Source organism: Syzygium oleosum, unplaced genomic scaffold (assembly GCF_021117445.2).
Source record: "Syzygium oleosum isolate NSW1041296 unplaced genomic scaffold, Sole_v2.1 Sole_v2.12, whole genome shotgun sequence".
Taxonomy (NCBI): Eukaryota; Viridiplantae; Streptophyta; class Magnoliopsida; order Myrtales; family Myrtaceae; genus Syzygium; species Syzygium oleosum.
In genome coordinates this window covers 4908854-4980942 of record NW_026607496.1, presented here as the reverse complement: position 1 = coordinate 4980942, position 72089 = coordinate 4908854, and the positions used below count along the sequence as shown (strand labels likewise).

The 72089-nt window shown below is 39.8% G+C and overlaps 3 protein-coding genes across 6 annotated transcripts; 1 reads left to right on the top strand and 2 right to left on the bottom strand.

Annotated features, from left to right (window-relative positions):
• Nucleotides 1-18392: 18392 nt before the first annotated feature.
• Nucleotides 18393-28424, bottom strand: LOC115672264 (calcium-dependent protein kinase 13). Its single transcript, XM_030594033.2, has 7 exons — nt 27744-28424; nt 22927-23070; nt 22543-22695; nt 21477-21592; nt 21228-21395; nt 19149-19379; nt 18393-19062 (listed from the first exon to the last, which is right to left on the bottom strand). The coding sequence occupies exons 1-7, from the start codon at nt 28366-28368 to the stop codon at nt 18913-18915; spliced, it is 1587 nt and encodes a 528-aa protein (XP_030449893.1). The 5' UTR covers nt 28369-28424; the 3' UTR covers nt 18393-18912.
• An 8360-nt stretch (nt 28425-36784) lies between these two features.
• On the bottom strand, nt 36785-40880 carry LOC115677642 (uncharacterized). Of its 3 annotated transcripts, XM_056316350.1 has the most exons (5): nt 40767-40880; nt 40274-40341; nt 39944-40186; nt 38087-39131; nt 36785-36914 (listed from the first exon to the last, which is right to left on the bottom strand). In XM_056316350.1, exons 2-5 carry the CDS (start codon nt 40311-40313, stop codon nt 36866-36868), a joined length of 1377 nt encoding a protein of 458 aa, XP_056172325.1. In that variant the 5' UTR covers nt 40314-40341; nt 40767-40880; the 3' UTR covers nt 36785-36865. The 3 variants fall into 3 exon arrangements, with proteins under 3 accessions (XP_056172325.1, XP_056172323.1, XP_056172324.1); XM_056316348.1 differs by having other exon boundaries at nt 39944-40341; XM_056316349.1 differs by lacking the exon at nt 36785-36914 and having other exon boundaries at nt 37845-39131; nt 39944-40341.
• A 15484-nt stretch (nt 40881-56364) lies between these two features.
• LOC115672251 (trihelix transcription factor GT-3b-like) lies at nt 56365-59994 on the top strand. 2 transcript variants are annotated; one of them, XR_008817611.1, is made up of 3 exons: nt 56365-56852; nt 57228-57858; nt 59599-59994. XR_008817611.1 is itself a non-coding variant. In XM_030594020.2 (2 exons), the coding sequence occupies exons 1-2, from the start codon at nt 56544-56546 to the stop codon at nt 57783-57785; spliced, it is 867 nt and encodes a 288-aa protein (XP_030449880.1). In that variant the 5' UTR covers nt 56366-56543; the 3' UTR covers nt 57786-58029. The 2 variants fall into 2 exon arrangements, 1 of the variants encoding a protein (XP_030449880.1); XM_030594020.2 differs by lacking the exon at nt 59599-59994 and having other exon boundaries at nt 56366-56852; nt 57228-58029.
• The last annotated feature ends 12095 nt before the right edge of the window (nt 59995-72089 follow it).

Genomic DNA, 72089 nt, shown 5'->3' with positions numbered 1-72089 from the left:
AAGGAAAAAAAAGAAAAAAAAAGGAAAAAAAGGAAAAGAAAAGAAAGAAATATTAAAATATTTAAAATATTATTAAAATATTATTAATAAAAAGAAATTTTGTATAGTTACCAAACGCATTTATGTTCTTTTTCTATTCTAAGAATAGAAATTTTGGGCAGTTACCAAATGCCTTCAAATGCTTAGAAATTTTTTTTTTTTGGGTAACTGAGGATCCACCACCATTCCCCGAGGACGAGCCCGCACAGGTAATCGGGGCGCCTATACCTCGGGAGAGACTAGCTCAGCAACCCACCGCCAGGGCCCCCTACTTAAATTACGAAATGCTTAGAAATTGTTCCCGGACACAGAATAAAAAAAAATCATTTCTGATCAGAATCTGTTCCCGAACACAGAATGATTATCATGCGCAGCCTAACAAGCGTTGTACATGCTTGATTTATTAAGTGCAGGTTTGATTGCTAGGAACAATAAAGACACGGAGGCTCATCTCTAGCATTGGCGTACGGGACATCCATCAGATAGTATGCTAAATATTATTGATTCTACCTTTACTCTTGATACTAGTTCCTATGAGATTTGTCGTTATGTTAAACAGCCCAAATTGCCTTTCTCCTCTAGAATTAGTCCACCTTCAGAGTTGCTTTAGTTAATTCATTCAGATGTTTGGAAGGCTGCTGCTGTTGACTCCCATGATGGATTTAAATTTTTTGTTACGTTTATTGATGATAAATCTCGCTGCACTTGATTATACTTACTTGCCTCTAAAAGTGATGTGCTTCATGTTTTCCGAGAATTCACGAAAATGATTATTATGCAGTATGGTGCTAAGATTAAAATACTGCGTGCCAATAATGCGATTGTGTACACAAATCACCTTGTTGATTCTTACCTTAAGAGTTCGGGGATTATTCACCAATTTTCATGTGTTAAAACTCCTCAATAGAATGGAGTTGTAGAGTGGAAAAATCGTCACCTTCTTCAGGTAACTCGTATCTCCCGTTTCGTGGGAATTTGCTCACTCGTTATTGGTCAGATGCTATCTCACTAGCTGTTATCTCATCAACCGTCTACCGAGAAAGGTGTTAAAATACAAAGCCCCAATGGAAATCATTCTTGGCAGATTTGTTAACCTTTCTCATCTCCGTGTGTTTCGAAGCACGTGCTTTGTTCATTCTCCATCTAGAAATAAATTTGATCCTCGTGCTCGAAAATGTGTTTTCTTGGGATATTCCTCCTTGAAGAAGGAAAACAAATGTTTTGATCCAGCCATTAAAAAATGTTTATATCTCGAGATGTCACTTTTGATGAGACTCACATGTTTTTTTCCGACCGATCAAATTCAAGGATACTGCCAACTATAATTATAGTGGCTTGGACGTTGAATTTGCTTCGGTTCCAGTGGTTTCAACAACAGATGACTTTGTGATTAACGAGGATCAGACCAATGAAGGGATAATGGGAGCGAGCATAATCTTGCACCCACTGTTCCTTTGGTCCCTGTGGAACCTGCATCCACTATCCCCAGAGTAGTTCCAGTTCGTCGGTCAACTAGGATTTCTCAGCCATCAAGTCGGCTTCGCGACTTCTCAACATATCATTCATCCATCCTTATCCCATACAAGCATCAATCTTTTATGAAAATATATCACCTGAGTTCAGTGCTTTTTTGATTGCTATTGATAAGGATAAAGAATCAACGAGCTTTCTTAAGGCACAAAGGTCAAGTGTATGGAAGAAAGCCATTGATGAGGAACAACGGGCCCATTTGGTTAGGCTTTGGGGGAATGCGTTTGGCAAAATGCAAAGGCCTTTGGGCTAAAGGGGTTTTCCGAAATGCAAATAGTGTTTGGTAAGTGTATTTTAAAATCACATTTGAAAGCAGCTTTGGCCTAAATACTGTTTGGTAAAGACTATATTTTGTAAAGGACTTTTGCTAATATTTAAAAATAAAAAAAAAACGTTTGAGGTAGAGCTCAGCCATCGGCCGCCGTTGTCGGCCATATCTGGTCACGGGCTAGCCTCGCCTAACCTCAGGCGAGGCGGCCTGAGGTCACGGGATCTCAAGCATCGCCAGGGTCGCGCAACCCAGGCGACGCTTGAGGTCGGGCTACCTCAGGCGGCGTCACCTGGGTCGCTCGACCCCGGCGACCCCAGGCGATGGTCGCCGGGGTCGCGCGACCCCCAGGCGGCAGTCGCCAGAGTCGCGCTACCCCTTAAGCAGCGGTCGCCGGCTGCCAAACTTGCTGCTTGGAGAAGATGAAAAGTATTCGATGAACAGTAATCTTACCTTCCGAAAGTTCGACTTGCCAAAGTATCTTCGGACCTGCCTTGGGCTAAAGGCCTTTAGAGTCCTTTGGAAATGCAATTGCATTTCCTTAAAGTGCTACAAAAAAATTGCCAAATGCCATTTGTATTTGGCCAAGGGACTTTAGAGCCTCAATGCTCATTTCAAATGTTGAACCAAACAGGGCCTATATGCTCTAGACTAAAACCGCACTTAGGATATAGTTTCATCGCCATCTGAGAAACGACCTGTTGGTTGTCGGTAGATCTATAAGATCAAATACAAAAGTGGCGGATCTATTGAGAGGCACAAAGCAAGACTTGTGGCGAAAAGTTATACTCAATTGTATGGGGAGGATTGCAAAGAAACATTTGCTCTTATAGTGAAGATGAACACAGTTAGAGTTATCATGTCAATTGCAATTAATTATGGATTGTTACATTTTCAAATGGATGTTAAGAACGCCTTCTTACAAGGCAACCTTGAAGAAGTGTACATGGACCTTCCCCCGGGACATTCCTTGGAAGGACAAGGATTTGTGTGCAAACTAAATAAAGCAATTTATGGTCCCAAGCAATCTCCCCGAGCTTGGTATGGCAAGCTCGGTATCGCTCTTGTGAATGTTGGCTTGAAAACTGGAGTCAGATCACTCTCTCTTTGTTAAGAAAAACTCTAAAGGAATTGTGGTTGCTTTTGTGTATGTTGATGACATCGTATCACTGGCGATAATGTTCAAGGGATTTAAATTCTCAAAAACTACTTGTATGAGAAGTTTGTCATCAAAGACTTAGGGAGGTTACGTTACTTCGTTGGAATTGAAATTGCTAGTTCAAGCAAAGGATTGTTTCTCTCCCAAAGAAAGTATGCATTAGACTTGTTGAAGGACACTGGAAATTAGGAGCTAAACCCATAAAATCAACTATGGATTATGGCAGTAAGTTTGCCACCAACACCACTCCTCTCAAAGACAGTGGAATGTTCCAAAGATCGGTGGGTTGGTTGATTTATTTAACTATTACAAGACCTAAAATCACATATGCTGTTAGTTATGTTAGTTAATTCATGCATAATCATACTGAGGGTCACATGGAGGTGGTGGACTGTATATTGCGATATCTAAGTCATGCCCTGGGCATGGCATTCTTATAAAGAATCATGGTCCCACAGAGATCGAAGGTTATGCTAATGCGGATTGGGCTGGGAATTCCACATATATAATATCAACAATAGGATTCTGCACCTTTGTAGGAGGAAACCTGGACATTTGGAAGAGCAAAAAGCAAAGTGTGGTAGCTAGATCAAGTGCAGAAGCTGACTATAGAGCCACGACTTTAACCATGTGTGAATTAGTTTGGCTTCATTTATTGTTGTGGGATTTGGGTCTTAAGAAGCTTCAAACTCCTACGAAATTGTTATGCGATAATCAATCATCAATTCATATTGCTTCAAATCCGGTTTTTCATGAAAGGACCAAGCACATAGCGGTCGACCATCACTATATCCATAAGAAAAGTTCAAGACAAGATAATTGAGACTCCATACATTAGAAGTGAAGATGAATTGATTGACATATTTACTAAGGCGCTTTCCAGGAAAGCTTTCCAGCATGTGATGAACAAGCTGACCTATATTGACATCTTCGCTCCAGCTTAGAGGGAAAGTGTTAGAAAGATCAAGGTGACTAGTCAGCAGAGTTCAAATTTAGTAGGAGATTTGACTCAAATCTATAAAAAAGTAAATAACAACTGTATTTGTCTTTCTAATAAATATTCATGTTTATCCCTAGAGATCTATTCTATTTTATTTAAAGATAATGAAATCCCCCAAGGTGATATGATAAATTGGGGGTTTCTCATCATAGATGTAAGCATCCAAGGATTCTCTCCTTGGTCGACCGAACCATGTTAAATCCTGTCCTCTTTCTTTGTGCATGCGTGGTTACAAAGAAAACATAGGTTTACTTAAGTATCAATTATAAGCTCCCTCTCATCTCTGGTGCGGAATTCGACGAGTAACAAATTCTCCTTTTATAGCGTTAGGATGTAGAAATGTGACTTATGCTGTCCTTATGAGAGTGCCAGAGGTGATTTTCATAGTAACATTTTGTTCTACGTATATGACACTTAGTGCCACCAACCACAGCAACCTCACCGTGATAGAGAGAGCCCGAGGGGTAGCGGCGGTGGCTACGCCAGTGATGGGAACGGGGGTCAGTGGCGAACAGGTGGTGAGGAGATTAGGGTTTGTGGGTGAGTGGGGGTTTGAGAGACGCGAACTTTTCAGTGGAAAATTACTTTTACTCATCAAAAGGGCAAGAAAAATTCACTTTGTGTCGACACTAAAGAATAACCAAGTCCCCTTAATCGACATGACGTTGATATGAAGCTCAATGTTGAATTGTTGACAACAAAACCATAAACACGATTGTTTACAATTGATAGCCGCGTTGACATCTAAATTTTGGCGATTCATTTAGACAATCATTGAATAGATAATTATGAGTTGGTCTCTACCATTAGATAAAATTATTGATATTGCATAATTTTGCATTGCTTTTAGGCGTTTAGACATTATAAAGCATATCTGCATTGAATAAAATTCATTTAAATTGGCACGGTCGTGGATTGCATTTGAAGAGATCCGGCCTATTTATTTGACCATTGTTACATAGAAAGAATTATTTCTGGTCAAAATTCGCTTATGGGCGCACAAATTTTCGGATATATCCACGCATGGCAATGAAGGGGTTCGGATGAAGATATACGCTCACATATTGAAAGAGATTTTCTGCAAAAAGGGCAGGAAAGGATTCATGCTCAAAAAGTATATTAACTAATATATTATGAGAAAGAGATTGGAGACGTGGGCTTTTGCATCTTCAGCAAGACTTCGTCAACAAAGAAAATCAAAATATTTGGGGAAAGAAAATATTTGGACATAAAACAAATCTTGGTGGAGTCTTGAAGAAGGGAAGTGAAAAAAGAATGCCTATTTCACACGTGCGGATTAAGAAAATTGGAAAGAAATCAAGAGGGAGGATCGTCCTCGCTTGAGGCACAAACGTAGATAGTATATAAAAACACACACGGAAAGCAAGAGATAGGGGGTTGGCAATACACATTAAAAAAAAAATACAGGAGAGTGAAAAATCACACATACACGAGCTCTCTCTCTCGCGGCGCCCCAAAAAAATTCCAGCGCATAGTTTCACAAAATTGACTAGTAACATTCATTAATTGTTGGATTGCGCTCAATTTTTGTGGAGAGTACGATAAGACATTGTTCTTGAGTTGTCCGGTGGACTTGATAAGAAAATATCTGGAAGTATGTCTTTGATGGAGAAAACCGAACCGTTTGGACTTGTGGATCAAGACTGGAGAGCTCAACTCACGGTCTCGTGAAAATGGTGAATATGCATTCGTTCTAAGTCAAACACCTAGTTCTTCAACTTCACCAAAGGAATCGAGCATCAAAGATCCAGAGATTCCCTTGTGATGTTCACAATCCCAGATGTTGCTGTTCCCGTCTCTTGCCATTCCTCACCGATGATTGAATCTTCCTCGCTGCCCCCTTGCTATCCGTTGTCATTTGAGTAGGTAATCCAATTTAGATAAATTCCAAGTTTGCTTGTTCACTTTGAATATCTAGTTACCTAATTTGAATTATTTTGATTCTAACTCAATTTGGTGCGATGTTATAGGTGTCCCCCAAAAGGAACTTTCGTAGCTTGATATATTGCATTATATGCTTGACGATTGAGGTTTCTATCTTTAAGACCTCAGACTAGATTCCCGATTGCCCTTGTTTCCTATTTTAAATGTGGTCAATATTTAATTATGTGGGTTTACATATTGCATGTTATTAATTTTGGGAACTTTCATATTTTGAAAAACACAAAAATTGCATTGCATTTAGAATAGATTGCATTCAAATTAGTTTTCTAGTTTAGACTTGCATATTTAGGAACCATATAGTTAATTAGGAAATTACCTAATGTAGATTAGGATTTAATCTAGTAAATTAGGTAATCACATATTTTAGGTAGTTTCCTATTTTAGCTTTAAAAGAAAATCAACAAAAAAGATGCATGTTTCATATTTGCCACGTCATCATCATTGTCATGTCATCTATGCCACGTCATCGATGCCATGCCATCACATTGCCATGTTATCAATTCCACGTCATCATACTATCACATGTCACAATTTTCATGTCATTGCATATCATGTTAGATTAATTTATAGTTTGTTTACTCGTCCTCAGAATTAGGTCCCATATAGATTGCATGTCACATGTCATTAGTTAAATAAGGATCACATAGACATAATTAAGAATAAAATTGCATCTTATGCATCGTATACAATTTGATTTTCATTAAAACAAAAACCGGTCTTACAAATATTGTTTAGTTAGCATTTGGTGGAACACTTGATGTTTTGGACTTAATTGAGCTTTTGCTTTGCTTAAAGCATAAGAATTTTGACCTATTTCTAACAATTTATTTATTGCTTTAATTTATTGAATGTTACATTATTGATTGCGTACCTACATGATCACCCATTGCATATTAGTGGATTAGGATTCAAATAATCCAAGACTGCCTGCTAAATATTTTTGAAAATAAAGAGAAAAAATACCGAAAGTGTGTTAAATCAATCTATCGTAACCAAGTTTCAGAAATCTCTTATTTTCTCCTACACTTTACTTGGGTTTTAATCAACTCATAACAGATTAGTGGCGATTCCTAATTGAATTAAATTGCATGTTAAATTGATTAAATTAAAACCCCAAAGTTGCAATTGGTCTGGGTTTAGGAGAGTCCGCGCTAAGTATTTGGCTTAATAATCTATTAGCTTTTCCTTTGGTGGTTCACCTTTGGGAAGGTTGCGACAAGCTAATAAAAATTTGGTGTCAATGAGCTGACAATGGTCAAGAGACGTCATCGTTATTGACGAACATAACAACTATCAACATATGATGATGATAAGTCAGTGACAAAACCTGGACATGTTGAAGATAGTGCAAAGATTAAAACTGAAGGATTCTAATCATGCATAGAAGAACAAATTTTAGGCACAATTAGAATCAAATGCGGAAAACAGGATCGAAAATAAACTGACCTCCAGCCATTGTTCAATTTTACGTTCGTCGGAAATCCACGGTAGTTCGACGTTAATTTGACAGCGATTACGAGCGCACTCTACTAACCCAATCCCCTCGCATACTGATGATGTATTACCGAATGAGAGGGTTTGCGTTAGACCTTGTGTCTGCCCTTATGGAATGAACGTCTGTCTTTATAAACCGCTTCCCATCAAGGCGGTTACCGAAGAGGGCGGTTGTCACCGAAGGGGTACAAAGTGTGGAAAAACCGTATGTGGATAACCGTCACTTAAAAGAGAAAACGTGGGTCAAACCCAATGGATAATTTTTTATTTCAAAAACTATAACCCTAAATGTGGGATCACATTATAAATATAACAGATAGAAGACCAAACAAAGCTGCCAAGGATATATTGATCGGTGGTTAAGCCCAGTGGTATTTGAGGAATTGTAAGCGCTTATGGATAAGGACGATACATGATCCAAGAAAATGATTGTGAAGCCTAAAACCATGGGATGCGGTTGTAACTAGCAATTTAAATGTTAATAGTTTATAAGCGGTTACACTTTGCAAGAAGCTATATAAGAGCAGTGTTGAATCATTGTAGAGGATTCGCAATCAACAACAGCTATGTATCTTTCGCATTCCAATATATCAATTTATAAATTTATCAATTCCCTGTACTTGCGTTTTATTTTACTTTAGATCTAATTATCCCCTATTCCACAAATTACTTATTGTCTGAATCGCTACTTAACCCAATTCAATAAAAACCAAATGTCAACCTTTGGTGAAAAGGTATTTCGTTGTGTGGTTACAATTCCGGCGAAACACTTTGTTATTTTGTTATTTTCTCTTGTAATTTTTAATCATTTCCAAATAACATATAAGACATAGTAAGGTCACGCGAACATAAAGGGCAGGCCATCCCCATAAGCTTAGGTGATTTACTCTTTTTTTTTTTTTTTGGTAATCCAGGGAACCCCCGCACGGCCGACAGCCGGGAGGTAAACCCTGGGGGCGACACATGCTAGCCACCACACACGTGCACCGGTTAAGTCACCATGCGGCGCCCGGGATTCGAACACCCAACCTTTTGCGAGAGGAAGAGTGCCCTTTCCAGCAGCGCCACCCAGGCGGGTGGTGCGATACAGGTTACGTTTACTTAGAGAAATCTCTCATAATTCTCTACGTGTACTTAGGTTACGTTTGGTAGTCGGGATAAAATTCAAGATATGATAAATTTTATCCTATCCCGTGTTTGGTGTTTACCTAAGATAAAATACAGTCGGATATATGAGAGATATAACTCGGATAAAATTATTTCACGGGGGAAGTGGGATAAAGGTGGATAGGATTTCTAATAACCGTAATATAAAAATTAATTTTCTCGAATAACAAACTTGTTAAATTAATAAAATTAAAATAATATTTGAATTTTAATATAAAAAATTCAAAATGACAAAAAATAACAATAATTTCGTTTTTATTTATTCTTATTTTTATTTATATATTCAAAATTTCTTTATATCTTGTGATATAACTTTCATATAGATAAATCAGTACTAATGTATTTATATTTATTACATATTTTAGGAATATTAGTATATTTTACTATTTAATAAAATTTTATTAGAGAATGATGGAAGGGGAAAAAAGAAATAAAAAACAAAATAATTAAAAAAGAGAGGGAAAAATGATTAAAAAAATAAGCAAATAAAAATGAAGTAGGTAGGAGTGTCCTGAGAGATTTTTATCGATTTTGTTTCTGCAATTTTTAGGTTCACTTACACTAATATAACGTTCATAACAAAAAATGGATATGGTAAAATGTAAAAATATCCGGTTTTATTTTCACGATTCACCAAACAGTATATAGGATATACCAAATTCTTTGGATTTCAAATCATATCCTATCCAGTTTTATCCTAGTTAAAAATCTAAACGACCTAACGCAGCCTTAGTGTTTGTACGTTGGGTACCTGCCTTGAGAATTGAAACTCACATTATTCATTTCCACTACGTCAATTAGGCCGGTGCTTTAATTGATGTCTCCACATCAAATCAATTTGGTTTTTGAAAAGCCAAACCGGGATACAATAATACAAGTTCGGTCAATTGGGCCTTTGGAGGCATTCGGATTTATTCGGCACTCCTTTTCCATGTGAACGACTATGTGGACCATATTTGGAAAAGGTAACCGAACTTTTTGACTCGAATGAACTTCGTAAATGCATGCAAATTGTCTTATCCACGTCCATCGGGTAACCATACATAAGATAGAGGATGCGACCCTTAAGGTTATTCTAAATAAAGGACTGTCGAGATTTAATCGCAAGAATTTGCCACTTCCAAATCAAATCATTACCCGATTAGCCAACCATTTAGTTATTATAAATAGACCTACTCTAACTCCTATCGTTTGCCACGGTTATCTATATCTATATTTTTTTAGAGGTGTCGGATATTTTGTATTAAATGATGGTCAATTTGAAAATCTCAAGGTTATTAAAAGTCAAAAAGTTCAAAAGTAGAAAACAAAATGATTGTATTAGCTCTTTAGATGTTATGGCTCGTTCTTCTCTGATGAATTTGGGCAGCAGTATAAGGCGCTTCACGTAAGTTCACCATTAATGACCAAAGAAGAGAAAAAGGAAAACACGAACGAAATAAGCAAAGGAATGAGGATCACGTGCGGGGTGTCGAATGATTAGTCTGTTTTCCACAAAGTTTCCAAGTCAAACTTTCCATCATTCTCGCACTAGCGATCTTCGGGCCTTGTTAGTGGCATTCCTACATTGGATTTGACTCTCATTTCTTCTTGTCGCCTGTCACTCCCATGTATATACGAGATGCTAGAATTACGAAATTGCGAAATATCATATTTCCTCGAATCCTTCTCAAGAGGTAAGGGGAAGAATCCAAACTCTTATCGACAATCAGACACGACACATTGGTTGCGCTATGCCTCCTCACTACGTCCATCGTGTCGGCACAAACACCAAAATCTTGGTTAATAAAAATCAAAGTAAAGTTTGTGTAATACATGCATGTGTCACAGTCCAATTTCTCCCATATCCACATGGGCTGAAAAGTGGGGTTCTATGGTATCAAGGTGAAGAGTGAGAGATGGGAAGGGTTGTGTTTATACCAAAAAATGAATAACTTTTGGTTATTATCAACAAGTGATAGAATTAGTCGATGAGAGCAAAGTTATTTTTACAACAAAAGTCATCGATAAAGAGAACGATCGACAACTTGATGAGTAGCGATATTTTCGGATATTTAAGCTCTTTTAGATAAATTGTCGATAACTTGAAGAGCATCAATAACCAAGGAAGTTATCACAATAAACGTCAGTTATCCGAGATGAAGTAATTGACATCAACATTGACGTGTAACTGCCAATTAATTTTCGGATATTTGAGCTTATTGTGGATAAGTGTTGTTAACTTCTTGTAACCGTAGATCGGATTAAGAAATTATTCATATATCTGAATTTAGTAACCACCTGAAGATAAGAAGTCGTGGCAATGTGAAGATATGGAACCGAAAGCCCCAAAGATGTGTAGGCATGGCTAGAACTACTAAAGAACTGGCTATAGCCAATTATGTTGTGAAGACTATAAAATACTAGTGTTTATGTACCGCAGAAGCCCCCGCACAACACACAAAAAAAACCTTTTTATCTTTCAGTTATCTTTCAATTTCTACATTGTAGTTATGGTTGTAGTTCTTAGATACTTCGTCGTCGATTAAATTACGGCGTGTATCTTAGTTGTAGTTTTAAGATCTTTGCTGTTGATTAAATTCCAATATTTCATCTTTATGTCTTCAGGCTTTGTCGTCGATTAAATTTTGGCAAAGTTTTTGAACTTTCAATTCCATTTGAAGTGAAATTATCGGTTTTCTTGTGTACTTGTGACATTTCCTGTCCGGACTCACCACATGATCTGTCTCCTCTTATAAAATATCGAAGAATGACTTTTGGTGAAAGGTATTTCGTGGCGGACGCAAATTTCGGCGAAACAAGTTGATAAATTGATCAAGAGCCGCGTCAAAGTATTTGTGCGAGTAATTCATGAATCGGATGATTATCATCTTAAAGAATCTATAATGGTAGGGTTAGCCTTCCGTGTACAAACTAGTCGGAAGCTGATGCCACTTTCTTGATGATAGCCATAACAAGCCGAAATCAGCTATTGTGTAGAAGTGATTTATATGTCTTGCTTGAGAAACAAGATGTCTGAGCTGAATTGGCTCTGGTACAGTCTATTTGAGGAAGTGATTCGCCACACTCTGTTTTAGAATGATTTATCGAGGAAAGACTGGCTTAATGTTCTGGCTCGTGAGGCTCCGCACAGACTCTCCTCAGCTAGGAAGCTCTCGGCTCATGACACATGCATGCACGAGTAACTAGCTGCACATTCGCAAATTGATTGGCTGTATATTGATTTTTCTCTCGACAACACTCATGAATTACTTGGACCGAGTCATATCATTGATTTTTCTCTCGACAACACTTGTGAATTACTTGGACCGAGTCATATCCTAGATCGAATCGTCCAATTTGTTGGGTTGTGCAAAAAATGATAAGCATCAAGCCTTTGAAATATAAGGAAACTCTAGATTATATCCAAAACTATCGTGCATGCCGCTCCACGCCAGAAAAGCAAGGTACAGTGTCGAAATTGAAGCAGTTGCAACAAGAGTCATTCTTTATCCTGACTTTTCATAACTCTATTATAAACGTCATTGAATGACCTAAGCATATCCTTAAAAGGCTTCATTTCGGTCTTCGTCCGAACCTAGGGATCACTAGAATGTAAAACTTCAGAGAGTATTTCCTCTATTTGGGAAAGAAAAAGATTCGGGGAGAATTTGGGAGTGCGAGGCGTACATCGGCACATTAAAATAAAGAACGCATCAGTGAAGTCTGCCCCACAGGATAGGGATAGGTCGTGAAGGCCCTTGTAAGAGCGAAAGCTCCCTTATTTTGGTAAGGTTGAGCCATTCTTTATTTTGACTTTTCATAACTCTATTATGAAAGTAATGGAGGGAAATTCTTCACGTGGAATTTCGAAATGAACTTCTATAAATAAGAATTTCGATTGACTTACTTCTTCACGTGTGAGCATGTCATCTACGATGGGAGTACCTACTGCATTAGGTTGGCCTCTCAGGATATGATTTTGAGAGATTCTTAATCCAAAAATCAAAGATAGTGGCCGTACCACTTGGGGCGTAAGATTTCAATCGATTGGTCCCAATCTCACTTCATCTCTAGTGCTTGGCAAGAAGGGATAAAGCCTCCAAAGACATTGTCCTTTCAGATCTGACCCCTGTTCTCCAGCAAATTAGCTAGATTGGTCATTCCGTGGCTCAACCAATGGAACGAGGCCAGCGCAATGGAACGGTCCACATGGCTTTCAATTCAACGTGACCTACCTATCGTGCGATGTTTTCTTTTTCCCATTCGATAATATCAATGCATGGCAACATATGAAATGTGCCCCCCATGTGTTGTCTTCCTCTTAAAGAAGTAAACGACAAAGCTTGCGTGTCGATTGCTCTGTTTGGGCGGAACAGCAGATTGAGTGAGTGGAAGGTGAAAAGGAAATTGGAATGTGCGTATGAAAACGGATGCGACACCAACTTCTGGCCGACATCAACTAGGACTGAAACCCTACTTTTAAGGGCTTCTTTATGTGTTTTACTTCACGTGGCAAACATGGGCTGTGTGTGTTGTAAGATAACCATCACGCATGCGCGCGCCCACACACAACCAACTGCAATAGGATGTATGTCCGTCGGTCCAACCATATAAAATATGTAATAAAGTCTCCCCACGTTACCAAAACTAGCCGAAATCATCCTGATTTTGATAAAGGGGAAATGACTTCCTACCGAATTTTGTTGCATGATTGATCAAGGGCATCTCAATGGCAGCGAATGGCTCCAAAAGTTCCCAGCTTTTTCGTGAGGTTGGTTCGAATTGTTTAGTTTTGGGTGAGGTCCACCTTAGAAGATTCAACTCTTACTGGCCCAAAAAGAATGCTTGGCAAGATGAGAAGCGGGTATACCAAAGTTATTGTGTTGGCTGTAAGGATTATTTGGCTGAATAGGATAAGATAAGACTGCTAATAATGATACATCCAATACCCATTTCTTGAAAACTGATCTGCTGTAAAGTTGGATACGGACATATACTATCTCAAACTAGTTTTGATGACTTTGCATAAGGTAAGAATTGGGATTAGAAAGGCGAAACTGCAAGAAGGAATTGAAACCCTAAATTGGAGAAGGAGAGATGGGTGGTGCGATCACCATTTGAGAGAGAGAGAGATGGCGATGTTGGTCCCCCGAGAGGTCGACCCCGTTGTGGTGATCACTGGATAAAGGAATCACTGTGGCAAACACCTTGGTAGGTTCGTCGTTCAAGGCAGCTATCGCTGCTCTCTCTTCCCTTCCCTTTTCTTTGATCTCAATCGTGTTTTTCATTTTTTCTTTTTTCTATAAAAAAATCCCGAGATTAGTGAATCCTATCCAAGCTTATTCCTTCCTTTAAGGATCCGTTTGGTTCAGCATTCCAAACGGGTTTTGGGCTCCAAAATCCCTTGGTCAAATGTAAATGGCGTTTGGTTCGTTTTTTGCTCAACTTTGAGGAAATATAATTGCATTTCCAAAGGCCTCTAAAAGCATTTAGTCCAAGGTAATCCAAAGTTACTTTAAAAAGTAGCACTCTCATAATGAAATAGACTCTTTTTTCTTCCAACTTTGCCCTCGTTCAACTTTTATAATTACGTAAATGTCATCGAAAACCCTAACTTGCTGGCAAAGGTCTCAGCCACCGGCATGCCACTAACGCCCTCACCTTAGGTCACACGATCTCAGGTAGCCTCACCTTAGGTTGGACAACCATAGGCTAGGCTTGCCAGTGGCTAGATCTTGTCACCAGCGATTGAATCCCGTCGGCAAATAATTTGAGATTTATTTAAAAAAAAAATAGAAAATGTCCTTTTTTTAAGCAAAAGTCTTTTGTAAAGTGTAGTTTCTACCAAACGACATTTAGGTAAAAGTTGTTTCTCAATGTGTTTCTAAAATACACTTTACCAAATACTACTTGTATTTCGGAAAACCCCTTTAGCCCAAGGCTTTTGCATATCTCCAAAGACATTTCGCCAAAGTCGAATCAAAGGAGCCAAAGTGGGATAAACTTATTGAGAATACGTCGGGACAACATCCCATAGTATACTAGCCTAGACAGTGCCAAATGCATAATAGAACAAGAGCAATCATATTCAGAATTCCCAACGAAGTTGTATGACTATTCTAAAAGTAAATGAATCCACAATAAGTGTCTTTTTCAATTCCTGAAATATGTATAAAGTTAAGAATAAAGATCGGAAGAGAGCAACTTGGAATTTATGTATATTTCGAGATACATTGAAGAAGAATACATGAGCCTTTATATATGATTTAGATGACTATTAAAAATAACATATTAATCAAGATATATCCGCAATCTCGAGAGATATGGAGATCAACAGAGTTATCATAATATCTCCAACATAGGAAATTATTCTAAACAAATCCCTAGTTATCTCTAACAACCCCTCAAACTCAAGGTAATAAGTCAGCTTGAGTTTGAAATCAAGTGAAACAGTGCCACTGAAACTTGTTTCTCCATGAAATTAGCACTCAACAGATTGGAGGCGGGGCGGTGAGTGGTGGTGCATGTGATGGCTCCAAGCTTCCGTTTACGACGAGATTTCAGTATGTTGCTCATCTGACGGCGGCGAGTTGGGTGGTGGTGTCAGTTTCTCAACGTTTCTAAGATTATGTTTATACCCGAAGTTCTAGAAAAGTTTACATGTACATCCATTAAACCTTGCCCCCTAAAAATTTCAAATAATGTGGCATCTCAAAGCTTAAGGAAGTATTAAGAACTTTCAATAAAAGAACTTCCAATTAAAGAGCTATATCATGCAATCTACGGTTGTGCAACCAGACTTTTCTCTTGGCATCTTTTTTCTAGAAAAAAAGTTCGGTTCCTCGATGGTTCTTCACTTAGAACCGGGAATCGGACTGAATTTGGAATCAATTTTATAAAGCCTAAAAACCCTAACTTTTCTCTTGGCATCTTTTCTCTCTCTCTCTCTCTCTCTCTCTCTCTCTCTCTCTCTCTCTCTCTCTCTCTCTCTCTCTCTCTCTCTCTCTCTCTCTCTCTCTCTCTCTCTCTCTCTCTCTCTCTCTCTCTCTCTCTCTCTCTCTCTCTCTCTCTCTCTCTCTCTCTCTCTCTCTCTCTTTTGTTCTCTCCAACCTCACTTAGACACTTCACCACACACACACACACACACACACACACACACACACACTCTCTCTCTCTCTCTCTCTCTCTCTCTCTCTCTCTCTCTCTCTCTCTCTCTCTCTCTCTCTCTCTCTCTCTCTCTCTCTCTCTCTCTCTCACGACTCGCCATTCCTAGTTCGAGCCTCACAACCCTCGCTCATTCTCGACTTGCCCTCACTCGCTCGCAGCTCACCCTCACTCGTTTGAGCCTCGCAACCCTTGCTCATTCCCGACTCACCCTCGCTCGCTTGCCCTCGTTCCTCTTTTACTTTGAACAAATTTGTTACTCATATTATTTTGCTATTTAAAATGAAACCAAAAAAAAGGAACAAAAGAAAAACTAGTTCCTAGGTAGACCCTGGAATCGGACCAGAAAATAGGATCAGTTCTAAGGTAAACATGGAAAGTTTCAGGTTTCAAAAATTGGGAACTGATTCTACCAGGGTAGGTTCCAGGTGTCAGGTCTGGAACTGATCACCCTAACCACGGCACTCAATAATTGTGAAATATGAGGAATAGTGAGTGATATTTTCCAACTTGAGAAATAATTACTTCGACATATCGCACTTTACTGGGGAATCGAAAGTTATTTTGGGAAAACTAATAATCATTAAAGAAGTTTCGCCTTGATTCATTCGGAGAGATTCTTAAGAAACAAACTATACTATGTTCTAGAAAAAAGGTCGAGAGCAATCGATTTAGGAGGAAAAGCGTCGAGCTATTATCCTAACTTTTATTCGATCCCATATAAATTTACGAAAGTTAAATATTGTTGACTATCTATGCTATGAAATACATTTGCCTATAATGATCAAAAAGACAAATATCATTACGTGTAGGACTTTCCTAGAAGGGATAATAACACAATGGTCTATGAACTTTGGCCAAATGTGCAATGCAATCCCTGAGCTTATAATTTATTCAATGTGGTCCCTGGACTTTTGGTACATGTTCAACTTGACTATATGAAAATATTCAATGTTGTCCTTCTAGTAATTCAAGTTCATGGACAATATCAAATATTTTCACATAACTCAAGGACTAAATTGAACAAAAAGTCCAGGAACTACATTGAACAAATTGAAAGTTGAGGGACCGCATTGCACATTGGGCTACAGTTTGTGGACCACATTGAACAAATTAAAAGTTGATGGACCATTTGTATCATTTTCCCTTCCTAGAATTGAAATTTCCATTGCCTTTAGCCACGTTTTCCAGAGGAAGCATATATGTTCTTGCACAACACATGCTTTTACCATCAGCATTATCATTGCTCTGCTGAAGTCAAGGGGCCACAAGAAAAGTTCAGTGCCGGCTGCACCTTCGCCTTGGAATTCTACGTTTGCGTGGGGGACATGCTGTTTCCACTTCTTCGGGTGCTTTTTGACTAATCGGATTAGCAGATGTCGTGCGTTAGCTAAACAACTACTCAAGTCTCTGCAAATCTGGTTCATACGCGAGATTGTCCTGGACGCTGAGTCACGTACGAATTTCACCTCGAAAATGAGACGATCGTGCATTTGAAGATATTGCAGATAGGCATCCCAAGGAGCTTGTCTATACCGAACCTAAATTTGCGCGGACTGACTTCACAAGCAAAAGAAAGGGAGCATAAACGTGCATTGCAAAGGTGATCTCTGCGATTTCACCGGACTGATCCGCGTAACACGGCATATAATTCACGGCACAAAAGCCGAAAGAGGCTTTTAGCAATGAAAAACATCGTTTCATGTTGGCATATTTATTCGGTTCTTCTTCTGAATCGGGGTCCTCAAGCCTTGTTACTAAGTTAATGAGGGAATAATTGCATTAGCGTAAGTAATCGACAAATGGGATTGAGAGAAGTAAACATGCTTTGGCTCATTCTCACGAAGAAGATGGAGTTCAGAGAAGTAGTCCATGGTGCGTGTCGAGACTTTAATAATGGCGATCGGTTCCAAGTTAGGGTTCCTCCGAACCAACCTAACATTAACCACTTCCTTTCTTTCTTGATGGGTAAGTTTAACAACTGCGTTTCGCTTGAGAATTGCACAAATTCTCACCGAAGATGTTAATGGGTGAGGCTTTGGCCCAAAAGATATTGTTAGTGGCAGGCCATTTCGTAGCAAAGCCCACCAGAGAAGCTGGTGAAGTAAAGATTCTTTTGCTTGCCGACCGACCTATATCGACACCGATACTCCGACAATGGCCAAACGAGCGAGTCATGAGGCAATGTCTTCAAGTAGGTTTATCTCGCTCTTTCGAACTAGGCGTCTAGATATAAAGGGTAAGTTTCATCATGCGGAGGTCTACATCACGTTCAGCACTTTGAAGAAGATGAGCACTGACATTAACTGGACATATGACCTAATTCCGCTCTGTGCTAGACCACTATCAGTCGGTACGGATAGTCTCGATCCCACCTTGTCTGGTCTCAAGGTGAATGTCATTTTCATCGCATAAAAGCAACGCATGGATGGTTAGTTTTTAATTGAACAATTATTGAACGCAATCTGTCCACCCAGCATCTCTTAATCAGTGTTCTAAGTACCAACCAACTAGGCATCTGATTGCGCCGATGAAGCAAAATTCGAGCAGTATTAAGCCTCTCCATCGAAGGAGCCGATGATGAGGCTGAGGTTGACGGGAAGAAGAAGATGAGAACCACTCAATTTGGCAAATCTCTAAGTCCCACTCGACGATGGAGGATTACAACCACTAGTCCAGGAGCATAAAAAGGGTCAATAAACAAAGTGCCTCTTTTTCGATCTTTACAACGTTTTGGCAAATACTATAACATTCCCCCATGGGTGGAGCACTTGGAATGAAGTGGACTACAGATACTCAGCACATATTCTCTCGCCACTAAAATACACTAGGCCACTAGAGTTCGCCATCATGCTCATCAACCAGAAACAAAAAACAGACAGCTGACGTGGTTAGGAAGGACAGGATCATACAGGCCCATACCTTAGCAGTAATGGCTACAAGGCACTGCACGCTCCGCAACAACAAACATCTGCACGAGCATCTTAGATGCACTCGGCCCTTCATGATACTCGTCTGCAAAAGGGCTCATCCAATCAACGCCTTGGAAAATAATCACAAAAGGATCCAAGTCTACGATGTATAGGAAATGATCCAAATCTGCTCTTGTACGGGTAGAAGTCAATGTCAGCCTTTTGTGTCGATTCACTCGACTCCCAAGTTTAGAGAACCGTCTTTCATCAACTTCAAGCTTAGGCTGTTGAATCTCCCTCTCGAATAGTGACGAGAAGCTTTTCTCCAGTCTGTTCCCGTTCTCATCATTGCAGCGAATTCTTCATAGCTAATTCTCCCGTCCTGCAGTGACAGAAGATCATATTAGAGCAAGTGTTCAAGATTAGAAGCTGTCCATATGCAGTTGAATAGTTCCCGAGTCTCTTGACCTTGTCCTTGTCCACTTCCTGGAAGATTTCATTAGCTATGTCACTACAATCATCTGCCCCATCTTCCATTAGGGATTCTCGTAGCTCATCAGGTTCAATGAAAGAATTGCCATCCTTGTCAAAGTAGGAGAAGGCTTTCCGCAGATGTTCATCATTTGCCATCCTCTGAAGATGGAGTGAAACAGCAAGAAACTCTCCATAGTCCAGAGACCCTTTGCCATTAGCATCCACCTGTTTCCAACAAGCTTGCTCGTTCAACGCGTAATAAGACATATAATGTATTCAGGGATGATGATTGAGAGAAGTATGTCACTCCTTTCAAGGAAAATGACATTGCATGACCGGACATTTAAGCAGGAGTTGAAAACTAATCAATATATCAAATGAGTACAATTCAAGTAAACAAGCAGGTTAAGAAATGATCATGGTTTTATTACAACTGAAGTTTAACTTGCCTTATGGTCGAAAAGGATAAAAAAGAAAAAGCTTAACTTGCCAGCATGAATTCCCTTAAGTTAATGTTCTCCATGGCATAATTCCGTATCAAAAGGTCAAAACACAACAAATGTCTTTTTAGCCAAGCCATGTAGGATGTCCAAGTGCAAAATCGGAATAGTAGCTTTTCACAAGTCAAAGTATCTTGGAAATCATAAAATCCAAAGACGAGAAGAACTAAGAGCAGCAGCGTTTCAGCACTAAACCTTCTTATGTAGAACAGAATAGAAAAGACTAAGGATCAGTGGGGACGATTAGAAAGTCTAAAGGCCTGCCTTTTAGTTGCAGGTGAATCTCTATCAGCTTAAACAAGGGATTTTGATGGTTGCTGTTCAACCATTGGTTGTGATTTTTACATAGAGAAACCACTTATTATTACACTTAGCTGCTTTTGGAAGACAGATGCACTCAAACTGTCACCTAAGGTTAATGACCTGAAAGCTAATGCCTGAAGAAAATCGTACATTTATGGAAAATCAGGCCTCCACAAAAGCAGTGAATTCGCTAAGCTTCCAAAAATCTGCTGGTAGGGCTGTACTGAATGAATTCCCAATATCCCTTGAACTTCTGTTTTACAATTTTATTTCGGTAAATAGCTTTTGGTGATATCGGCACTGAGACTAGAAAGTTTTTCATGAAAGTGGAAGTGGTTCATACCTATTGGTGAAACTTGACAAGAAGGGAAAGTTTGTCCCACACTTCTTGCTCACTGTCTCATGTCCACAATGGATCCAGAGACGAGAACCTCAAATTATATCTTTATTGGTGATAGACTAAGAGCGCTTTACCTATAACGCGTTAAATCTGTTATGCTTTTACCATCCGCCGTGTATGTTGAATATCCTATAATTCTCACCCCCAGCAGTTCATAATGGCCGACCTAATAATAAGAATAGTATGCATATTTAAAAGGTAGACCAAGATAGTCTTAAATGATGAGAACTATCATACCCCAGAAGAAGCCGGACTAAGTTCCTAGTAAATAAGCAACGCATTCAAAACCAGACGGATGTGTGAGCCTAACAATTTGTGTTTCAACTGGTTCAACCCCGGTATGACTGGAAAATGACATCTGGAGATTAGTTTACTGGTATATGTATTTTTAACCTTCGAAAGAAAATATTGCCTCATAAAGTTTCTGAAATTGTACTAGTTCAAGTCCCTCAGTACTCTCAGATTTCACTTTTTGCACAAGGAACGACTCACTCTTATGCTACACAATTAAATGTCTAAATATTTTGACAGAATTAAAGGATGTCAGCAAAAGTGGCCCAGCTTCGACCCTGCCATGTTCTCCACTATCTTTTTAGAAATGTCAAATCCAATCAAACTTGGTCGCTACTTTGCTGGATTGAACACTTTCTGAACCAAATAGAAGAAATAAGAAAACAAACTGGCCAATTCAACTGGTTGAACCGACTGGTCCAGTATGGATTCGGAAACATTGGTTCCTAGGTCACCATGCCTCCATAAACAAGAGAAACTAGCTTGTAGCATCATTAAAGATGATGAAATAAAACAAATACTTAAAATGTTGTCCAATCAGGTAGTTTTACAACCAAAGTAGAGATCAAGTACACTCACAGCTTCGATGAGCATCTGAACTTCAGATTCAGCAAGATGAGAACCAAAATTTCTCAGCCCAGCTTTTAATTCCTCAATTGAAACAATACCATCATCATCAGTGTCCATCTTCTTGAACAATTCTTTTATGTCTTCAACTTCTTCAGCAGATAGGAAATCAGCAATCACCTATAACAAGCCCATCCATCTTACTCGCAAAAAAACACTAGAATGAAGGAAAAATATATCAAATAGGAACATCCAACTAACCCTCAGAGCCTTTCTTTTGAATCTGTTCATCATGGAAAACTGTTTTAACCTTGATTTGACAACATCTCCTAGTGGGACATTAGGAGCCTTCTTAGCATTTTGGAGCCAAGGGTGCTCTGCCAGCAAGACAGCGTGTAAATAACAACTATCAAACTCTGAGGTAGTAAGTTACCACACCATAGTTACACTATACAGTATGTCAAGTGTTACCCAAGACATTGACTTTATACTATTTCTTTCCTGCACAGCTCAGCTTTTAACAGTGAGATATGGCAATTCAGCAGTACCATCGTCTTTAGTCTGAATAAAATCAATACCACATGAACTTTCGTCACAACAACATTGCATTAGGAAGACATCTTCTAAACCCCAGATGGTGCGATGAAATATTGCACAATGAAGGAAAATTGGCAACTTTGACCAAAATAAAAGGAAAAATGTTTCGAAGCATGGTGCTGGATTTGAAGTTGAACTTTGAATTAACAAGGTCAACCCTAACCAAAATCTACAAACTACATAGATAACCTAAACACAGAGTTGTGCAATATATAACCGTTGGAAACAAAAGACATCCGAGTTAAAACTTCCCTAAATAAATCGGCAACCTTTATACTTTATCATCCACCAGAAACTCCCACTTACATTCATCTATCTATTCTTGCCCCATTCGCTTCCTAAAAAGTAATATAGTAGTGTGAAATTCACAATAACAAGCTTAACCTAATGCTATTTAAGTTCGAGCCAGCAGTAAAATCCAAGGAACGAAACCTACTGCGATTTTTGTTTCTGCAGATACTCGTCACCTATGCAGAGGCCTAAAATGAGAAACTCTAAGAAAGTTAGGCAAGAGTTGGCAGTGGGTCCTGAGGATAGAGAAAACTTAAAGATCTCTGTTTGGCATTGTACCATCGAAAAATGTACAAGATTCGAGCACGCAATAACTAGTTGAAAGGAGCTATACATACATATCCCTACAGAAAGACAAGCAAAGGCCCAAACGAGAGAGAGAGAGAGGGGAGGGGGGGCGAATCAAGTACTAGAATATGTTTCGAAAAGAGTGGAATACCAAGTACTTGAGTAGCAGTTAATCGAAGCTTCGGATCCGGTTCCAACATTTGCCTGACTAAACTCTTAGCACCCTCTGAGACACTTGGCCAAGGATCCCGTTTAAAATCTATTAATCCACGTAGGATGGCCTGTGCAACACCTTGCTCAGACTCTGCATCACAAGTGCACTTTTAGCAACCAGACAGCACTTAAAATGGGTATTGAGAGAATTATAAATATAATCAATGAGAGGAAAGGAGTATGCAGAATCTTGAGAATAAATAATTGAAGGCACAAAAGTGCTTAGCGATTAAAAATCAAAAGCTAGAAAACACACTTGCCACCTGCCTGTGATATATTAAACCCAACATAAAAACAGATGGAAATCACTGAGGAATATTACCGGCCCAAAATGGGGGAACCCCACATAACAGAATATAGAGAATGACACCAGCACTCCATATGTCTATCTCTGGCCCATAATTCCTCTTGAGCACCTCCGGAGCCATGTAATAAGGACTCCCAACGATCTCCGAGAACTTCTCACCTGGAATATTAGGAATTAGGAACGTCTAGAACAAGTCTATTTCAAATAACTACAATCAATAAAAAGATGTCATGAAAATCTAGGCAAGTTCAAATTGAAGGGCTTTCTAAGTTGTCCACAGCTTGACAAGTTCAGCAATCATATTCTTTTAATTTAACCGCCATATTGTTGCATTCAAATCCAATTAAAAAGAAAGTGAGGGTACAGATTGGGGAGAGAGCGAAATTATTAGAGGGGACTTTTTGGTGAGATCAACTCTTTCAATGTTTGAACTGATGTTACTCAATTAGATGAAGGAAACGCCAACCCACTTCCGAGCCAAAAACTCCGGAGATTGAACTAAATTCGTTGGCTGAGGGCAGGTTCAGTTTTGAAGAACATAAATTCCTGCGTGACAAGATCTCTAGATGCAAGGGGAATGGGCAGTTTTGTGATCTTTATCATAGAAACTCAAAACAGATTTCTAGAATATCCATGACTTCATAAAAATAGGTCAATCTATCAGAAATTGCATTGCCTTGACTTTAGGATCTATAAACTGCATTTTGCAACAAACATTACAAAATGCAACCAAATCATAAAGTAAAAGACAGAATACCTTAGAATCCACCACAAGAAAAGTAAAACCAAATGAAACAAAATTACAGGACACAACTGCACCAGTACCACAGTATATCAGCATTGCATGATTGATAGCAGGCCAGATAAAGTAATGTCAAAACACCCTGATAGAAATGGGGGATGTACTAAATACACAACCAATGAAACGAATCGATTGTATTCATCTTGTTATGCTACATAAAACAAGTCACAAGGGACTGGGAGATGAAAAAGCTAGCAAAAGCAAGGAGAAGTTAGATGGAAGCCAGCTAGAGGAAGATGGGATTAGAGATTTATCTGGAGATACTATATGACAGTTGGGACTGCAGCTATGCTGATTATTTTTTGATAAGAGTGAATATGAGAACCAGCGCAAAAGAACCCCACTTCTATTTCAAGGAGCCAACCAGTAAGGTTTTGATAACACAGGGCGGCTTGCATTTATCTGAGGGCATTAGTCGAACTGCAAGATTTGGATACCCCGTTTTATCAAGGGAAAAAAAAAGCAAAATCACATGTCCAACACACAGAGTTCTCCAGTAACCTTTAAACTATATTACAATGATGCATCAATCCCGAAGACAGCAATTACCTGTCACAAGTAAATTTTTGAAGAAACTCAAATATGAAAAGGAGTAGCATATTTATATTCAGAAGAGACCTATGCCAAAGTCATGTTTTCTCTGACTAGATAAAAAACAGTCTAAAAGATGAGCAAAAGTACCTAATCCGTTAGCATAGGGAGAATTTCTCCATCAATATTCTCGATAAGCTCATGCTCAACTTTTAAAAAAGCAAATTTTTGATTTTCAGAATACTCTTTGACCCAGAAAACCAAATTGGATGATTCTATAGTAAAAATTTCACTGATAAGCAGATGCTCTCCTGATCAATTGCCCACTGCAAGGAAGTAAGACTAACAGATGCGACACAAGCGATACATTTATCTCGTTGAACTCAACCTAGTCAGGTTCCGACATCAAGTAGTTACGATTTGCAGCACAATTCTCCACAAACTTTCTGAGTCAAGTAACAGAAAAAATTGCAACTCTTTTATCATTTGAAAATAATTGACAACTACAAACATGACAAACCCATATAAATAACATCTATTGCAAAGTGCATACCAGCACACACTTGGGACAGGAAATAGAAATGTTAAACATCAACAAGGCAAAATAAAACTCGATGGTATACCCAACCATAGGTATCAAGCTGGGTACCTACCATATGCTGGAGAGTGAAATGAATATTCACAAACGAAGCTGCACTGGTATACACATGAAGCATTTTCTCAAGAGAGCATGGCTAAGGAACAGTACAGTTATTGCTCCGTGGACTCATAAAAATATCAAGGTTCTACAGTTCAGACATCCTACACCAGGCAAATAGGACACCAACATGAGATACTTCAAAGATGATTCGTAGCAGAGAGCTCTAGACAAAACTTAGCTTGGTACAGCTGAAGTATGACACTAAACTTAAGGTATTTTAAGAGTCATTATCTTATAAATAGCAATTCAATTAGAAAAGTTGAAGGATATGCTGGTATTTGAGTTTGATGAACAGCACAGCTCAAGTGAAGTAGACATTTCCTTTTCTTTTACTACTATGTTTGGATATGCGGAGGAAAGAAAAATTGGAGAGCAAAACATAAAAATTTGAATTTCACTCCTTTTCTACACACAAACTTTATAATTTTCTTTACATTCCACCCAACTTTCATCCCCCCACATTCTCTCATTTCTCAAATATAGCCTAAGTGAAATAGCACAGAGACGGGGAGACCTCCCACTCAGTCTGTAAGAAATCAGTGGAATGGGTAGAACGAACAGAGGAAAAATTTCAAGCCCCGCACCAATTAGATTTATTTCTTACCTCCACAAGTTTGATTGACATACAGAAATCAGATTTTTTTTCTTCTATTCAAAAAGGTTCGACGAACTTAATCCTATCAGAATGAGATCACGAGTGAAGTCAAGGTCACTATGATCTGACAAAAATGTTTCTTTTTGATGAAATCCTTTATTATATACCAAAACTAGAAAAAATTATCATCTATATTACTACAAACCAGAGTGACACTGATAGAAACTGCACTTCCTTTTCCCCCGGCCCAGCTGAAGAAGTTATAATTGAGTCTAACAGTTCAGATTGATCAGAGATACTCCGGCATTGAAAGTCCGGGCAAGAAGCCATTCTTTTTCTTCCTATTGCCATTTTCTTTCCTGAGCATGCTATTAGCAGGTCTCATATCTCAAGAAACCATATATTTGGAGACTGTTCTCTCCTTGAAAAACTCAACATCCACCAATTAGCAACAAGTTTGTTCATTCTATCCGTACGTAGATTCCTGATATGCAAAGCATGCACCAGAGCTGGGTCGAAAGGTGAAATTGTGAGATAAGACACTTTAGGTGCTTGGTACACGTACACCAAAATTTCGATCTTATTTCTTTTTTTTTTTTGGTAAGGACGATCTTATTTCTTTTGATCTCTGCTGCGTGACCAAAACCAATTAAAAGACATTGATCAAAGCCAGTTTGACTCCATATAAACAAAGCACCTAAAACAAATTAGTCAGTTCAACATAAGCAATATGATCATTATCTGTTGTTAAAGACTAATAAGTAGATATGCAATCAACCAGAAAGCTGCCACCAGATCCTAATAAAATGCTAGACATTGATCCGTGCATCCTCTATGCAAAACCACTCTAATCAGTTGACATGATAATCCGGTTATCGTGTCAATGTCATAGCTACTATCGCACTTAAGAATCTCCTTTTTTTAAGTACCAAGCACCTTGGGCTACCACAGAACCAATTAACAGCATGGTATTTTGAGGTCTAAGTCAACATCGTGACAATGTTGACATAAACCTAAATGGATCCACCTAGAAAGAATAGGTTTTAAAATGTCATCAAGAAAGGGTCCTCCAATTAGGAATGTATAGCCAAATAAGCGATACAATTTAGTAGGTTCATGGCTGGGTGGACTCCAGGATGAGCAATAAAGAGCATAGGGTAGGTTCAAAACTCCAAATAATATAGGCGTCATAGGTGTAGGGTATGTTGAGGTCATACTTACTCTTTACCCACTCTACACCCTTTAAAATACGATTACTAAACTTAAATGTGTGCATATGCATTTAATAACCATGATATATCTAAATGAACATCCAACATTATGCTATCTGAATTGCTACAGAAGTAGAATTAGAGATATGAATGTTATGAAGGTGGAATTGGACAAAAATCATATAAATTGTTTTTCATCTTGCTGTAGTTTTGCCTCTACTGTTGTCGTGTTTATTCTTTTGACTGAATTTGTTTTATTGGTTTTATGCTCCCGTCTCCTGTCAACAGAAAACACATACTCGATCCTGTGATTAACTTCTGTCTAAGAGGTTAATAGACAGCAGATGCATAGAAACTTTACTTATTGATAAAAAAAATCCAAAGGAAAAAAGATACCACCCTAGTTCTTGCGGATTTGATAAGTTCCAAAGTGGTTCCAAGAGGCCAATGATGGGTTTCTAGGTAAATGCCAATTCACCCTGAAATCTCCACACCAAGAACATATCAGAAGTTTCGTTCTTTTCATATCAAAGACATTCATTCCTATGAGATTCCTGTACAATACATCTTCGCTCTAACCTACTAAATCAAGAGCATATCTGTAGTTTTCCACCCCGTGTCAAAGACATGTGAAACTTCGGAATATAACATAGCAATTTGTCAGAAGATTTGCAATTAACATAAACACATCCAAAGAAGCACAATAGCGGATCATTTGCCAAGTGGTGACAGGGCTATCAGAGCAACAATTCGAGGAGCTTGATTTCCTAGAATGCGGGAAGAATCTTCTGAGTATAATTTTTTTTCATCCGATGTAATCAAGGAAGAAGCATTCTTCTGAACTGCCAAGTCTAGCTCGAAAATTGACAGAGGTGCTGTTTCTAGCGAAACACATACTACATTACTCGTGTAGATCTCCCAATGGCATATGAACAAAGTATGCTACTTTTCCCTACATCCGGGGTGCATTGAATAGCAAATTGAAGATCTTACCTGGCTTGAAGAATATGGACAATCCGAAATCAATGGCCTTCAGAGGCGAATTCTCCTTCTTATTAGCGAACAAGAAATTCTCCGGCTTCAAGTCCCTGTGTATCACCCCGTGCTTATGACAAAGCTGCACCACCTCCACGATCGTCCGGGTGACGGCAGCCGCGGCCCTCTCCGTGTAGTGCCCCCTGGCCACGATCCGATCGAACAGCTCGCCCCCCTCGCACAGCTCCATCACCAAATGCACCGCATTGTCGTCCTCGCACGCCTCCTTCAGGCTCACGATGCTCGCGTTCCGGGGCAGGTGCTTCATGATGGCCACCTCCCGCCGCACGTCCTCGATGTCCACGGCGGTCCGCAGCTTCCGCTTCGAGATGCTCTTGCAGGCGAGCAGCTCCCGGGAGCCCCGGTCGATGCAGAGGTAGGTCACCCCGAACTCCCCCCGCCCGAGCTCCCGGTCGATCAGGTACCTCTCCTCGATGTTCTCCCTGGGGACGCCGGCGAGGACGGTGACGGGGGCCGGCTTCCGCCCGGCGCTGGAGTCGCGCTTCCCGTGGTCGTGGCCCGTGAAGTTCGACTTCACGTCCTCCCGGGCGACGGCGGCCGGAGATCTGCAGCAGTTCCCCATCCCCGGCGGCAATGTGGCCCCAAGGTCAGATCCGAGCAGCCCCTTCCCCGGCGAAGAGGAGCCGCCGCCGCCGCCGCAGCCAACCGGAGCAAAGCGCAAGCTAGGGTTTCACATTCCACGAGGGAAGAAGAAGAAGAAGAAGCAGGCAGCTACGGGGGAAGCTATAGAGGAGATCGTTCGCTCGCGGAGCAACGGCTAGAGAGAGAAAGAAGGATGGTAGAGAGAGAGAGAGAGAGAGTGAGTGAGATGGAAGTGAGCGAAGTAAGGTGAGAGAGTACGGAAAAGTTGCAGGAGCTTCAGATGCCCTCCTCTCCCCTCTGGTGATAGAGATAGAGAGAGAGAGAGAGAGAGAGAGAGAGAGAGGGGAGTACTTCGCTACTTTGGGAAATAACAAAATGAAAACAGAATAAAAAATGAATAATTATAATTATTTTATTTTATTTTATTTTATTTGAATTCCGATATGTTTATTTTTTTTGTTTTTTTTTTTGAGGAAATATTCTCTGACCCTGCGACTTTTGTCGTCTCTCGCCGGGGGCGGAAGGGGCAGGCTCGTCTTTGCGCCCCGGGGCTCGCCGCAATTGGGGAAAAATCATTTTTCCTTTTCCCCCGAATGTAACGAATTATAAATAGATTCCGCGGAAAAAGGGGGACTTTTTTTTTTTAAAAAATGAATATTTATTGAGGGACCAAATTTTAAAAACAAAAAAAATAAAATAAGCTTCGATTCACGGTGCATTTGATAACTATTCTGTTCCCGAAAACAATTTCTACCCAGAAATGATTTTTTTTATTCCGTTCCCGAAATTAATTTCTAAGCATTTGAAGACGTTTGGTAACGGCCCAAAATTTCCATTCCTAGAATAGAAAAAGAACAGAAATGCATTTGATAACCACACAAATTTTTTTTTATTAATAATATTTTAATATTTCTTTCTTTTTTTTCCTTCTTCTCCTTCTTGGCCATGGCCGGCAACCGGCCACAAGCCAGGGCTGGCCCTCGCCGGCCACAGGCGAGGGTCACCCTCGTCGGCGAGGGCGGCGGCAAGGGCAGCCCTCGCCTAAGCCTCGAGGGTCCAGCCCTTGCTCTCGCTGGCGAGGGCCACGACGCCTTCAACGGCAAGGTCGCGACTCCCTTGCTAGCCCTGGCATGTGGCCAGTCGTCAGTCAGGAAAGAAGAAGAACAAAAAAGAAAAAAAATCTCTTCTATTTCTGATTCTTGTTCCTAGAATCAATAATCAATTCTTTTTTTTATTCTTGATTCTGTTCCAAAACTTATTTTGAGAACAAATTTGTGCCCAGGACCAAAAAATTTATCAAACGGATTTCTATTCTTTTTTTGTTCCTGGGAACAAAAGAATAGAATCAGTCACTATTTTGCAAGTTACTAAATACGCTCTTAATAACTGCAGCATTTTTTTCTAGGGTTTTTTTTTCAAAAATAAACTCATTTTACTTCGATATTAATTCTCTCGGAATTTCGTGGAATTAGATGCTTTTTTTTTTAATAAATAGTTACATCTTTTCTAATATGTAGGGATGCAAGAATGGGCCCACGGTGCTAATTTGATAAGGAGGGCGATGGACCCCCCTTGTCATACACATGATTGACCAAAAAAATCCGCGCAAAACTCTCAAGCAACAAAAAGAAAAAGTTACATGAAATTCAGCACAAAAAATCACAAGGTTCGGTCCAAGTCTCCCCGACCAATTTGCAAGATCTTATTATGATGGGTAGTCGGGAGCACAAGGAGCTCTGATTACGAGCGCAACAATCGAGCTATGCATTCAGGCTTTTTCTTATCCCGGGTGGACCGTTGCAATAACCGATAATGTCCGTTTAGTTCGGAATTTTTGGGCCAAATTCACGAGTTCCGATACTCCAAAAGATATCCATGCCGTTACTGGGTCTGGCCAAACTCACGAGTTTAATCTCCCGTCTGTTCTTTATCGTGAATATGATGACCTTAAATTCAACGTGATGGCACGTAAATTACATTCGATATTACAGGCCACGTGAGGTCTATCATCTATGGTCATTTCTTAATTTTTCTTGCGCTCCTAAAACTTACTCTTTTTGAGAGAGAGAGAGAGAGAGTGTGTGTGTGTGTGTGTGAGTGAAGAGGAAGGAAGGAGGAATTTGAGTATTTCAATAGGCGGGGGGGGCATGTGTTGGGACCAAATGAAGACAGAACAAAAGGAAAGGGTGGAGGTGGGGAGGGGATGTGTTAGTGACTAATTAGCCGACAAAACCAAAACACAAAGGAGGGACAGAATGATTGATCGTGATTAATCATCCGCTAATTGTCGCCCCCCCACTCAGCTTCCCTTGATTTCTTGAGCTTTGTCTCCACGCTTCTCCCCCAAGGGGAATCCCCGGGCCTGTTGCTCGTAACCTTTCCATTCACCTTTCTCTTCCCCCTATCCTTTTAGTACTATCTTAGGCAGATTTATATATAATCAGGTGGAAAAAAAACGATGGCATATAAATTAAATATATTGAATTTCGAGGCGTTTGAGATATCGTATTCTTAACGCTCTCGCTGCGCACGAATTGGATGGGCGGCCTCGATACGTTACTGTCGAGAAGATGTGCAGAAAAATAGGATGGAGGTTCTGATATCATGTGCCGAAACGAGCAACATCTTTGAACGGGAAGCATCGGTCAAGGGTTTCGGACTAGAGAAAAAATAAAATAAAAACAAAACCCTATGCGCAAAAAATAAGTAGCCTAATCCAAAAGAAAAAACCTCAACTCTAGATTTAGTTCCAATTCCGTTCTTGACTCATTTTTTGTTTTAAAAAAAAATACTCATAACTTTAGATCCAATCCATATCCGCCCCGAACTTTCGTTTGTCTAAAGAAAACCCCCCAACTTGATTCAGTCTCATATCTACCTTGAACTTTTGTTTGTTAAAAAAAAATATCGCCAATTTTAAATCTAGTCCCAATTCTACTTCTATTAGCACTCTGCCCAAAAATCGTCATTAGTCATTCCTAATTTCTTTAATTTTTATATCAAAGAACAGTTTCATTTGGGAGATAATTTTCCACCTCACATTGTTGATGTGAAAATGGCACGTCAACAACTAATGAAGATTTTCGGGCAAAGGGTTAATGGGGGGCATATATGAGATTAGATTCAAACTTGGTAACTTCTTTTAGACAAAAAAAGTTCGGGACATATTTGAGACTAGAGTTAAAGTTCATGTACTTTTTTTTTTAGACAAATAAAATTTTATGGCAGATTTGGGACTTGACCTAAAGTCTGGGGTTTATTCTAGACAGAAAAAAAAAAGTTTGGAACAGAATTAGGATTTGACCTAACATTCGATATTTTCTTAGGGGATCAGGCCAAAAAAAAATTGAGCGTTCTAATCGCGCTTACCCTGCGTGGTGCCCATAGGCTGAAAGAGTTGAAATCATTAATCAAATTATGTGATGTGCGTACTAAAAGGCCATTTTGATCAACATTTTCACCGACAGATTTTCTCCAACTTTCAAGCATGTGATGTGCTCTGCTCATCCTAGTTTTGACAGCCTCCTTCTACCCACTTTTATCATAATCCACCTATTTTTCACAAGTAGTGTTTTCTAAGAAAGTAGAAGCACGCAGGAGTATATGTCGGGACCAGATTAGTAAGAAGCTCCTCCATCTCTACTCATGCAGGCATGTCCATTCTTAGTCATGCTACTAATAAGTAGACAAATCACTGTGATTGACATGACCCAATTTGTTAATTTGGAACCCTAGATATAAAAAAAAAGGATGAAAATATATCGGATAACAAGAAGGTTACCTACTGTTTCTTACGATTGTCGACTCCTTAAATTTTTTACTAGCATCAACTCGGGTTACGCACGTGTTTGTGACATTACGAGAGCGTGATAAACTAAAATTATGTTCTATATATTTGGACAACACTTTATTCATCGCAGTTCAAATTGAAATTGTGAGTTCTGGCGTTGATCATCTCGATTGAAAAAGCCGACATTGGTCTTTAGATAATTAGTTGAAACAAATCAAAAACTCATATTTCCTCAGTACATAGACTAAAAGAGTAAAATATTTTTATTGTGGACCTCATTCTATAAAAACCCATAAATTCGATAATAAACTAATTATTTCTGTTCTCTTTTCCTAAAACACAGGTATAGACAACACAAAGAGTTCATTTGGATGGAAAGTCTGCATATACTTCAAACAATTGATGAAAATATTTGCAGCTCTAGCAATTGATTCTTATGCTTTTTTTGGTTAAGCGAACAACTGTACTTAATGCATTTCCCATTAATGACAAACATAGTGTAGCAAAGATAAAACCCATTATGTCAACATATCTTTTCTAAAAATAGAGAATTTTTAAAATGTTGCGAATGAATACTTTTTTCGGTCGTAGATCTCGCCCATACAACCTCCTATAGTTTTCGTCACCGAGATCTCGTACGCTGGAACCCATGATTATGGACCCGAATTCACTAGTATGAAACATTTTCTTTTCCAGATGAACTTTCCTAAAAGTTCCTCCTTGACTCTTGATCTTAGCCATCTCTTCACTACATAGTACATATGATAGTAGTATTACCTATCAATTTCCTTTCTCTGTTTTTGTTTTTCAAGGGAACTAAATCATAAGATATAGTGTTAAGTTCGAACCGCGCTTCGGTATAATGTGAAAAAAGAATTATTTCTTCAAAAATATTAAGCCGCCGAGAAACAATCTAAAAATGGGGTAGAAACGAGAAAGGGCCTACAATGGGTTAATGGTAATTCAATGATTAAATTACCAAAGAAAAGTCATCGAAAATTTAATCGGTCGACGCCCTAAAACAAAAAGAGAGAGTCAAAATCAAAACTTGAACGGTTGATTAAAAAGAAAGCTTACAAGCCAAAGAGCAACGCACGAACATTTGCCATGTGGGGCTCGTTACGCGCCTTCCTTCCATCTCTCAACCCCGTGAGTTTGCTTTGTACCTTTTTGAACTCGTTCCGATTTATCACGCCCGTAAATAAAAACAAAAAGAGCACACATGTAGAGATTGCGTCTTGAGCTATTCTCTCTTTTAAGAAGTGGTCAATGGTCACGGCTTTGGTCAACCAAACCAATGTAAGATTGTACTTAGATTTTGCATATCTAAACTGGTTAGGGGCTGTCCGATTGACAAGATTGAAGGTCACCTCCGTCACTTTGGACAAGTTTCGAAAGTACTTCTGTTATAATGGAGCCTAGGGGTGAGCATGATCCGGGTTGGGCCGATCCACCCTCTAATCCTAAAACCAACCCGCACAGTGTTGGTCCTCAATTTTGGAACCGAGGACCGCCCGTCGGTTCCATGGACCCGCCCGGGAACCGGACCGGACCGCCGGTCCGGTTCCCGGGCGGGTCCATGGAACCGGTCCCACCAAGTTTTCCTGGACAAATAAAAAAAAAATATGTGGACCAACATCGGATCAACGGAACAAAAAGAAAAGAACATAACTTTCCATACAATTCCTATACTATGATCGGTTCTATTAACCACATCATCCATAAATCAAGTGGGTACCCATCAAATGAGTGTCCAGAGATAAAAGAGCAGAGAGTTATGAGTGTCTAGTTACGTTTTTCTTTTTTTTAAATTTTTTTTTTGGTTAGATTTTTTTAATTAAAATTTTAAAAAATAAATATATTATTATTATATTACCGGCCCGGTCCGGGTGAGCGGGTGGGCGGTTCCACACCGGGAACCGGGAACCGGACCGATACCCACCGGTTCCAAAAAATTGGAATCGGGAATCGGACCGGTCCCCTTGGGAACCACCGGTTCCGGTCCGGTCCCGGGTGGTTCTGGGCGGTCCTGGGTTTTTTGCACACCCCTAATGGAGCCAGCGGCCCATAATTAACAAAATGGTTAATACCACGAAAATTTTCAAATTGGTATATATATGTGATAATTTTATCCCAAACTAATTTTTTTGATAATAAAAAATCCTAAACTGGTACACCCGTGATAAATTTACTCCGAACTATTTTTTTGACCACCAAAAACCCCACACTGGTACACTTGTGATAATTTTACCCCGAACTAATTTTTTTATCACCAAAAACCTCAAACTTGTATACCTGTGACAATTTTACCCCAAACTAATTTTTTGATCACCAAAAACCTCAAACTTGTACACTTGTGACAATTTTACCCAAAACTAATATTTTGACCACTAAAAATCCAAAACTGGTACATTTGTGACAAATTTACCCTCCGTTAGTGTCCGTTAAATTGGATTAATATCACGAAATATCACGAAAAATCACAAATTGATAAACTTACGACAAACAGTGAGGTAAAACCCCAAACTGGTACACCTGTCAACTGCCACGTGTCATCAAACTTAGCAATTTGACGGTAAAATTTAACGGAAACTAACGGAGGGTAAATTTGTCACGGGTGTATCAGTTTGAGGGTTTTTGGTGATCAAAAAATTAGTTCGGGTAAAATTATTACAAATGTACCAGTGTGGGGTTTTTGATGGTCAAAAAAATAATTCAATGTAAAATTGTCACAAGTGTATCAGTTTGGGGTTTACTAAGAACAAACCCTGCAGTTTTTCAATGCTGCAGAACAAGCACCACCTACAAATGTTCATTAAACCCCTTGCGTAGTAGCGACTGTGGCGTTTACCAAACAATCTGATTACCTTGAGTGATGCACTTACGATGCAGTAGGTGTCTTGATATCCTATATAACAGGACATTACCGAAGAGAGCCAAGCCTTGAATCAATCGACCTACTTTGTGCATCTTGTTTTAAGTGTTTTGTTTGTATGATTATGTTTTGTAACTAGAGCTAAGATGGGAATTTGGCGAGCGGCGCGACAAAATTGCCTATTTGTATTTATCAGAAAAGATTGTCATCTTGTTGAAGAACCACGTCATGAGTTCTCAATAAGAAACCTCCGTTGATATTCGCGGCAACATAGTCTTTGTGCATGCTAAATGCTATTGGTTCTATCATCAACCCAAAACAAAAAAGTCTCAGACAATAGGACATCGGTACTGTGGTCTGTACTGTAGTGCCAAATGATCATCAAGCAAAATGCCGCTTTTCATATCGAACGTCGGCATATGCTTAAGCAAAGGGACATAATAAGCAGAAAAAGTTCACATGTTTCCCTCATCTTCTCTTTCTCTCTGCTCTTTAATTGATTCCCTTTGAAAACTGGCTACCAGATTTCGCCTTCGGAAAATGCCTCTCATGATCCATTCACATTGCAAAATTGATTTGGTCTGATATGAGAATTTGCCACTTTGCAACACGAGATAAAAAATCAAGCGACGTCTTTATCTCTCGTTCTTGTTGATTTTGGTGACAAGCAATCGGCTAATGAATGGAATTAGTAGGAAACTTAATTACCTGCAGTCCCTTTTGGCATCAGGTTTTCCTAGAACAAGAGCTGGGGGTTGCAGAGTTGCATGTTCTGCTGCAAAAACCAGTGACGTCCTTGCAAGTAGTCTGCATTGCAACATCACGAGTTTTTCTGCTACCTGCGAATTGTGTTGCCCTTGTTATTTCCAAACAGATCGGAGTGTCCATCCCCTATCTCCGTGTTGAGCAAATTCACCATGCCCTCAACATACAAAGCTCCTGCTAAAAAAAAATGGACGAAAACCCGAATTCCTAAACGGAAAAATGCACCCAATTCCCCTTCGTTTTTAAGCAGCAAATCAGTCGATCAAGAGCAAAATTAGATATGGAGAAACAGGCCTAAGGGTTTCAAGAGAGCAGGTGAGGAGACGGTGCTACAGTACAGTGGGGAGAGGAGATGCGACATGGCCACAAAAAATTTCAAACTGGTACACCTATCAACTATCAGGTGTCATTAAACTTAACAATTTGATAGTAAAATTTAACGGAAACTAACGGAGGGTAAATTTGTTACAGGAGTACAAGTTTGGGGTTTTTGGTGGTAAAAAAATTAGTTCGGGGTAAAATTATCACAGGTGTACCAGTGTATGGTTTTTGATGATCAAAAAAATAGTTCGGGTAAAATTATCACAAGTGTACCGATTTGAAGTTTTTTATGATCAAAAAAATAATTCGGAATAAAATTATCACAGATGGACCGATTTATGATTTTTCGTTGTATTAACCCTACTTAATAAGTAGGAACTGACAGTTAAAATACTCAAAATCTGTCAGCGCTATCATGACAAGCGTCAATGGTCAATTAGTCGGTCGAAATCACCCTCTCACCAGAAAAGAAACAAAAGATGATCATCAAGAAACAGCCCAGAGTTTCAAGAAAGCTGATGAATTCTACCAGAATTTACGCTTCAGCTCTGCAGAAGCAGCTTGAAGCTCAAGCTTGACCATGACTCTACGACTCTGTCACTGTGAATTACATCAACTTTGCTCGATCTTGGTTGCTCTTGCGGTTTTCAGCTTTGGATGCAGAACATTACTCTGCGAGCTCCCCTGTTCACCTAAATCAATTATTACGTGCTAGATATCACAAATTTAATCGATTCCTTTCCAAGATGGTCGAAATTTTCGATGGAGCAATCGGCTGCGGTGAACAGGAAAGTCTAGTTTAGATGGTCGAACAAATAGAAGAAAAAATAAAATTAGTAAAATTCAAAACCAACATGTAACTAATATAGGATGGAGATTGTGATACAACGCGAAATGTGAGATGCTGCAGTGGCAAGTTCGACCGGAAATCAGCGCGACCTTGACATAAACCGACCTCTTGTTTTTACTAGGATTCAACACCTAATCAAGGAAACTTTGTTATTTCCAATGTACTGTCCTTTTTTCATCTTATGTGTAATCAGCGTATTGGGAATTAAAACATTTCTAAACCAGATATAATGATTAAAAAGTGCCTCGAGAGCACTCGTCAACAAAACCTTTGATATTAAAAATTTTGTCAAGTGAAGTGAGCATAAGTTTTAGTTATTTTAAAATGAGGAAAAGAAAGTATTTTTTGACATAAACACTGTAAAAACAACAGTCTTTTTCTGTCTATGTTGAAACTTCATCAAATTAGAATAAAAGGAAAAGTTCTTTTTTTCACGTGACGATACATTTTGTTCATGCTCTTAGTAAAAACAAAAGCAGGAAAAAGAAATCTCTAAAAGTCTCATCATACATTATTCTGCTAATTCTCTGCATAAATAGTGGAAAGAGTTTTCAAGTTCAAAGGCTAGCAAGTTGTAGGAGAGTCATGCATTACAAGATCGATAAGCCGAATTATTAGAATTCATGGTCCGTGATAAGCAAGACTTGTCACAAACTGGTGACTCGAGCCAATGAATCACATTCCATGGCCAGCCACATTGGATTGTATCCCTTTCTTGTGCATTAATCGACTGATACTTCGAGCTACAATGTGCATGCTGTTGTTTGCAACAGCATGAGAAGTGCCGAAATAGTGACTAAGTAGTCAAACAGAGACGATTTTGAGTGATGAGCTGTGAATTGTGATTCACATTGAGTTTTAACTAGTAGCTCTTTCCATTAATACTAGCAATTCAGATTACACAACCGGTGACCCTATTAATCGGACTGAACTAAGCTTTTATATCCACATCAATTCGAGAAAACACTGAGAAAGTTCCAAAGTAAGGAATGAAACACAAGCTACGAAGCAGGGTTAACGCTGAAATCATTGGCTGTGGTGCGAGTGATCAATTTCAGCCGGATTTCTCAAAGGACAAACCTTTGAGAGGTGCATACCTGGCGAGGATCTCAGCCATTCGCTTTTCAGCATTTTTCTTCTTCATTTCCCATACTGGGATTTCAGCACTGGCAGTCTGGATCTCTCGCATGACAGCTGATATAGAGTTCGCCATGATCTTCTGCTCAGCAACCACCTGCACTTTCGCCTCATTCGTCGACTTGAGGTCATGAGTAAGTTCAGCTTTCCTAGATTGAAGCTGCACAATTTGTTCGTCTATTTCTCGCACAAGAGATGACTTGGAATCTATCTGAGACTGCAATTCTCCTGCTCCCTTCTTCAGCTCACTGAACTCTCTCTTGATGGAAGAAACCTTGTCCTTCATGGCCTGAAGTTCTCCGAAAAAATTGGAAGCCTGGTCAGCAAGTCCCTTAGTGCGCTGAAAAACCTTGCCTGCTTTGGGGATTTCTTCGACCAACTTCAACTTAAGCAGTTGATCGACAGTCAAGATGGGATCGGCCATGAGCTTCTCTACCAAAAAAGTGATCTGCTCTAGGTACTCTGAGGACAGCATGCATGAGAAATCCAGGGCAAGAATGGAAGAAAGCTTCTTGCGGTGAGTAGACATTTCCTCTGCGATATCAGAACCTACACAAGTGGAAGGAGTCCGCACCTGAGCTTCATCATTGTGCTGAGAAAGAATATGTTCCACAGACTTTAGAAAGTCATCAACATCTTCTTCACAAAATTGAGCATAGGGTTCCTGGACATTTTGCACATCTTGTGCCTCAAAATCCTTGGATGCGTAGCAGCTAGAACCAATACTTTGGTCAGGAGCAACGTCCTCAAGATCAATCTGCGGCTCGGAGCCACATTTTGAATATCCACTTCCATCACTTGTACTATCATCCGTTAGGTAACACAAGTCAATTACAGACTCTTCACTTCTAGTGTTGTTTTGAGCTGGTATTTTTTTAGATTGTCGGGTACTGCGCCTGGGAAAGGCTTGTGACGTAGCTGGTCTTGCTTTTTTCATCATCTTGGAATTCCAGGGGGCTTCTTTATTCCTCTTAGATGCAACCAGTGGCACCTTTGATAAGAGATCTGGATGCAAATCTGCATATCAGAGTGATCCAAAAATAACTAGGACAACCAAGAAGTCGAGCGGTATCTTAAATTTTGCTTGTCTCGGACATGGCAACTGGTATACACTTCTCCGATAACAAAGTTATTAAACCAGAATACATAAATAAGCTCTATTACCTCTGAGAATATAGCAAATGGGTTTTCCATCAAAAGTGGCTAATGACCGAGTCCTTAAATTTTCTGAGCCTTAGTGATTTGTACTAGCAGTTACCTTGATTACAGATGGCATAGTTTAACAAAGAGGAAACTTTCATTTACTTGACTAAATTCCCTTTTCGGAAATAGCAGGTCCCTTGAAGTATTTTGAAACTCCACATATTTGGTGTTCTCAATGCAGATAGCAAAATGTATACATAAGATTGTAATAGGAGAGGATTAATCATTTCTGTGAGTAGCTTGCACTCTGTCATCTTATTGTCTTCTAAACCCCAAGCAGGACTCATCCTTCTCCTTTGTGATTAAATTTACTAAAACTTGGTCCAACATATCGGGCATTTCTGAACTTTTCATGCTCCCTTAGACTCGTCTAAATTTTCTATTTTCTGTAGCATCTTCTATCGCATAAAGATCAAACCTCCTAATCATTACCTTTGAATCAATGTCAAAGCCATAACTCACCAAAGAGATGAACAGCCAAGTGATCGCAAACTAGAGCTTAAACAAACATTATGACCATAAAAGACCTTCCACGTTCTGAAACATTGGACTTCCGAATTGAATGACAGGACAGTAACAAGATAACCAAAACAATGTAAGACTTTAATCCTCACCTTCGCTCCAGCGATGTTCCGTAGAGGGAATCATCCAGCTAAAAGAAGCAAAGAACTCATCAATATCTGCGTCCGGAAACTGCACAGAGATGTAGCGTTCGAGCGAAGACTTGCTATAGGTGCGTTTAACGCCATAGGCACGGAGACGCTTCGGAATACGTACGACCCTGTCCTTATAGAAACCAGACGAAGTGGTCCTCTTGCCGACCCACCACCGCCAAGTATCGCCAGGATTTGGCCAATCTGCGGGAGCATAAGGCAAACCTTTACCCGAACTATTAGGTTCGACAGGGTATGGGGTCAGGTTTTTCTTCTTCACTGCCTTCTCACCCGAAACTCCATTTCCCATGACTTGCTTCCCCTTCTCCATAGTGCTCGTGATTTAGCAGCTTAGTGTCCTGGTAGGAAAAAAAGCCATCACAGGACAACATAAAACTCAACCGCATAATGCTAAAATTCAAGAACTGATCACATAACCAGCTCCTGTCATCAGAAATTCCTTAATTCACTTTGTTAAAACAGGCTTTCGAAACGAAAGTGACAGCAACCCCATTCACCGGTTCAGGGGAAAGATTGAAACTTTAGCAAGATAATCACTAGTAAGAGCCTGAGCACGTGTTTCAACGGAGAAAAATTCTAACACACCAAGATAAAGTCGAAAATAAACGAACAAGGCCAGTAAAAATGAGACCTTTTTGCAAAGACTCAAAAGATGACGAGGAGATGGCAAAGCCGTGAAAGAACAAGAAGATCATGAAGCCACAAGCAACGCGTACGCAGCTAAAGTTTTACCCAGAAAAAAGCTTGTAACGAAGGCCCTTACCTCGCAACTTCGAGGTTGAAAATGGCTGAGAGTTTTTCCGGGTCTGTGTTCTAAGGCTTTTTGTCTTCGTTTCTTGTTCTTCTGAGCTTTTTCAGAGAGGAGATTGCTTAGTACTGCGAACCTCAATGGGAGTTTTACCCCTGCATGTGCATGGTCAGTGCCTTTTTTTCCATTTTTAGTGCTACGACGGATGTGGATCGCTGTGAAGTCCGAGCAGAGCCAAGAAAGGTATTTTTTTTTACATTAATGCAGTTTTCTCTGTGAAACACCCACCAAGCATCAATGCAAATTTCCTTTTTTTTTTTTTGTTCGAATGCAAATGTCCTTGACAAGTCAATGTTGTAGTGGCGTGTTGTATTTGTTATGCAGATTGTTTTTGATATCTTCTAATGGGAAATCACAGGGGGAGAGAGAGAGATTTAGTTTGAATCTTTGTCAACATACCTTTGGTAATTTACTCGAAGCTTTTGTGCCTGTGTGTATAGGTGATCATATGGTGTAGCTGTGATTCAGAATGGCATTTGGTGAGTGACTTTTGTGTTGACCTTGAAAATTTCAGTCATTAAGTAATGTGACGAAATACAAATTAAGTATTCAAATAACAGAAATTGTTCCGGTTCAAGAACTTTTTAGCCGTTTCTAATAAAAGTCTTTGCCCATATTTATTGATATTTCCTCAGGCGTTCATTATTAAAGATGAAAAGTATCAATGAAAAAAGTTCCAATCCTCCTCTATTAACTTTTCATTTTTGAATGGGAAAGTTCACCTTCTGAAAGTACTTCGTGTTTGTCTTTGCATAGAGATGCTAGTTTTTACTCAGGAAATAGGACATGTAATTAGGTGATTCGCTTCATCTTGCTCCAGAAAATACAGATTTTTATCAAATATCAACCTATGGCTATCCACAAATTGATTTAAAGGGACAGAAACATTTTTCGTACATATCGAGCTGTTGAATGGTGTTAGTTGGAAATTTATTCGCTTCATCTTGACTAGGTTTTTCTAGAACATAGTTGGGGTTGCAGAAAAGAAACTATTTTTCACAGATTAGCGATAGTGTTTGCATTTGATTAACATAGATTCCCACCGGCAAAAGAAAACAGAAAGAGTCAGCTAACAACATTACTCAACATTGGCTGATCATTTCCCTGATAGTAGGTTGAGAGAATGAAAACTGTTTAATGAACCTCACCATTGTTCCCGCGATTCTCCAAGGGAAACTTCCAGCTGAATGAAGCGAAGAATGCTTCAAAATCTACATATTGAAATCGCGAACAGATATAAATTTTAAGCGAAGGATGCCTCTGATCACAGATATAGTTAAGGGTTAATACCACCAAAAACCTTAAACTGGTACATATGTGGCAATTTTACCCCGAACTTTTTTTTTTACCATCAAAAACCCCAAACTGGTACACATGTGACAATTTTACCCCGAACATACCCCAAAAAACCCCAAACTGGTACACTTGTGACAATTTTACCCTGAACATACCACAAAAAACCCCAAACTGGTACACATGTGACAATTTTACCATGAACTAAAATTTTAATATTTTTTTTTTATTTTTTCGAATTTTTATTAATTTTTTTGTTTTTTCTTTTGTTTTTTTTTCTTCATCTTCAACCTCTGGCTGGTCGCCGGACCGGCCAGAGGCGGAAGCCGGCGAGGTCGGCCCCGCCGGTTGCTGGCGAGGGCCGCCCTCGCCGGCGTCGGGCGAGGGCGACCCTTGCCTGAGTCGAGCGAGGGCTACCCTCGCCGGATCTAGCGAGGGCGACCCTCGCCTACGTCGGGCGAGGGCTGCCCTCGCCTGGGTGGGCGAGGCCAGCCCTTGCCTGGGTGGGCGAGGGCAACCCTTGCTCGAGTCGGCGAGGGCGGCTCGCCCGGGACGCCGGCGAGGGCGGCCCTCGCCCGACGCCGGCGAGGGCGGCCTCGCCTCGACGCCGGCGAGGTCGAGCCTCACCACGGCCGGGAGGGAGGGCCAACGCCGGCGAGGGTCGGCCCTCGCCCGACGCTGGCGAGGGTTGCCCTCGCTCGCGCCTGCGAGGTCGAGCCTCACCAGCGGCCGGAGGGGCCAACCTCGCCGGCTTCCGCCTTTGGCCGGTCGCCGGTCCGGCGACCGGCCAGGGGTTGAAGATGAAGAAAAAAAAATGAAAAGAAAAAATAAAAAAATTCGAAAAAATAAAAAATAAAAATAAAAAATTATTAGTTCGGGGTAAAATTGTCACAGGTGTACCAGTTTGAGGTTTTTCGTGATAAAAAAAATAGTTTAGGGTAAATTTGTCACGGGTTTACCAGTTTGGAGTAAAATTGTTACAGGTGTACTAATTTGGGGTTTTTTGTGGTAAAAAAAAAGTTTGGGGTAATATTGTCACAGGTGTACCAGTTTGAGGTTTTTGGTGGTCAAAAAAAAGTTCGGGCTAAAATTGTCATACATGTATCAGTTTAGGATTTTTGGTGGTATTAACCCTATAGTTAAAGGACCCCGTTGATGCTTCGGAAGATGCATGTACCAATCTTATTGGAAACCAGACTTGTCGATTTGCCTTTCGTCCTGCCATGCCCAAGTATCGCCTGGATTTGGGCCTATCTAAGGGTGGATAAGGAAGCCTTCACCTCTAGTGCTAGGTAGAACCAGATATATATGCATAAATCGTTCTTCTTTGTTACACGACTCTCTTTGACAATGCGCAACGACCTTGCAAAAACCATCATTTCGTACTCATATCCCCAAACATGATGCTGTGAAAAAATCTAGAACACTACATAATTAGACACATATCTGCTATGGATAATTAGTCCTAAACAAACTTGAAAAGTTGATTTCACACACATATTGTGCCTCTATATCCTTGAAGCTGCCAAATAAATCCAAAATGACAAAAGAAATCAAACTCAATGTTCAGGGGTAAGACAATGGAGAAATAGAAAGAACATTTATTTAAAGAAGAAAACAAAAGGGTCAAAGAGAGAATTAATATGATCCCTGGCTTCCTTTCATTGGAACTTTGTTCTTATTTTGCTTTCGTTTCATATAGGATGATTTGGTGCTGTGAACCCAGATGACAATATTGCCCCTGCATGTACATGGTCAATATCGCTTTTCAGTTTTGGGGCCACAAAAGTACGAATTGGTTCTCTACTCTCTGCAGGCAGAACAAACCCTGCAGTTTTTCAATGCTGCAGAACAAGCACCACCTACAAATGTTCATTAAACCCCTTGCGTAGTAGTGACTCTGGCGTTTACCAAACAATCTGATTACCTTGAGTGGTTCACTTACTATGCAGTAGGTGTTTTGATATCCTATATAACAGGACATTACCGAAGAGAGCCAAGCCTTGAATCAATCGACCTACTTTGTGCATCTTGTTTTAAGTGTTTTGTTTGTATGATTATGTTTTGTAGCTATAGCTACGATGGCAATTTGGTGAGCGACGTGACAACATTGCCTATTTGTATTTACCAGAAAAGATTGTGATCTTGTTGAAGAACCACGTCATGAGTTCTCAATAAGAAACCTCCGTTGATATCCGTGGCAGCATGGTCTTTGTGCACGCTAAATGCTATTGGTTCTATCACCAGCCCAAAGCAAAAAAGTCTCAGACAATAGGACATCGGTACTGTGGTTTGTACTGCAGTGCCAAATGATCATCAAGCGAACATCGACATATGCTTAAGCAAAGGGACATAATAAGCAGCAAAAGTTCACATGTTTCCCTCATCTTCTCTTTCTCTCTACTCTTTAATTGATTCCCTTTGAAAACTTGCTACCAGATTTCGCCTTTGGAAAATGCCTCTCATGATCCATTCACATTGCAAGATTGATTTGGTTTGATATGAGAATTTGCCACTTTGCAACACAAGATAAAAAATCAAGCGACGTCTTTACTCGTTCTCGTTGATTTTGGTGACAAGCAATCGGCTAATGAATGGAATTAGTAGGAAACTTAATTACCTGCAGTCCCTTTTGGCATCAAGTTTTCCTAGAACAAGAGCTGGGGGTTGTAGAGTTGCATGTTCTGCTGCAAAAACCAGTGATGTCCTTGCAAGTAGTCTGCATTACAACATCACGAGTTTTTCTGCTGCCTGCGAATTGTGCTGCCCTCGTTATTTCCAAACAGATCGGAGTGTCCATCCTCTATCTCCGTGTTGAGCAAACTCACCACGCCATCAACATACAAAGCTCCTACCAAAAAACAATTGGACGAAAACCCGAATTCCTAAACGGAAAACTGCACCCAATTCCCCTTCATTTTTAAGCAGCAAATCAGTCGATCAAAAGTAAAATTAGATATGGAGAAACAGGCCTGAGGGTTTCAAGAAAGCTGATGAGATTCTACATGAATTTTACCTTCTTTTTCGTCTCAAAAACGCAACGGTTTCCTCCTTCTTCGGGAGCAGAGCAGGTGAGGAGACGGTACTGCAGTACAGTGGGGAGATGAGATGCGAAATGGCCACGAAAAATCCCAAACTGGTACACCTGTCAATCATCACGTGTCATCAAATTTAGTAATTTAACTGTAAAATTTAACGAAAACTAACGGAGTGTAAATTTTTTCACAGGTATACCGGTTTGGGGTTTTTGGTAGTCAAAAAATTAGTTCGGAGTAAAATTGTCAAAGGTGTATTAGTGTGAGATTTTTTATGGTAAAAAAAATAGTTCGGGGTAAAATTGTCACAAGTGTACCAATTTTGGATTTTTTGTGGTAAAAAAATAGTTCGGGGTAAAATTGTCACAGGTGTACCAGTTTGGGATTTTTCGTGGTATTAACCCTTTAAAAAAATGAAAATTGGATTGGGTAAGCTCGGCCGATTAGGCTCTTCTTCTTGGAAGCCCCTATCCATCTGGGCCCGCTCAAGCCCAACACTTTTATTGTACAATTGATATATCTCGAAATTTCACAATATTTCCCACCACATTTTACGTTACGTATAACTAGATATTTATACTTAGATAGAGATTTCGAAATGTTTTCTCTTGAATTTGTGCGTTTCGTAGCAGAATTCACGTATTTTCTCTCGGAAATGAAAGGGCTTTTTATCATATGGATTTATAGTGTAAAACTCGCTTTTACTAATAGAAGTATATAGACTTGATTTGGGGCTTGAGCAAGATTTTTGAAGTAATGTCATTAGAACTTCTAAAGTTACAATTACTAGATAATAAGCAAAAATTAGGAATGTCCAAGGGCTCATAAGTTTAGTGGCTCCCTGGCCCTCCCTATCTTAAAGGGCCAAATGAGCATGCCAAGATAAAGTAATTTCTTCCTTGAGCACGGTTCGGCCCAGCCCATCAATTTATTCTAGATAATAGGCAAAAATGAGGAATGTCTAAGGGATCATAAGTTTGGTCCGGTGGATGGCGGCTCTTCGACGGCCTTCCTCAACGGGCGATGAACGAAAGGGGTGATGTCTGAACACAAACGGTTTGAGATTGCCCCATCCGCTGCCGCTGTCCGAGAGATTGTTCCTTGACTATTGGCATTTAATGATGTGACATTGATGACTTTCCCGTGTTGAGGGAAAAAAGAGAGGAGGTGGTTTAATGAATTTAGGATTGGAATGGTCGATGTTGCAATGTGAATGTTAGCGCCATAGGGGGACCAAAGTTTGACAATGTTGAGGATGTTGTAGTCGCATGACACGCGCAGTGGCGCAGGATGTGATGCAACTTGGAGCTCCAAAGTCCAAAACCATTCATTCATCCTCCAAAGCAGCATAGGCAATTGCTGGGACATTCATATGATATATTACATCATACTCATCGTCCAACCCTTTTTCCTTGATCATAAATAAACTATAAAGTTAGGACAAATTTCCATTGAAGGCCGTGAAACCTAGGTGGTATTTATGGACTAAATTTTGGTTTCAAATACTAAACTACAAACTTTAATTTTCATTTTTGCAATTGATGCGCTTTGATAAGAATTTGGCCAATTTTTCACTAATGCTGACATGGTACTAACGTGACATCCAACTTGACGTGATATCAACTTTAACAGAGAAAAATAAGTTAAAAAAAAGGAGCAAAGGGTCGCAACCGTCTACCACCTCCAGCTTAGGGTTGTCGGCCCTCTGCTCTCAATGGTAGAGGTTCAATTGCTCTTTGCAACTATCATAGAGAGCTACGCCGCCCTTTATTGTGGCGATAGAGACGGTCGCGAGTCTCGACTACTGTGGCGACGACCCTGTGCGATGGTGGTGGAGGGTTGCGTGACCCTTTGCCCATGACTAAGAGTGTCGAGTGACTCTCTGCCATTTATTTGTAGAGGGTTGTGCAAACCTCTACGGTCACGGGTGAAGGGTTAGCAACCCTCCATTGAAGATGGAATTATGCAAGAAGGTTGGAGCCTTTTTTACCCTTTTCCATTTTTCTATTAGGACTGATATGGCGCAAGTGTTGACGTTATATCAGCGCACACATCCACCGTGTTGGCATTTGCCTAGAAAATTAGCTCAATTCCAATCAAAGTGTATGAATTGCCAAAAAAAAAAATCTAAAGTTCAGTAAATTAGTTTATCGAAATCAATGTTCAGTGACTTGATTGCAATACCACCTAATTTTAGTCAAGGTGGGCGAAAGTTTACCCTAAAATTCAGTATTCTACATGAATGAAATTAAAATAAAGTGATAGAAATGTAAGTACCCCCAGAATAATGCGACCATTAGTGAAAGTTCCCTACAAAATTATAACTTACATAAGATATATCTGCACCTTGGTCCTAAGTAAGACCTTAAAATGCTTCATCCTGTGTCTCGTCCGGACCTCAAAATCCTTAGGATGTAAAGCAGCAATAGGGTATTCCCACCTCCTAGGGAAGAAAGAGATTCAGGGGGAATTAAGGGGGCAAGGCGTACATGCATCGACAAGTTAAAATAATGAATGCATATATGGAGCCAGCCATCACTACAATATAAATGCATAAACCGTAGACACTCATGTTGGAGCTTCGACTCTCTCTTTCTTGGTGAGGTTATCTCTTAATTGAATACCATAATCCAAAGATAATGACTAGTTTCTTGAGATGGTATAAATGTAATATGATCCACTTTGTCTGAAGATCTACTGCATTAATTAGGTGTGAACATGTTGTGGAGCGACTATCGTGGAAGTCTAATACCTGCATAATGCTGGAGAAATACAATAGGGACTTTGAACTCATTGATGTATATGTCAAATTTGCATTGATAATGCATGTGGGATTCTTCTTTGTATTCACACTTCACATGTGCGCTTACCAATCTCTCCTCACGTGCGAGTTTACTGGCGAGTCGCCTCTCCTTTATTTTAACATCAGATTTCTCCTACACCGATGAATCTCAATTTGAATTTCCAACCACTGCGTATCGGTGCAACACATCCCTCCGCTTCAACCCAGAGCCCCGATACTCAATTTATTTAGAGGAAATGTCAATTCTCTTGCTTAATCCTCATAATAAGCCAGTGCCTAGGCTATAGATATCTTCTCTTTTGTCTTTTTTTATTCGATTAATTCAGCAGTACGATCGTAATTTGCTGGCTATTCGGAAGGGAATTAGTACAGCAATCCACCGTCATGACTCTCAAAGCGATCAAATCGAACTCACACCCATTGATTCCCAAGCCAAAAGCATAGCTACACCCTTGCCATAAGGTCAATCCAACAACGGCCGTCTCCTTGTTACCCCGAGCTTAATTACCAACTTTAGGGTTTCTTCCGTAAGATCTCAAATGGAATCATTCCAACCACGGAAATGTAGGAGGAAAGAAACAAAACATATTCCAACGCACGAGATTTTGCGAGTTGGACGTCCCAATTGCTCAGCGAGACCTCGCCAACGCATGGAAGGCGAACGCATCATTCTTTTTTTCCTCCCTCGAGACTTCCGTTTAGAAAGGCAAAATAGAGCAGGTCAAATCTCGGATTTCTTGTTCACATATGGGTCTCGAGTCTCAACAAACGGAATTTCAGTATTATATGGTCAACGATTTGGAATAATTCTATGCCACCTTCTTCTCCCTCAGCTATTATAAAAGAAACGAAAAAGAGGGCAGTACAAATTAGTCAATCGGTCCGTCCTTTCGAAATTTAGATTTTGTCATCGTAATTCGGGACCATCTTATCACATAGGCCAAGACATGTGCTGCGACTGTGTTCCTATTTTGTCTATTTTAGCATTATAAAAAGAATTTTATTTCCAAATGAAAAAAAAGATATGGGAAATCTTCAAAAGTTTATATATTTTTGTTATTTTGATTTCTGCAAGGTATATGATATGAAGATTGACGTGTGGACAATTGAATTGGAGAAATCAAAACGATCTCTTTGTAAGTGGAATTTAATAGGGGATACAAATGATCTCTAAATTTACTCTAATATGCAATATGATCCTTGAATTTTCAAATTGTTTAATGTGGTCCATGTATAGACAACCTGAACTTGAACTAATGAAAGGACAATATCGAATATTTTTGTATAGTTCAGAGACTAAATTGAATATGTACCAAAAGTTCAGAAACCATATTGAACAAATTAAAAGTTTAGAAACCACATTACACATTGGAGTAAAGTTCATGGACCACATTCTCCAAAATTAAAGCTTCATGGACCATATTGTACATTAGGGCAAAATTTAAGGATCATTTGTGTCATTATCCCAATTTAATATCCGCAATCTTTTTAGGAAGGTTTTCATGGGATAGAATATAATATGTGGAAATAATAAAATTATGGATTTACTTATTCTTTTTACAGAGATAGTATTTGTAAAATAAGTAACTAAGCAGATTTGGAGAGGACTGAACTTTGGCTTGAGATTGAAGTGCAAAAATGTATAATAAAGGAGACAAATAAGGGTTTTGAAAGATTTAAACTAGGAACCTCTCACTCTAATATCGTGTAAAATTGTGTGGGACCGCTAACAAACCCTTACTCTAAAAACTTAAGCCGTATACACACACGGCACAGGTCCTCTAAGTTTTGTTTTTGCAATCAAATCTTCTAACTTTCTTGATTTGTCAATCAAGTGCATTGTTACCCACTATAACTAATATTGTAAAATATGATTTCTATTTTCTTATTTTTCCCTTTGTTTTCTGCTCATTTGGCAACAAATTAGCATCGCGTGTCATTTTCTGTCACATAAGCAATGCCGCGGCATTAATCAAATTGATAGTTAAGTTATAGTTGTTGAACAAGGAATTTTATTGTACAAATTGAGAAAGTTAGAGGATTTTATTGCACAAAATAAAACTTAGATGACTAAATCGTAGAAATCCAAAAAAATTAGAGGACTTAATCGAACAAAATAAAATTCAAAGAACCAAATTGCCCAAATGCTAAGACTTTAAGGACTAAATCTGTACTTAATCCATCTTATATATTACAAAGTTATAATTCTCCAAGGGAGTTTCCTGGAATTTAAGGTTGAAAAGTTGAGGGTGAATTTTCTTTGGGTTCTCAAATTAGCAAAATAGAACAAGTCAATTAACAATATTCTTTCGACCAAAAAAAATTTAACAATATTCACGTTGTGGATGAAAATATACGATCCTCGCACTTATTGAGAAAGTGACATGCGTTGACAATTATAAAAGCATCTAGAAAATCAAAAGTAATTCCATCTCTGAATTCCAGGGACGCGTGTCAATCTCAAACTCATCGAGAAACAACGCATCACGGACAATTAAGAACTCAAAACTGTGTTTGCAAGCACCATTTTCTCCTGTGTCTTTTTTCCGAGTTAAATCGAGTAATATCGAACGAAGATTATGCATGCGAACACGACCGATACATCATGCGGCGTGCGGCGACACCGGCGACCCCGGGCCGGCGTTCGAATCAAGGATCGCCTCTCGAAAGATCATCTCCAGCTCCACTCCGCATAGATCAAAACCCTAAGTCCTCCATCATCGACAGCAGTTCACGAGAAGAGAAGAGAGAGAGAGAGAGGGGGAAGGAACCGCGAGCTCACAAGCAAAACAATGGAACGAAAGATAGGTTTGGGCCCACCACCCAGGTGTGAAAACGTTGGACCGGTGGGGGCCCAGAGACACGGTCTGCACGAGGGGCCACGTGGGAAGAGACGGCTGGGGGGAATGGCGATCACAAGTGGGGACCACGACGGCGAGAACAACCGCGTAAAGAGATGGACGGCCCCACAACGCACGAGCCACCCCGCCAACCCCCCCCCCCCCCCGCGGCTTTCCCCTTCTCTTTCACTCGCTTCGATCCCGATGTCTCCATGCAACAAAAGGTTTTTTTTTATAGCAGCATTCCCACCGCCACCCCCACCACGACGTACCAAGAAAGATAAAAACAAAGGGCAGCCAGAGCTTGCTCTCTCTTTCTTTTTCTTTTTCTTTTCTTGTGTCAACTTCACACGGTTTGAACCGAAACGACCGGAAAGAAAGAAAGAAAGAAAGAAAGAAAGAATAGTGGGGTTTGATTTGATTTGATTAGATTAGGGATGCTCGAGGTATGATGATGGCTTGCGTTTTATAAAATTGTGTGGGGGGTGGGGCGGAATATGAAAAGATTATGTGTCGCTTTTCGCTTGGATATCGCTTATGTATCTCTGTTTTTTTTGAAAGCATGTTTTTGGCACCTCCGTCGCAATCGAAATTATGTGCGATTTGCCATTTTTCCATTTCTTGAAATAGCCTGATCGATTTTCTCTCACCCGGCGGCGAACGAACGCTGACCCGGTTGCCTTATGAGCACCAACCTGCCCACCTTGGTTCAGCCTCTTCGCTGTTGATGCCGCCCGCTGCCTTGGCCTTTGGGGCTCGCCCTTCGTGGGACGGGCCTGCTGCCACGAAGGGCAACTGTGGAACTTGTACTTGCCCCCGAATCTCTGCATCCTCAACTCTCTCTCTCTCTCTCTCTCTCTCACCACACACACACACAAATAGTGGTGTGTCGTTGTGCCTTGTTGGGTTGATATGAGTAGACATGGCCACGGTTTCGGAACCGGCGGTTCCGGTTCGTGGCCATGTATGAACCGGAACCGGCCGGTTCCGGGCCGGTTCAGGTTCCGGTTCCTGCCGGTTTCGGCCGGTTCCGAACCTGGAGTGTCCGCTGCTCGGGAGCCGATTGTACGGGTGCATCGAATCCGGCGGCGGGACGGCACGTCGGATCTTCTTCTTCTGCTGCTCCTCCCTCGCGCGCTCTCTTTCCCGCTGGCCGGATCGTCACATCGCCGGCGGAGCTGCCGTGGATTCTCTCACGCTCGCGCGCTCCTGAGTTTCGATGCTTCGTTCAGTTCGTTGTGGTTTGGACTCTGGAGAGAGAGAGAGGGAGGGAGGGAAGGACTTCCAGACCTGGGCGTCGTCTCGGTCTCTCAAAGGCTCCTCGCATTCGCGCATCGCGACGGCAATCGACCGGGCAGCGCTCGCAGCTCCTCCGTCGCCGACGCCGCCGCCGGGGATTAGCTCCATCGGCGCCGCATCCGCGCCACATCAGTTACAGTAGAGGCTAGAGAGCGGGAGAGAGCGGGAGAAGTTCCGGTTATCTTTTTAATTTTCTTTTTATTATTATTATTTTTATTTTATTTTTGCCCGTTTCCAAGGCAGCCTGCAAAGGCTGCCTTGGCAACGGGCCGCAGCAGGGCCTGCACGTCTGCAGGCCCTGTTGCAGGTTTTTTTTTTTTAATTTATTTATTTAAAATTTTTAATTTTTTTTTTGGAACCGGCGGTTCCAGGCCGGTTCCAAAATTGCTGGAACCTGAATCGAGCCCGTAGGCCACGGGCCGATTCCGGTTCCGAACCGTGGGCCTGGTCAACAAGCCGGGCCCGGGTTTGACCGGGCCTGTTCCGGGCCGGTTCCGGGCCGAAACCGGCCCGTGGCCATGACTAGATATGAGGCGCCCATGGCGTCGCAACCTCATGTTTAGGCTAAAAAAAGTCAAAAATTATGCAACACGGCATTGTTTGAGTAAATTTATCCATGTCAAATTGCTGGTCGGGTCATGCAAGACGACCAGCGATGATTGGACCGTCATTTCATCAATTTTAGGCGAGAATTGGTTGTGAGAACTTGATTGCGGTTTCACTCAAAAGTTTAGAACTAAATCAGTTTAATTGAAATGTTTAGAATTGAATTTAAATCCTTACAATAATTTTAGGACTATTTTTTCCTGTTTCGACTAGCAAAATTCGTTTAACTAAATGGATCAAACTGAGATCTAGACAACCCAAACATGACCTCAACATTTCAACTAGCTTTGTTGAGATAAAATGAATTTTTATGGATTTAGGGAAAAAAGAAATTAAGCAATGAAAAAGAATTATGTTCAAGGTTCTATAGATTTTATTTTGAAATGATGTATTTAATAAGTCAATAGATTTATCTACATTAAATGAAAAATTGTAGTAGTAAAGATTCAATCATGAACTTAGTTCTTTTTGTTTCAAGTTATGGGAGAATAATCTAGAAAAGATATTTAGGGCCTGTTTGGTAACCGGCCAAATAGTGCCTGATTCTATTCTTTTATTCCCGGGAACAAAAAAAGAACAGAAATCTTTTTTGTAAATTTTTTTGTTCCCGGGCATAAATTTGTTTCCATAATCAGTTTTGGAACAGAATCAAGAATAAAAAAAAAGTTGATTCTTGATTCTGGGAACAAGAATCAGAAATGGAAAATAAATTTTCTTCTTCTTCTTCTTCTTTCCTAGCCTATGGCCGATGACCGGCGATTGACGATAGGCCAGGGCCGGCGAAGGTGAGGGATGGGCCGCGAGCGTCCTTGCTAGATTTGGCGAGGGCGGCCCTCGCCCAGGCTGTGAGCCGCCCTTACCGGATTTGGCGAGAGTGGCGGCGAGTGTCCAGCCCTCGCCAGATCCGACAAGGGCGACCCTTGCCCTTGCCCATGCTGCGAGGGTGGCCCTCGCCGGCCCTAGCCTGTGACCGGCACCAGCGACCTGGCCATGGGCCAAGGAAGGAGAAGAAGAAAAAAAGAAAATAAAAAAAGAAAAAAAGATAAGAAATTTTAAAAATTTTAAAATATTATTAATAAAAAGAATTTTTGTGCTGTTACTAAACGCATTTCTGTATTTTCTATTCCAGGAATAAAAATTTTGGACAGTTACCAAACGTTTTCAAATGTTTAGAAATTATTTCCAGGAATAGAATAAAAAAAAATTATTTCTGAACAGAAATTGTTTTCGGAAACAGAATTGTTACCAAACATACCCTTAGAGTTAACACCTGCATGAAGTATCAAGAACGGTAAGTGTCAATATTCAGTAGTACTAATTAATAACTAATTTAAGTTATATTGGTCAATGTGAGTCATATAATCATTGGTCTTATTTACATGATCCATTTATTAAAAGGACCAGACGGGTCAATTTCGAGTTAAATATGATGAATTCATACCAGTCCATATAATTATTTGAATTCCGATCGAGTACGATACATATTAATCGCCTGAAGTAAGTTGACACGATCATCATATAGGATGAACATGATTATCATAAATTCAAACTCGCTAATCTTCTGTCGTGTTATTTTATTGGATCAGAAATTACCGCCCCTAGTTCTATTTAACAAAAAAGTTAAAAAAAATGTTACCAATAAAGAGATGAAAGAGCTTGACAAGAATCGAAATGATTGCACCTAGCTTAGAGTTACCTGTGCAACCGTTTGTCTTAAAAGGTTAGAAAAAGGGAGTGCATAATTTTAAGAACAAATTAAACGGTTGCGCACTTGACTTCAATAATAAGAGTGACTCGAGTGTTATCGATTCATGAACAATTAACCATTGTTTAACTCCAAATTACTATAAATGTCAACAATCGTTCATACGTTAGACCGCATTACTTTTAAAAATTCATAAGTTATATGTGTAAAGAGAGAAACCATGGTTAAAAAGTGACTTACAAAATCATGTACAAGTAGTGAAACTTCCGATTGGAACTTTGAATACAACCCACTTATTTAAAAATCCAACATATTAAAGTTTATCAAATCACCTAATAATTCATTTTCTATAAAGACTAACAAAATCTACATGCCCTAGAAACCATTATATGAGATTTTTGTTTGGTCGACCAATATTGCAAAGATGACAATTTTACATAAGTCACTCACTTTAGATATAATATAGGGGACCAGCGAGTTGCATTCTCGGTATGAAAGAGTTCTTTAGTAGGACCGATGTTGTCGCAATTGTTTCTCGAGATAGTAATATAAAACGTGTTTGTTTCGGGAAAAACTTCATTGGAAAAGTTGTCCAAAAAGTCATAAATCTATTGCACCTTTGCCAATTCAGTCTCAAACCTTTTAATATTGCCAAATCAGTTCTAAACATTTTTAGGTTTTGCAAATTCAGTTCATCTGATCAATTTTCGCCAAAAATCGCTAACATGAACGCTTGCCGTCTTACGCGGTACGACCGACGTGGCACGGTCGGTGCTAAATGGATAACTTTTTAATAATATTTTCGATTTTTTTTTAAATTTTTTCTTTACTTCGTTTTTTTTTGTGTTTTTTTCTTTGCCAGCGAGGCCACGGAGGCCCTAGGCAAGATCATCACGGCCTCGTCGGCCGCGAGCGAGGGCCTTCGTGGCCCGCCGGCCACGGGCGAGGCGGCCCTTGCCATATCAACTCTTCAGGAAAACATTTTCCCTCTTTTCAGGCTCGGGAATCCGTTTTCCTATCCTTAAGCATGCGCATTCTCTTTGACCCTAAATGGCTTTCCCCCGACCATTCCTTCTCGGCAAACCAGACGTGCTCGAAAGTCCAGACAACTCGCCCCCTGGGAAAATCCTCTCGCTCAAACAAACGCACCCATTACCTCAATAATCATAGCATAGCGCAATTCATGTAGCGGTCGACCATAGTGAATCACATGAGAAGATACCTTATGTAATATAAATATGAACTCAACTACGATGTCCCCAGTCGCAGAGGATGCATCCCCCCCTCCCTCCCCTCGTAAGCATGACGTCGCGTTTACGAAATGGGAACAAATGGGTATGCAAAATGCACTCAAAAGTAGAGAGAGAAAGAGGGAGAGAGAGAGTTTGCGCGTAGACAGATGAAGACTCCTTGAAAAAAGGGTCGAGAGAGATAAGAAAGAGATCTGACCCTGGACACCCAATTTTCTTTTCCCCTTTATAAGATGCTTAATTAATTGCAACCAACTTGATTAACCCCACTTCATATTCCAATAGACCGCTGTAGACCCAATATATACTAGGGCTAATTTAATTCAATTCACGGGTGACGTATATAAAGAAGGATACGTTGTTTTCTCGGACCGGTCCGGTCGCTCTGCCTGTGAATGCTGAAGAAACTTTGTGGCCGCCCGTGGACCGGGCGACGTGTCGTATGAATGGATCCCCACGCTTAGCATCCGCGCATGATGATGGTATTTGCGTAAATCCTTGTTGTGACCATGGATTATGCTCGAGTAATCATGTTTATGTTAGTCTTTTTGGCCACTAAAAGTAACGTTCCATCTGGTTTAACTTTTCCTCCGCAGGAAATGGTAGACAGAGAAAGAGAGAGAGATTTGCCAGTCGCTGTCTGAAATCAGGACGAAAAATATTAAGGGCGCTCTCCTTGACACCTAAGCAGAGATTGAAACCCGAGCCCCAAGCCAAGACCCGACGTTTCTCGCCCTTTGACGTTTCACACCGGCCCTTTCACACCCGCCCCCGTATAAAATCTCTGTTTCCACGTCTCTTCTCATTCTTTTTCTCTTTCTCTTTCTCTCTCCTCAGCGCCAATTCCATCCTTCCGGTGCAAGCATTCTCATCACCCCCCCTAGATTCTTGCCCTATTAATATGGAAGGGCACTTCCCCCATCATCTTCACCATCAGCAACATCTTCAGCAGCAGCAGCATCGGCCGTCACTGCAGCAGCAGCAGATAAGCGTTAGCGTGGAAGCGGGCGGCGATAGGTTCCCGCAATGGAGCGTCCAGGAGACAAAGGAGTTCTTGATGATACGGGCCGAGCTCGACCGGAGCTTCATGGAGACGAAGCGGAACAAGCTCCTCTGGGAGGTCATATCGACCCGGATGAGGGAGAAGGGCTACAACCGGAGCGCCGAGCAGTGCAAGTGCAAGTGGAAGAACCTCGTCACTCGATATAAGGTACGTCCAAGGACTCGGCTCTAGCTTGTACTCGCAAATGAATCCCTTTCAAGATTCGTCAGTACTATTTTTTTTTTTTGCTAAAGATTTGTCGGTACTAGTTGGTTTCCTCGTTCATTGCCCTTATAAGGATGTTCCTTTATTGTCACCAAGTTCTAATATGACTTTTATCAAAAAGTAAGTGTCCATAGCAAGGTTTACATAGATGTGCATCATTCAAGAAAGAAACATTTGTCGATCCCCAAAGACCGATAGCCAAATCCCAAAACTCGAAATTAGCAGAGCACACCTGTTTACATATAGTGATAGTTCTTTATTGCAGATAATGGGTGCGCTTCTTCTCATGGATAAAAATATAATTTGATTCATTTTTAGGGTTGCGAGACGATCGAACCAGAAGCTATGAGGCAGCAATTCCCATTTTACAATGAGATGCAAGCGATTTTTGCGGCGAGGATGCAAAGAATGCTGTGGGCCGAAGCAGAAGGAGGCAGCGGTGGGGGAAGCACCTCGAAGAGCAAGAAAGCATCTTCTTCCCAGTTGTCTTCTGATGACGATGGTGATGATGAGGACAGTGAGGGCGAGAAGGGAAAAAAGAAGAAGAAGGCCAAGGGCAACACTGGCACGAGCAACAGCAGTAGTGGAAGCAGCAGCGAAGTGAGGAAGATATTGGAGGAGTTCATGAAGCAACAGGCACGGATGGAGGCGGAGTGGAGGGAGGCGTATGAAGTGCGGGAGAGCGAGAGAAGGGTGAAGGAGATGGAGTGGAGGCAGGCAATGGAGGTTCTAGAGAATGAGAGGATAATGATGGACAGGAGGTGGAGAGAGAGGGAAGAGCAGAGGAGGATGAGAGAGGAGGCTAGGGCTGAGAAGAGGGATGCTCTTATCACAGCACTTCTCAACAAGCTTAGAAGAGAAGATCACAACATGTAACTCTCTCTCTCTCTCTCTCTTCCCTCTCTTCATAATTATGGAGATTATGATGAAGAAGAAGCTTCCCCATGAGGTGTGTCTTCCTACTCCACAACTCTCAAATCTAGGAGATCAAAATTGAAGCGAAACATATGGCTTTGCATACTGTTTCCTGTTGTTTTTGCCTCAATGAGGCTTCTTTGTTTAGTACACAAGCTAGAGCTTCCATTTTCTCATCAAATCTATGAAAGAATCTCTCTCTCTCTCTCTCTCTCTCTCTCTCTCTCTCTCTCTCTCTCTCTCTCTCTCTCTCTCTCTCTCTGATATTTTTTTTTTGCATGCATTTCCATGTAGCCGCTCAGTTCCTCCAGAAAATAGAGCTCATGTATTGTCAATATGTTATTCAAATAGGCAATTTTATAAGATTAAGGTAATGATTAAATAGATAGATAGCCGTAGATGACACTAAATACAAAAGAAATAACTTGTTAAACCTACTAATTTGAACCCATATGGCCAAGGTCTTTTTTATGATGATATAAAAGAGAAAGGAGAAGCTTGGAAACCAAGCAATGTATCCATATTTTGTTTTAACTTGAAACTTTGATAGTTGCTATAAAACTATATATATAAAGGTAGGAGTAAAAATCACCACCTTAACCAGTGTATGATTGAAGTATACACGCATGAAAAAACTGCTATCAGTTGTAGATGTTGATGTCTGGATTTGTTTCGGAATCGAGTTTTACGTGGTGTGGCTCCAAAAATAGTGCCTAGAAAGAGTATAACTGGAGACTTTATGATGTGTATTGTTTCTTTCCCGCTAGATCAGTTCTTTGGTTTCAAAAGTTTAGTATGAACAACTATCGTTGGATTATGTTTCACTGAAAAGGGATCAGAATTCATTAGTGCAAGAACCCTGCTCGCTAGGTCAGTTCTTGGTTCTAAAACTTTGAGAATCTTTAGCTGCGTAAGTTTATATCATTTGATCATGGAAATAATATTTTTCTCATCGTACGTTGCCTTAATTTTGTTTGTGATCATGAATTGAGCATCCTTCATGTGAACCTGTCTTTGTTGCGAGCGTATCATGTGAACTTCATGTTGGAGATTGATTCTGGCCTTCAATTTTGAGACGATAGAAGCATTTGGAAATGGGAACAAGTAGACAGCTCATGTTATCGGTTTGCTGACTTCTTGCGTCTTATGCTGATAACGGAAACCTCTCCATGGACTTAAAAAACTAAAAATTTTGAATATGTCATTGGTAATCTCTTGTTCTAGATAATTAGTCTCCTAATTTTTGGTGTTTCTACAATTTTGCCTACTTTTCTACATGGTTAAGTCTCTCCATCACGACCGTTATTAGCAATGTCAAATTACTGACATGGCATCTTTGGATTGCCGTGGTGTCAACGACGCCACATTATCGAGATAAGGATCCACTTCCCTTATCATCGACCCAACCATAATTGTTGGAGGGGATTGAGCTAGGGTTCACCATCTTCACTAGTGTTCAGTGACACAATACGAGTTGCCAGGTCTTGACGATGGTCGGGTAGCTATGGTGGAGCTAGGGTTGGCCACATGGAATCGTCATGGCGTTAACGAGAGGTCGCATTGGTGAAGTAGAAAAAATCGAATCGAGCCAGGGTTTGCTACCCTCACAAGTACTATCCAACGGCTCAATGCGAGTCGTCAACTCTCTCAAAGGCCGGGAATCGGATGCGGAAACACATCGCCTACCTGCTGCTCTTTTCTTATCTTTGACAAGAAGAAAAACTTGTCTTACATCTTCTGTCATTGACAATGGCGAGAGCCAGTTGATCCTTAGTTGAAGATTATTTGCGGGATGGAGCTAGGGTTTTGCTATCCTCTTGGTGTCCAACGCGTTGCAACATGAGTCACCATCAACCCTATGCGTAGCTATGATTTTAGGCCATGGTTTGTCATGTGGGATTGCCAAAGTGCCAATTGGACACTACATTAGCAAAATAGGACAAAAAAGAGGGAAGAATAAAGAACGGAAGTAGGGAGTCGGTGAGGTAAGGACCACTATCCTTATCATCGACAAATAGGAGGTTGGATTGATCCTCAAGTGAAAATTTGCATGAAGGATTTGGCTGGGGCCTGCTACCCTCAACTAGTCCCCGACCCTCTTTCTATTTCTCTACCTTGAGTTTCTCCCTTTTGTTTTTAAATTTATTACAATTTGTTTCATGTGCTCCTAGTTAGTCATATCATTCTAGCAATTGGAAGGTGTTAGTGATGGAAGGATTTGCATATATAAATCAACAAAGTAAGAAGGCTAGACTAGACAATGAATATAGGGGAAGAAATTGCAAGAACACGAAAAAGCTGGGGAAATTGTCTAATTAGCCCTAAACCTATTATACAGATGTTGATTCAATAATAAACTTTTTAACTTTGACGATTGAGCCCTAAACTTTTTCGCGAAATTTCAATGTAATCCTTCCAGTCAAGTTTTGCCGGAAATCGCTGACGTGGCAATGTGTCACATATGATGACTAGAAATGACTGAACCGTCACGTCAGTGATTTTTGCGAAAATCGATCAGAAGGATTCCATTGAAATTTTGTGCAAATGTTTAGAACTATATTGGCAAAAATTAAAAAATTTAGGATTGAATTGGCATTTGCACAATAAATCTAGGACTGATTGGGTAATTTTCCCTCAAAAAGCTAGATCACTACTATTTTGGAGATAAGCCAGTTAAATAAACACGAATATTTTTTTTTTTGTATATATTTATGGAGTGTTTAACATTTTTCAAGTACCGGGCTAATTCGTATATGGTGTGGTAATCTTCGTATCCCACACAACAGGTAATTATAGAAGACACATGTATGTGCTCCTAGGGATGATCCCAAGGGAACTTGCAGGGTAAGTGTGTTGATTCGAATCTAGGCCATAAGACTTGATCAAACATGGATTTGACTGATTCAAAGCAATTCAAATTTTAGCTAACTTCAAAATCCACTGGATTTGGACAGTGTAACAACAGTTTTATATTCTATTCATTTAGTAAAGATAATGGTGATATTGCCAGAACACAGAATTATGTTATATTGTATCTTTTTTCGTCTGGTATATGTTATACACTTCTCAATTGTTACTGGTGGTCTAATTTATAGGGGAAAGTTAATCAAGAATGTGTTGCGCTCTCTCTTTGATCTATGTAAGTGTAAGATAACTTCTATGGTTTTTATCATTATATATGTAAGTGTAAGATACCATTGATTGGGAAAAAATTAGAGAGATATCTCTACGATTAGTTTTGACTTCCAAATTAATTTCCAGCAATGTGAAGAAGACGAGGCTAAGAACTTTGCTTTTATGAAAGCATGTAAAAGCGTATGAAATTTACGTATGTGGTTTAATTTCTCGAGCTATTGGTTCCTCTTTTGTGCACCGGCATGGTCTGTCGGTGGCTGGAATGTGAGAACTGGGGCCATCAACAACGGATTGAATTTTGACAATCGTGTTTCTTTAATATATTCTTCGAATTTCTCATGATTTTCGGCCTTATTTTCTTGATTGTTTGTCCGAAGTGATTAAGTTATAAATATCCTTTCTCTTTTCCAATGCAAGATTGGCTTACACATATGGATTTTCTATTAAGTTAAGCAGGAACCATACGTACTTGATTCGTACATTACATAGATCCGTTCATCACTGTACAACCCATTATTTCAAAATGTTCCGACTTTTAGAAAAAAATAGAAGAAACTAAAGACTAGCAGCATGCTGGTCAGCTCTCTAATATAATAAATTATTTTGAAAAAACAAGAACGGTTTCGAAAATTCAAATTCGAACCGTGCTTTCGTAGCTTTTGTCTCCAAAGCTTCTAGACTTGGTCATTATCATGTGACTTACGAAAAGTCAGCTTCTTCCTTCTGTCTTTTATTTATGTTTATTTATCTTTCGACACGCGTAGCGAAAGGGTCTTAGCTAGGAGATTAGGTGAACCCCCAAAACATTTCTTTTACCTTTCTCCAGATTAAAACTTTCTACCCTAATAATTAACTCTTCTCTCTCTCTGTCTGTCTCTCTCTCTTTTTTGACCAATTCCTCCGAAGTGAAAAATCTAGAAACTTGGAAATTGAGATCAATGAACAATACGACCATCGATTGGAAAATTGTTCAAAAAATCATAAACATATTTTGCGGAGGCTAATTCAGTCCTAAATTTTTCAATTGTGCCAATTTCATCTTAAATCTTTTGACGATCTGTCAATTTGGTCATAAACCTTTTGATGGTTTGCTAATTTAGTCTTAAACCTTTTGACGACGATTTATCAATGTAGTCCTTCTGGCCAAACATCCAAACAATAGGTTCAGGATGAAATCGGTAAATCTTAAAAAAAATTAGGACTAAATTAGCATAAAGAAATATTTAAGACTGAATTGGCAAAATCATCAAAAGGTCCAGGACTAAATCATCACAATCGAAAGGTTTAAGGACCGAATCGGCCACCATATAATAAATTTAAGACTTTTTGGGTCAATTATCCCGCTAATCAAAGCTACTGCATTCACCTTTCTCACAACATGCTTTTTCACTCGAATCTCCTTTGCCCAAAAGGGCTTGTGGCACGGACACGGTTTTAGGGTTTCGTGGATTGCATTATTTACAATCATTCATCTCGTCCAGCTCATGCACAATTCAAAAAAAATGCCACAGTTTGACTTCGAACCAAAAGGGCGCAAAAAGAAGACAAAGCGAGTGCGGTACTAAGTTAATGTCCAGCTAATGATTCGCGACGCATTTCGGGCAACCGCGTTGGTCTGTATGGATGGGAGGCACCAAAACGAATGGCAGCGCCCTCGCCGACATGCAATTTGTGGGAGATCCTTGTATTTCATATTATATGTAGGTTGTGTGTGAATTATATGCATGCATTTGATTCCGTCTTGTGGACGGTGGACCACCGCTGTAGGAGATAGCAACGGCAGCGGGACAGGGCGGGGCGGGGCAGGGCGGTGCGGGGCCGAGAGACCCTGGTCCCCCACCTTGCCCCATTTCAACTTTGGGGTCCGATTTTTTTTTTTATATAAACCGTCCGGCCAAAGTATCTCAAACATTCCATGATCATTTAAGGGCATATCGGCCACATCATATGTGTGAAAATCGAACGAAAATAAGACCCCTTTTGGAACATGCCATTTATTTTATTCTTAAAAGTGTCATATACGGGGTGCATTTTAATGACCAAGAAGCATGAGAAACAATCGGTGTGCTCTAATACCAATGTTTGGGTTTTGTCAATTGTACGTCAAATCCCAAAATCCGAGACTAACACCCATATGTTCTCTGATACCAATTGGTGTACTCTGATGCCATTTAGTTTATCCGCGCCAGTCGAGAGTATAATCGCGCGCTCGGACTAGCACCCATATGTTCTCGACCAAATATGCCCCTTGAGCTCAAAGAACACTTGCTTTTGCAATTTTTGGAGAGTATCTACTCTTTTTCTCGGCACCGACACGCACGACCACTATCTCATTTTCTTCTCTTTTAATGTGCTTTTTCACGGTCAAGCGCGCTCACCCACAACCGAGCACACCTTTGGCAAACATGCACAAAATGCATCGAGTGCGAAGGAGAAGTTTGTCTTCTCATGCAACTGTTCCCTCCAGGGAACTACCAAATAGAATGGGCTGGGCTTGGGTTAAGCCCAGCCCATTAAAAACTAACATAGGAGATATGTCATTAAAAAATTACAATGTTTTTTTTTTACCCGCGAGCTAAATGTATGATGAATTGGGTCGTCTTAAAAAAAGTTATGAAACCTAAATACTCCATTATAAATTTTTTGAATCAAATTGTTCTGCGCACGATAGCTTCGGAATCTCTAATGTCCTTCTCTCACGAATCCTAGAACTACTAAGAAAATAAGGATCCGTTTGTTTCGCGGAAAATGAATGATTTGAAAAACTTTTTTCTAAATGATCACTTATATTACTTAGAAAATGATTGAACGTAAAATATTTTTATCGTTCACGAAAGTGTTCATGCATACTATATTGTCAATGATGAAAATATTTTTTTATTAACTAATTATTTTAAGAGAAACAAGCGATCATATTTAGGAAAATATTTTCCAAATTACTCATTTTTCGGGAAACAAATGGATCCTAAGATCAATTCACTATTTGTGTTGCATCCCAAATAAACGAGTAAGCTAACCATATTATGCATGAGTTGTTCAAAAACGAATTTAAGGGGAAAATTGTCAAAAAAGTCCTAAACCTATAGCACTTTTGCCAATTCAGTCCTAAACTTTTCAATTTTATCAATTCAGTCCTAAACCTTTTCACTTCTTGCCAGGTCAGTCTATCCGGCCAATTTTGGCCGGTCAGTGTTGGCGCGGCCGCCAACCGTCCAGCCAACGCTGATGTGGCAATTTTAAATTTTTTTTTGAATTTTTAAATATTGTTTTCTTTTTTTTCTTCTGCACTTCTTCCTCTCTAGCCAGTCTGGCGACCGACGATTGGTGAGGTTGGCCTCGCCGGCCACTGGTGAGGGCGAGCTCGCCCGCCGTTGCCTAGGCGAGATCGAGGCCGACCTCGTCCAACGACGATGAGGTCGGCCTTGCCCAGCCAAGGCGAGGCCGGCCAGCGCCGTTGCAGGTTGGCCTCGCCACGGCTGGCCGAGGCCGACCTCGCTGTCGCTGGGTTCCACCTCGCCCAGCGATGGCAAGTTGGCCTCGCCCAGCCAAGGTGAGGCCGGCCAGCGTCGTCGCAGGTTGGCCTTGCCATGGCTGGCCGACCTTGCCATCGCTGGGTTCCACCTCTCCCAGCGACAGCGAGGTTGACCTCAATCTCGCCCAGGCAGCGGGTGGGGTGAGCTTCGCCAGAGGCCAGTGAGGCCTCGCTAGCCCACGCCTTTGGCCGGTTGCCGGACCGGCCAGAGAGGAAGAAGTGTAGAAGAAAAAAAAAAGAAAAAAAATTAAAAAATTGCCACGTTAGCGTTGGCCTGACGGCCGGCGCCGGCCGGTCAAAATTGGTTGGATGGACTGAATTGGCAAGAAATGAAAATGTTTAGGACTGAATTGGCAAAATTGAAAGGTTTAGTATTGAATTGGCAAAAATGCAATAGGTTTAGGACTTTTTTGACAATTTTCCCCGAATTTAAGTGTCATTAACAATTTTGGTAAACATTGTCGGACATCATCTATTCGGCATGACCGTGCCCTTTTTTTTTTTCTTAGATAATTAACATGGGTATTCAAACTGTTCGCTCGACTAATCCCTATGAACTCAAGCAAATCGCTGCATCCACGTACATCAGAGAAGATTTAACCGACAAAGAGACATGCGTACCCGTTGAAGTTACTCTAAATGGGAGATGCCGTAATTTAATCGTAAGACTTTTTGCATCCAAAATAAGCTCTTAACTAGCCAACCTTTTAAGGTGTAACCATGCCTCTTCAGTATAGATCTTCACGCATGCAGATTCACACCGATCTTATTGCCATGCCTTATATTCCAAATGCCTTGAAAGTCTTGCCTCTCCATCCAATCATCTAACTTACCGATGAGGATGAAATTAAAGAATCTCACATTGCCTGACTAAGAGTTTTAATAGGCCTACTATATGCTCTCTTTCCTATGCTTAAACTATACATCTAATCCATCCTTCCAAAAGTTTAAACTAGGGATATGTTTACTAAAAGTCCTAAAACTTGTCATGAAAGTGCAATTGAGTCTTAAAACTTTCAAAAAGTGCAATTAAATCCTAAAATTTGTCAAATTAGTTCAGTCGAGTCATAAAGTTAACATCGTCTAATTTACTAATGGAAAAAACTAACGTGACGCTGACGTGGCTTATTTTAATATTTTCTCTTTCCTATATGGTGATGGTGTGGCTAAATTATGAAACATAAAACTAAAATGTCGTTGTTTTAACCCAAATTCGATTTTTAATACTAATTTTATATATATTAAATTTAAAAAATAAGCTAAATATTAAAAGAGAAGAGGAGGAGAATAGGCGGGGAGGGCTACAAGACGCTTGCCTACAGTCGCCCACCCTCGCTCGCTTGCCGCCCTCCCCGCTTGTTCTCCTCCTCCTTTTTTTAAAATTTATTTAGCTTATTTTTTAAATTTAATCTATAGAAAATTAGTATTAAAATAAAAAACCACATTATCGCCACGTAAGATAAAAAATAATAAAAAAGCTCCGTTAGCACTTTCCGTTAGCCAAATTGGACAGCGTTAACTTCAAGGCTCGATTGAACACAATTGACAAATCTTAGGACTTGATTATACTTTTTGCAGGTTTTATGACTCAAATATATTTCGTGATAAGTTTTAAGAATTTCAGTGAAAGTATCCCTTTAAACTATCAAAAAATCATGCCTGGCTCTACGGGAGAGAGCCACACACTGCCTCACTATTCACAAGACGTGTCGAAAATTGTCTTGTCATGGACCTTGTTTTAACTTATCGATGAATTAATGAATGTTAACATCTGCTTAAGTCAGCAGATGGAGTCCTCTACGGCTTTCCCCAGATTTAATCCAAGTTGATTTAAATTTAATACCGATTCTTTTCGGCCACAATGGAAAATTCCAAAAATTCTTTGAGACTGCTAGATTGTATTTGGATTACTACATAGAATTAAGTTAATAGTAGTTTACATTAATTGTACGTTAGTCTAATTGTATTCTTACCCTTTTTAATCGAAATGGTAGAATCGTCCCAAGAAAAAGGGACTACTTGGTTTTACCACAAAAATTTAGAGAGGATGCCGATACCATTTCGCACATTACTCGATCCTCTTCTCTGATCAAATCCACGTTATGTTCTTTTCAACTCGAGAAGTGTGTAATACGTTATGTACGGCACACTTCCTGGCACTATCCCAAATCTAAGAACCTATATATGGAAAACTTTAAGACCGTTCAACCTGGGAAAATCCAAAAAACGAACCTTCCAATTTTTACTGACCAACAGTGATCGATAACACCAATTTTACACAACACCCAATAACAGTTAGAAAACGGAGAATCCAGAAGGGGGTGGAAGCAAGGTCCGGAACAACCACGTCAGCAATTTCTGGTGAAGTAACACTGTGCCTTCAATTTTTTCGCTTAAAGGGGCGAAACATGAGCAGCAAGCCAGCAGTTACACTCACGTCCGAGAGAAATACGATTCCACATCCCCGAAAATGGGGGAGCTCCAGTTTATTAAAAGTACAAATACTTCTTTTTTTTTTGACAAAAAAGTACAAATACTTCAAAGGCAACTATTTGAGGTATGAAATTCTTTGCACACATTAGCCATACTTTCATCAATTTCATTCCTCATTTTAAATTGCAAATTGACTTTTAGTGTCGGAGGATCCCAAAAAATCAACCCCTTGGGACTTCCTTATCTGTGGTGTGCAGGGCACGCGGAGCCACGAGCTAGTCGAACTTGGAATTCATGCGAGGAAGGTTGAGTTGCGGCGCAAACCAAATCTGTGTGTTAACGGTGAGAAACTACTTAAGGCTACTTAAATCCGTGTAAATAATTTTTTCTTCCTTGTATGTTCATTTCCTTAATTTGACGTGCTCTCCATTAATGATTTGGTTTCCTAACGCGGCGTTTTAGAGATTTAAAACATACGATGATGACCACATGCTTGGAGTGATGGCAAATTTTTTCTTTTGATAGCCTTCACATATTAGGGAGAAAAGGAAGAAAGAGAGAGAGAGAGAGAAGACTGATAATGGTCACTACTATTAGATTTGAGGCTTGATGACATTGATTTGTTGATGGACAAGGCTCCACCAATAGCCAGAGTTATTATAAACTCAGATAATTAAAAGAAAATAAGAGTGTTCTTTGATGGAGGCCCAAGTAAAGGCCGAGCTTACATTCAATATTGACATTGGAACAGTCGGTAAAATCCCCAGAACTAAACTGTCATCACACTGGCAATAATGTCTTGTTAAACTGGCAATCAACGGAGATATCTCTTCGAAGGGCCACGTTCTCCTTCTAAAGGCCTTCAATCTCCCTTTGACGCTATTCTAGTTGCGATCGTAGCATGCCGACGTCACATTTTGTGGTGAAGCTGCTTACTGGAGATTTGCCGGATTTTCTATAGGCATGCCGTTGCTTGGTCCCTTCTCAGGGGGAATCAGACGTACTTCTGTATTCGATCGTTGCTGTTGTTCTTATTGTTGCTGCTGCTGCTGTTTTTTGCTGCTGTTGCTGTTGCGTTTGTGTTGTTGATGTTGGACATGCGAAGTTTGTGGTTGTCGGAGTTGAGGAGATCTTTCTTGACTTATAGAGAGCAAGCCTTGAGGATCAGAATTTCTAATTCTCTTGCGAGGATGAGCCTCGTCATGGTCCTTCAATCTATTGCCCGTGAAATTGGATGCTGATCCTCATGGCTTGCGCTCTATACTTCAAGAAATGAGCTCCTCAACTCAAACGACCTCGAACTTTGCATATCCAACATCAACAACAAGACAAACGCAGCAACAACAACAACAGCAGAAAGGGTGCCCGTTGATGAAGGCTCCTCGTTATGATCCTTCAACCTCTTGCCCGTGAAATTGGACGAGATATCGAGAATTTCAGTGTGGGCTACCTTGGGTGGCTCATCGCTGAGCACCATTTTCTTCAAAGGCTGCTCATTTGTTTAGATGGTTAGGCTTTTGTGTTCATACAATTGATGATAGTATCTTCTCTATCTGTACATAGAATACTTTGATAATAAACTAAGTAAAGCTTAACGTCAAACCTCACAAGCCGCATTCAGTTGAGCTCTTTCATCCTCTGGAAATACCCCTCTTGACGACCTCTCAAGTGTGACATTGAGGTTGAGGGTTTTAAGTTTTTCTTTTGAACTTGAATCGCTACTACATCTGTCACAACTGTAGAAGAAGGTGATTTTGAGGATGCTGTTCCTGAGTTTGAACTAAGAAGATTTTATCTCCCAGGAAGATTGATTTGATTATGAAAAAGCCAAAGAATGAAAAAGAGGACGATTGTTACTTCAGTGCAAGTTGTATTCCGATAGAATTCGTGTCTAGTGGGATTGTTTAAATAGGCCACTTAGGCCTCACCTTTATGTCAAAACTGGTAGCTAATCGTGGCCGTATCATCACAAGAAAGAAATAGTTGATGAACCTTACAAATAAAGCTCAATGCATATCTAGTGTGTGATAGAGTCATATGTTTTCTACATGTTAAGACTAATCTTTTTTTAAGAGTTTCTACATAATATATGAGAAATATGTGTCACAGAATTTGCGCCAAACTCTATCTATGAAAAATATGCAATGCAACATCTTGAGTACGTATATTGTCTAATTGCTCTAGTCTCTGCACGATTATATTTGTTCTGTACATTGAAGGTAGTATCCTTTAGGCTTTTGTATATGAATTTTCAGGAGTTCTTTTTCTTGTCAAATTTTCAAATGACATGTAAAACGACTTAGTAGTAAACAAATCATATATAGCTCGTACAGTGGAAAATTGGAAGGTTTGGGTAAATTTTACCGAGATGCAATAAAAAGATGGATAGATGTGGTAATGGACATGATGTACCTTACCATATAATTTATTTTTTATAGACATAAATTTATTAGTTTCCCATATATTTGAGGTGCAACCTAAGAACGAGCAAAGACATGAGAGAGTGAATTTAGCATTCAATTCCAAAAACGAAAATATAGTTAATTCATAAAGATTGAGCCTATCAAGGGGCATACTGTCCAAATTACACATCTCTAGGATTAGGTAAATGGTTACAATTCACAAAATGGAAGGGTTAGGAAAATTGGAAGGGTCAGGCATGATATATCTTGCCATATAATTTATTTTTTCATTTTATGGAATCTTGTGGCAGAACAGATGGCTTCAAAAAAGTCCAGAGACATTAATTTATTAAGCACTCATATATTTGAGGTGCAACCTAAGAACAAGAAAAGACATGATATATATCTAGACCTGTTAAATGGGTCTTAACCCATATATAACCCATTTAAAAAATAAATGGGTTATAAATTGGTCAATACAACTTTGAAGAGCTCATTTTAAATGGGTCTTAAAGTTTAAGCCTATCATAAATGGGTCTTAATTGGTTGAGTGTGGAACCTATTTTCAACCCACCCATTAAGTCCACCCCCTTTTTATTAAAAAAAATATATTTTAAAATTGAAATTATTTTTATTTTTATTTTTTCTCTTTTTCTTTTCTTTTCTTTCTTTTTTCTTTATTTTTGGCCGGTGACCGCAATGACGACCGGCCACAGAGGAGGAACGACCTCGTCAGAGGCCGGCAAGGCCGACCTTGCCCGAGGCTGGTGAGGTTCGGCTCGCCGGAATCGGGCAACCTTGAGGCTCGCCTGAGGCCGGTGACCTTGAGCTTCGCCGGCCTCCAGCGAGCTCGTCCTCGCCTATGGCCGGTGGCTGGACACCGGCCGTCGTCGTGGCCAGCCACCGGCCAAAAATAAAGGAAAAATAAAAAATAATTAAAAATTGGATTTTAAAAAAATAAAAAATTTAATAAAGTTATTAAAATGAATACATGAAGTAAAATCAAATCAGATTTTATATACCAAACGTCGAAAAATATTTTTTAGTTCATTTTTAGGTTTCAGTCAAACACTGGAAATTTTTTTATTTTCTTGAATAATAACTTCATGAAAAATATTGTATAAAAATGTTGCATTTTTCGGGAAACAAAAAAAACCTCAATTTAAAAAAAATTATAAAATTTGTTCTCTAGCTTTGTATTGTATGAAAATGTTTTAGTAGTATAATTTTTAAAAAAAGTCATAAGAAACAAGTTTTCTTATATTGAGTTAAATATAGAAGTATTTTAGCAATATAGGTCAGGTCGAGTATGTGTTGGGTATGGGTTGGGTCGGGTCGAGTATGGGTCGGCATATTTATATTATAAATAAATGGGTTATAAATGGGTGAATGGGTCAATTTTGGTCGAACTATTTACGACCCGACCCAAACCAGACCCGACCCGCTCATTTAACAGGTCTATATATATATATATATATATCTATATAATATGGTATATATATTTGGAGTTGAACTCTCTCATATCTAATTTGCTTGTTCTTAGTTTGCACCTCAAATATGAGTGCTTAATAATTAATGTCTCTGGACTTTTCCCGAATCATCTGTTATGCCACAAGATTTTGTAAAAAGAAAAATAAATTATATGGTAAGATATATCATGCCTAACCCTTCCAATTTTCCTAACCCTTTCAATTTTTGAATTGTAACCATTTACCTAACCCTAGAGATATTTCTAGTTTTGCATGTCTTCAAGTTTTGAAACAATATATTAAGCAGGTAAATGTAAGGAAAATAGGGAAGAGAATAGGAGCATACCACGTTGCTGACATTTCTTAGAAACCTTTAGGCTCGTGTGCTTCAAAGTTATGTCGCTTTGGTGGTAATGTTTTGAGCGAATAACAAATTACCCGATAGAGATTTCAAAAGTCAGCGTTTTGCTATTGTAAAATCATGAATTGTAGTTGAGGAATTAGGATGCCTAAATACTATCAAATATAGTTTTCTGAACATAAGTGGAAAACTTTATAGAGGAAGACCATTAGTGTGACAATTTGATAGTTTAGGATAACAAGATACAAACTTTTAAAATTTGATTCTAAAAGTACAATAATCACCAAGATAAGGACACTACAAGTGTCATATAACTTTTGTTCGGTCCTCATTTGAATGTTATAACTATTTTTTCATCACTTGAGCACCAAATCTATTAAAATCACTCACTTTGAGTGCCTCTGATAACATATTCGAGCGATCCGTTCTACTTAGCTTTTCAAATAAAATTTTGAATCCAACTTAGGCTTGCTTAAAGAAATTCAAGTCCAAAGTGGAAAATGGAAGAGACGAGGTAGCAATTGGAACTAAAAACGAGGTCGCCTCGTCTCTCTCTCACACACGTACACAGCCACCCACAAACACCCACGTGTATACACACATAATTTAATCAATTATAACATGGAAATGAAAACTGAAGGAGAAAGGAGGAATAAAAACCTCGACTTGGCCGAGAACGGGGAAGCTCTCGATGGACTTGTAGCAATCGGTGATGAAATCGACGATCCGATTCGCATTCTCTCTTAGTTGCTCCGCATCCATCGGCTTCAACCCTTCCTCCGTGCATTTTACAACAGCCAAAGCAAAGAGACAAAGATTGGATTAGCATAACTAGTAAACACACCTGCGCGCGCACAATTCATTCTTCATCACACGAACGAACTCGAAATGCGCAAGAAGGACCAAATTGGCAAATTATGAAAATGTTTAGGA

Coding starts and splice junctions, on each gene's coding strand:
- LOC115677642 (XM_056316348.1), bottom strand. CDS start 40,313: ATGGAGAAGGGGAAGCAAGTCATGGGAAATGGAGTTTCGGGTGAGAAG. Junction 39,132..39,943: donor GGAACATCGCTGGAGCGAAG/GTGAGGATTAAA, acceptor ATTTGCATCCAG/ATCTCTTATCAAAGGTGCCA. Junction 36,915..38,086: donor ATGGCTGAGATCCTCGCCAG/GTATGCACCTCT, acceptor TGTTCACCGCAG/CCGATTGCTCCATCGAAAAT.
- LOC115672251 (XM_030594020.2), top strand. CDS start 56,544: ATGGAAGGGCACTTCCCCCATCATCTTCACCATCAGCAACATCTTCAG. Junction 56,853..57,227: donor ACCTCGTCACTCGATATAAG/GTACGTCCAAGG, acceptor ATTCATTTTTAG/GGTTGCGAGACGATCGAACC.
- LOC115672264 (XM_030594033.2), bottom strand. CDS start 28,368: ATGGGGAACTGCTGCAGATCTCCGGCCGCCGTCGCCCGGGAGGACGTG. Junction 23,071..27,743: donor GTCCATATTCTTCAAGCCAG/GTAAGATCTTCA, acceptor CTAATATTCCAG/GTGAGAAGTTCTCGGAGATC. Junction 19,063..19,148: donor AGGAAGTGGACAAGGACAAG/GTCAAGAGACTC, acceptor CTGTCACTGCAG/GACGGGAGAATTAGCTATGA.